Source organism: Lactuca saligna, chromosome 8 (assembly GCF_052625555.1).
Source record: "Lactuca saligna cultivar CGN05327 chromosome 8, ASM5262555v1, whole genome shotgun sequence".
Classification (NCBI taxonomy): domain Eukaryota; kingdom Viridiplantae; phylum Streptophyta; class Magnoliopsida; order Asterales; family Asteraceae; genus Lactuca; species Lactuca saligna.
This window is the reverse complement of record NC_136424.1, coordinates 153,833,215-153,905,303: the sequence shown is the minus strand read 5'-3', so window position 1 is coordinate 153,905,303 and position 72,089 is coordinate 153,833,215. Positions and strand designations below refer to the sequence as shown.

Sequence of the window (72,089 nt, the reverse complement as noted above, 5' to 3'; positions counted from 1 at the left end):
TCCTTTCACTTGACACTTTGTCAACGAATTAGTCTAATTTCCAAATATGAAATTTCTCATTCAACATGCAACCAAGTTGCGTGATTCCAAATTTCTATCCAATTGAAATTTGGGCGATGAGAAACTCTCCCTATTTGGTAAATTCTTGACATTTCCATAAATAACATAAACAAGAATCATATCCATTCGTTGTAGAAATATGCAAACATCAAGTTTCATAACGATTTCATTGCAAGGAAATAAAAAAATAAATAAATAAGTCAAACCAAAATTTATTTTATTTATAAAAGCAGCGGAAAACATTTGTCCTTACAATGCAAAATCCATTGAAAACTATGTATTTCAAAAAGAAAATTTCTAACAACTCTATCATAACTATATAAGCTCAAAATCTAATCTTCAAGTCCATGCGATCAAGATCCATTTCTTGTGATTAGATTCATCTTGCTCTTTCACCAAGCTTCCTTTCTTTTCACCGATCCTGGAAAAACATTCAAATGCAATCTTATCACATCATGTATTTCGAATCAATGAATAGGAACTTAACGAAGTTAGATACTGGCTTTTACCTGAAGCGCAATCATATTCTTTGACTCTCTCATATTTGGAATTTTCAGGCTCTTGGGGCACACTTCTATCCAACGCCCTTTCTTTTGGTAGCAAACGTAGGTCGGTTCTCCTAGAACATCCTCGGAAGCATGGTCGGTTGACTTTCCCAACAAATACGCTCCATTGCTTCGCCAAATCATTTCTGATTCAACAGCAATGAGCATGTAAGTTAGGTCAATGAGGTTGTCGTCATGATCCATCATATAATACTTTCTTTTGAACTCATTATATGATTCAGGAAGTGACTGCAAAACCCAATTCACAGCCAACTCATCTGGGAATGACACACCCAACATTATCAACCTATCAATGTGTGATTTCATTCCTAGAACGTGGGCACACACGGGTTTACCATCTTCATGTTTCATTTCCAATAGGGCTTTAGTGATAGTGAACCTTTCAATTCTTCGATCTTGTGGGTTAGGGAGAACAATTGGAGGAGGTGGAGGAAGTGAAGCATGATTTCTTGTTCCTCGATCGAATCGTGGAATACCATCTTCATGTGGAATGCTTGTTCCACGGGATTTGGGAAGACCATAGTTGTCGAGCTTAGACATCTACAAAACGGGAGAAACAAATTCAAGTTAGTTGATTGATTGAGTCCTTAGTAAATCACCCAAATGAGATACTAAGGCTAGGACCCAACACAATATGCTACAACCTAGAAAAGGGATGCCATAATCTAGTTGCAGAATATTTGAAGGTAAGTGAATCATGATTCACCAATTTCCACCATGAAAAACGAAAAAGAAATTTAAGTTTTAAATCTATGAAAACTCCTAGATCCTTTGAGATTCATTGAACATTTCAATGGCATGTTTAAATCCCGATATGCCCCTCTAGTTTGTGACTGGGATGCCGAGGATCACAAAGCGGGTGTGAATAACCATGCAAACTTACATGGTGCCCTCACATGTTACAGTCACCTATTCGATGTGCCGGTAAACCACACACGCTCCACCGAACTATGACAAACATTGAGTCACCCTTTGCTACCTTTTCTTAGAACCGTTTAGTGTGCCGGTAAACCACACACGCACCACTAACATCTTCGCAAGGGCACAAAGTGTAATTTCATGGAATTGCATCAATTCACTTTGCCTAAGTAACTAAGATTGGGAATTTGAAAAACATTTAGTTTCTTTAGAAATTCATTATACTTATAATGGAAGGCTTCGTCCTATCCTACCCGTTCGGCTAACGACCCTCCACTAGTCAAGAGTGCGGTGGGTAAGAGTGGATACCCATTCAATCGCCATTTTATAGGCAATTTCCTTAAACACCCCTCATAGACCAGCTTCGTGAATGAGGCCTACTAACGGTAAGACTGACTTTTACTCATACACATATATATAATGTTAGACTTTTAATGTTATATATAGTATAGGGTGTATTTTACACTTTTAAAATACTAAGTGATCAAATTTAATAATTATACCTTTAATTCAATTAAAGTGTAAACCAAAACTATTATGGATTTATTATACCTCTTTTAATTATACACCTTAATTAATTAATAAAACCATAAGGATGTGATTTGAACTTTTCAAAACAATACTAGGGTTTTAGAATTTAACATTCCTAATTAAACCTTTAATCAACTTTTAAATTCCAAAACTTGAGGGCAAGTTTTGAACCATTTCAAAACATTAGGGTTTAGAATTTAAACATACATCAAAATTAAACTTTTAATTAAAATTTAAATTCCAAAACTTGAGGGCAAGTTTTGAAACCTTTTTCAAAACATTAGGGTTTCAACTATTTAAATTTCAAAACAACAAAACTTTTGAGTTCAAATTTAAACTATAAAACCTAAAGGGGGAAAAAGTGAAACCTTTCAAAGCACAAGTATCAAATAACAAATAATCTAAATTAACATTTAATCACATAATTATCCATATTTGATTTATTTAATGATTTCTTGCAAAACAATTTACCAATTTAATCAAAATAATTAATCAATTATCACATAAGGAAACAAATATTTTATTAATTGATAAATATCTTCAATTAGATCAAGAATATACTCATATATATCAAAAAAATCGGATTTATATTGATCTAATATGATAAGGCAACTATCCTTAAGCAAAAACAAGAAATCCCGGTTTTCCCTCCATCTGACCAGTCGACTCGCCGAGTCAGGCATGGACTCGTCGAGTCAGCGTGGACTCGGCGAGTTCATCTATGGACTCGGCAAGTCCAGCCTCTAGAAACACAAAAAACGAATTTTTCAATCATATAATGCATCAATACAATAGAAACCAGTCTAGGCTTTGATACCACTAATGGGTTTTGGTCATAAGAACATCCTATGTGCTTATACAAACCCTAATGCTTGGATCTAGGTTTCTCTATTGTACATGCAAGTTATCCAAGACTATAAACACTAATTCTAGCATTCAAGTAATCATATTAACATGAGAATAGGTTTAAGATCATACGTTGATTGTTATGTAGCAATAACAATCCCAAATCTCCTTGTATTGACTTTAGAAAGCTTAGAGTCACAAATGTCACTCCTCTAATGCTTCACAAACACCATAAACAAGAGGATGAAGAGGAGAGAGGATGGAGGCTGCCCAAAAACGTGTGAAACCCTAGAACAAAGCTTAGCCACGTTTTTGGTCCTTAAGGGGTCTATATATAGTGAGGCTATTAGGGTTATCTAACAAGGAAACCCTAATTTGGATGCTTAAGCCCTAAGCAACCCATGGACTCCTTTCCTTAAGGCCTCGGATGATTTCTTATGGGTTTCCCTATAGAATTCATCCACTCCTTAATATAAGACAATCCATAGCCCAAATTGCAATTATCTTATAATTACAATTCCAGTCCCTTAAGTTTAATTAATCTCTTTTAGTCACAAAACTAATTACCAATTAATACTTGACTAATATTAATTAAACAATATGATTTATCCTTTAATATATTATTCTCATAATACATTAATAAATCATATTTAATCCTTTCTCTCCATAATTCATCCTATCAAGTTGCTTTGGTGAAGGCAACCCAAAAGGACCATGCACCATCGGGTCAAGTACATACCAAAATAGTTATGGACTTAGACACTAATCCAACAATCTTTTTCAAAATAAAACACATACTTACCTTTTTAACCCTATCTTCTGAAATTCTTTTCAATTAAAGTTTGAAATTTACCTATCAACCCCTACTCTACAAAAATCTCTTTCATAATAGATCCCTAAATTACTAATAAGCCCTTAAGCCTTCAATCTTTTCAATTTAAGTCCCAAACATACACTTTTAACCCTCGACTTCTAATATTATTCACAAATCATCTCGAGACTTACATTTATTAATTTATTTAAATAAACGGTGTGTTACATTAATTAACCTTTGAAATGCTTTTAAATGTTTTTAATGCTTTATGGGGGGATACAAGTTGAATCATGTTTGTTATTAGATCAATCACATGTGACGAATAACTAGCATGCTAATGGATTTTCCATACTTTAAACTGTTTTACCAAACAAATGACTTTAAACTGTTTATCAAACTATTTTACATATAAAAATCTTTATCAAATTCACTTTTGTATACTAAACCTTTCTTATACAGTTTTTCAAACTTATATACTGTTAAAACCATGCCTACTACATATATAGTTATATAATAAGGTTTGAAGGACTTAGGAGAGATAACCCACTTTACTTCCTGTCCTTGTTTGGTTGTGGTCTTAAAGTACCCGGTTGTTTGTCTGAGTGTCGTTGAATCCTTAGTTATATAGTATGTATATATGTATAGATATAAAGACTTTTATCTCAGTTCAGTACATTCGTTCATACAAACAAGTTTACTAATAAACTATAATAGGGATAGTTTATAGTTATACTACTTAATACTTCTAGTTCAATAAAGCATACAAGAGTCAGTTCATTCACGAGTCATTACTTATTACTATGATAACATATACAACTATACTATTATGAGAACATATACAACTATACTATGATGAGAACATATACAACTATACTAAAATGAGAACATATAGAATGATACTATGATGAGAAACAATACATTACATATACAAGTACTCTTTAACATAAATGTGATCGCATGCCTTCATTGTCATGGCCCGAGGACTAGCCAGAATCTCCTGGAGGGAGAGTGTGAGTTTGTGTATAGATCTATATTGGATTGACTATCCTGCACGTTGTTGCTAGCTACAGCCGGATCTGCAGGTCTGCGGGTGCCAAATGTCATTTCTTTCAACGTCTTACATCGTCGTGTTCATAGTCGATAGTATGGTACAATTAATCACACAATACCTTGATATAAATCCGGTTTAAGGTAGTTAGTACAGCAGTAGTTCCTATAATACAACACTACAATACTACATTAATTAACCCGTTACATTTATTTGGTGATCACTTCACCTAAACATTAATGTATAAACTATATTTTAATAATGATAGTTACACTTGGGAAAATTACACACTTTTACAAGAACAAACATACAAAACAGTTGTGCCTTGGTAGAAGGCTACTTTTAGTAGAAAATATAGGATTTTCTAGGAGTTACAAACTTTTACAAACACTTACAAACATTCACATACTTTTACTACAAACGTTTACAAACTCGTACTTCAACAATGGTTCAAAAATTTTGATACAAACATAGACACTAAATACTTATGAACTGACCAGCTTTAATGCTGATAAACGCTTTCAAAATAACTTGTATTCTCAGGTCATCAGTAGACAGGTACCGATGCCATCTTTTGAGAAGATGGAGCGCATACAAGACTCCTCTTATATTTTGATTCATATTTTGGTGTCTTATATACTACAGAACACACTTGTATTGAAATTATATATTTAATGCAATGGATGATGTTGTTTACTTGTTTACTATTATACTGTGTTGTGATACTTTACATGACGTCCTCCGCCCCAGAACGTTTCCGCCGTTCTCGGTTTTGGGGTGTGACAACTAATATACCCTTCTGGTTGACAAGGTGCCCCAGAAACTGCACCTTTCACAACCAGAACTCACACTTGGAGAACTTTGCGAAAAGTATCTCCCTCCTCAAGGTCTCTAGCACCTCTCTCAGGTGCTCCTTGTGCTGTTCCTCAGTCTGGGAATAAACCTAGTTGTCATCAATGAATACTATTACAGACCAATCCAACATCGGTCTGCACACTCGATTCATGAGATCCATGAACGCGGATAGATCATTGGTGAGACCAAACGGCATCACCACAAACTCATAATGACCATAGCGGGTCCTAAAAGCGGTCTTTTGCACATCATCATCTCTGACCCGCATCTGGTGATATCCGGACCGTAAATTAATATTGGAAAACTACGATGCTCCCTGAAGCTAGTCGAATAAATCATCTATCCTCGGGAATGGGTAATGGTTCTTCATCATTACCTTATTCAAATCCCGGTAATCTATGCACATACTATGCGACCCATCCTTCTTCTTCACAAACAGGATCGGGGCCCCCCATGGCGAACTGCTCAGCCTGATAAAACCCTTATCTAGCAGCTCTTGTAGCTGCGTAGACGACACCTGCATCTCGGGAGGAGCCAACCGATATGGCGCCTTGGTTATTGGAGCCGCACCAGGAACCAGGTCAATCCAGAACTCCACCTGTCTCTCCGGAGGTATCCCATGCAAATCCTCTGGAAATACATCCGAGTACTCTCGTACCACTGGTATGTCATCGACTTTTGCCTTACTCTTATCTCGGGTATCCATGACATACGCGACATATATTGCACAACCCTACTGAATGTGATGTCTCGCTCTCGCTGCAGAACAGAAAACTGTTTCGTGTTGTGGCCTCTCGCCCTAAATCAGTAACTCTCCCCCACTGGGAGTGCGAACTCGAACCAGCTGCTGCTCACAATCTATCACTGCCCCATTAAGGCTCAACCAATCTATACCTAGTATAAATTTATTCCCTCGCAGGGGAATAGGAACCAAATCCACTGTGATCCGCTCATCAAATAATCAAAGCGTGCAACCTCTATGAACTCTCATGACCCTGATGGTCCTATCATCCGCTATCTCGACGTCAAGTGGACAATCCAGCTCCTCCGGAGCTCTGCTAAACCGCTTGCTAAGAGCAAGCGACACAAAAGATGAGGTAGCCTCCAAATAAAAAAAATACCATAGCTACAATGTCGTTCACTAAGAACGATCCTATAAACAACACACAACCATGAGACATATACATAATCAGATACATATATAAGAGGAAAATACATACCCATCACCACATCAGGAGTTGCTCGTGCCTCCTCTGCAGTAAGCTGAAAGGCCCTGCTCCGTGCTGTCGGTGCCTCATCCCGACCTTGACGGTCTTCTGTAATCCTCAAGGTGGCAGGAGAAGGTGCTACCACCTTCCCTGCTGCTAAGCTCGGGCACTGGGACCGCTTGTGTCCCTTCTGATTACACTGAAAGCGAATCAGATTTGATGCTGGTGTGGTGATGGTAGTAGCAGTACAATATCGGCTCATGTGTCCAGTTCGGCTACACTTATAGCAGCCCAAACTTCCTGCCTTGCACGCTCCCTCGTGCATCCTGTCACACTTGCCACAACGAATGTGGCCCTGCTGGCTCTAAGATCTGTGATCTGATACCTTGGGCTTCTTTCCTGAACTCCCCGTCAGAACTCCTTCTGTCTTCATCTTCCTCTCCATCTCGAAACCCAACTCTCTCTCTCTCTCTCTCTCTCTATCGCCCTCGCTATCATATCTTCCAGCGTCTTGCATCTGGCTCCGCAACATCTCATGATATCGGGCCTTTTTCATATCCTCGTCCGCCGTATATTGCGGAAGAAGGAGGGCCCTCTCCCTAAACTTGGCAGTAATCTCCGCCACAGTCTCTGTCGTCTGCAGGAGATCCTGGAACTCCCTGGCAAGCTGATGCACCTTAATAACAAGTGCAAACTCGGCTCTGAACTTGGTCGTAAAATCACTCCAGGTCATAGCATCCAACACAGTGTCAGCTCCAATGGATCTCCCGACCTCCTCCCACCAATCATGTGCCCGACCCTTCAGAAGACAGGACGCGAGCCTAACATTGTCTCCCTCGGGACATCTACTGGTGCAGAATGCGTTGGCGACATCTGCCAACCATCGGGTCCCAGAAATGGGGTCTCAAGCCCCCTGGTAATCAGAAGCTCCACATGCCCTGAACTCTCTGAACGTGAGTGTGCATGACCCCATCATGGCCTCCACCTCAGTGCGAAACGTACTCAATCGCACATCCATAAGCTCCAGAATACCCTCTTTAATCGAACCGAAGATCACAAGAGTATGCTCAAGTATGCTACGCATGATATCCGAGGAGATGAACTCTCTAGTTTGCTCATCCAAATGCTCGAATCCAGAGCCTAAACCTGATCCCTCCCCGACACCTGAACTGCCGATTGCTGGCCTAGGGCATAAAACCGCCATTCTGAAACACATATTGGCAAACGTCAAAACACAATTATAATTCGAGGGATGATATCTACTACGAGTTCCTTGGTCTTGTATCAACCTTCCTTGATGCGAGTACGAATCCTCTACTTTCAATAGTATGGGCCCATACTACCTTCCACATCTATCCATACTTTCCTCAAGAAGTGCCTTGACTTACCAAGTCCCTCCTACTGCTACTACTCTCTGCCGCTCTCATACTAGGCTTGCCCTAGGGTAGTCTCCATCCCACTCTCCGCCATCAGTTACCTAACAAGTCCCTATCTTCTTCCACTAACTAGCTCGCGAATACTATTACATATTACTCAGACTAGATAATTCTTCGAATGAGAGATCCTACTCTACAACGGTTAGACTCAAACAAGAGCTGCAAAATAAAGCTAGACCTAACCTTCTGAAATTATTTAGTCCTTGCAATATGTAACTTAACATATTTATTTACTAGTTAGTGAAAGACAACTAGAAATCCTAAAAGCACAAAGCAAGCAGCATTCGGGCATTGAGTACACATAATCAAGCATATACTACTCAGGCTATCGTCTTGACTACTCTGTACTAGCATGCAGTTCTCATATATATGAAACACATATAATAGGTACATAAGGCATCCTTCCTAGATCCTTAGTCCTAATCTAGCATGTTGTTCTAATAAATCTGATAATTATAACATAACATAAACTTGTATGGGTAATTTGGAGTACTTACTTGAGCTCGACTGATTGCATGCACCACACCCTTTTCTCTTTTCGAAACTCTTTTCTTTTTAAAATTCTTTTTGCTTTTTCTAAAACTATTTTTCTTTTGAAAACTTTTTACCACTTCCTCATTTTGAGTTCAGACACACCCGATAGTGTGCCCGAATCCCTCAAACCAAGGCTTTGATACCAACTTGTAACATCCCAAAAATACTAGCCAAAAATTTCATTTTCAAATTCATTTAATAAACATAAATATCATCAATATAATATAAAATCATAGAACATGTATCTTAAAATCTCATAAACATGTCACAATATCATATAAAATATCAGAGTAAACTCCCATGCTACTAGAATGTGGTGTGTTCCATGCCATCAGCTCAGGCCCTTCCCTTTGGTAGCTGAACTACCTGAAACCAAAACTAAAACTGTAAGTACAAAGATTAGTGAGCTCCCCCAAACTACCACATAACATACAAAGCACAAATAGCAATAACATAACTCTAGGACTACTCCCGCTGCATCAGGACGAGTCCCGACATCGGCTTACTCGACATTGGACTCCTGTCCGGCATCGAGATCACCCCAGCATCCGACCGCATCGGGCATTAGGCTTACCCCGATACATACACAACATAACATATATCATAAACATGTAACATAATCACATAATCTGCATCGGGCTTACCCCGGAACATATAACATATAACATAATCACATATATTGCATCGGGCTTGCCCGACATCGGACCGGAGTCTAGAACACATAACACATAACACATAAACATGCATGAATCACATAAAGCATACATAACTACTTCTCGGGACTGCCCCGTCAACGGATCGAAGTCCGGAAACATACAAACTGCATCGGGCTAACCCCGGTATCGGGCTTACCCCGACATACTCTACTACTTAAACAAGCCGGCATTGGTGCCTTAGACTCGTTCCTAGTGGAGGAAAACTCACCTCGTGTGACTGGCTGCTGCAACTCTCGGTGAGAAATTCGGTCTGCTGCTCTGGCGACTCTCCGACTATAAATTCCATAAAGACACTTTGGCAAAAACTAATACTGATCTTAGGGTAGAATGACTATTTTACCCCTGCCTAAAGTCAATAACCTGATCAGAGTCAACTTCTAGTTGACTCGACTCGCCGAGTTGGCCCGCCAACTCGCTGAGTCCCTTCCCATTCGTCTATCTCTCAACCCAACTCAACTCGTCGAGTCTAGCAAGAACTCGACGAGTTCTCCTTCAATCATATCATCTGGACATTCTTAAACTCACTCGCCGAGTTCCTCCTTGAACTCGTCGAGTTTATCTTCGTTATATGATCGTGTCTAATCTGTGACTCGCTGAGTTGTATAAACAACTCTTCGAGTCCATCTTCATGGGTTGGGAGATGGCCTTGGACTCGTCGAGTGCGTTCATACACTCGTCGAGTCCCATAGCTTCCAGGTCCATAATTGTGTCCATTTTGCTGAGTCCTTCCTCTGGACTCATCTAAATCCCTTCTAGACTAGACTGGATTCCCTCGAATCTTAGAAGGTCGGGAACCCAAACTCCACTACTCGCCGAGTCCCAAGAACGACTCGCCGAGTTGGCTAATGTCCATGTCCAAACCTTGGTTTCTGATGTACAAATCTCATCCAACAGGTAGATCTGGGCTCCTTAAGTCGATATAACATGTAAAGTCATGAAATTTATGTACATGCATGAGATTTTTATGCTCAAAGGACCAAAAATGGGGTTTATTTCATACATGGGGTTCTCATGGCCATAAAGATGGCACCTTTATGCCATGAGGACCCTCCAAGGTTACAAATCTGAAGATATATTGACGTGGGACGTCCAACTCCCAAGGATCAACCTACTTGGACCCAAAAATTCATAAAAATGAGCACAAGGAGATCTAAGAAACTATAAGTCAAGTATGAAGCTTGATTACCAGAAAGTGAGGAGAAAATGTTGTTGATCTTGGATCTATTCCTTCCCCCCCTGGGTCTTCTATCTTCCACTTCTTGCTCTAGCTTCAAAACACACCAAGAAACACTCAAAATAACCAAGAATGCTTAAGCTCACTTATGGAGGATTAGGGTTTCGGGTGTAATGCTCTAGAGGTGATGGAGGTTGGGGTGGAAGCCTCATAAGATGTTTAAATTGGGTGAAAACCCTCCAATTTAGGGTTTCATCCATATAGCTCCTACTCGTCGAGTCTGCCTTCTGACTCGTCGAGTAGGTTACTTGATCCCTGACCAGGTGTCGATCCTACTCGACGAGTTGAGCCCTCAACTCGTCGAGTCCAAGAGTAAAATATGATATTTGACTCGAAATTAAATGCGTACATGAGACCGGGTGTTACAACTAGCACACGTAATGTTATTTATTAAATAACAGATCTTATCGATTGCTCAAAAACTAGTTGGTATTCTAGTGAAGACGAGTCTCAAAAGTACCTAAATATAAATATATTAGTGTACGTCTAAAGTTTTGTAAGGAATTATAACTAGAGTCTCCTGGCAGGAGAGCGGAAATTTGTGTATAGATCTATACGGGGCTGACACCCCGCACCTTCGCTGTCCGCTACAGTTAGGCCGGCCAGTCTAGGGTGACAAATGTCTTTAAACAAAAGCGGGCGCATGAGTAACGCCAACACATGTCTCTGTCATATTAGTATGGTTATAGAGGCTCAGTAGAATATGTCTAGAAATTTATGTAAGGAAAAACTTCATAAATAATTTTTGGCACATTGTGTAGACTGCCCTATGCACGGTAGTTATGGTCCGCATTTGTTGTGTTGACTGTTCACTCAAGTTGCACGGAATGTCCACGATCACCATGTTGATTTCTTTCACCTAACAAGTATTAGAGTCTTAATACTACGATTTTTTCAAATAAGAAAATATAGGATTTTCTAGGGAAAATGGTTGTATACAATTTTGAAAACTATAAACTAACACACACGTATGCAATGATACTCAATTGGAAACAAAACCTATGATTATTTTATACAAGAAAATATAGGATTTTCTGGAGTAAACTATTTTATACGGTTTAGAAAACAATAAACTAAAACACACACTCAATTATACTTGACAAGGAAACAAAACTTTCAACTATCCTTCTTTTAGAAAACAGGGAATTTTCTGGAAACTATTTGTTATTACTACTCAAACGAACGACTCTCAAATACAGCTCGCCTTTATAAATTATATTACTTTACAAAAATTACTCCTTATAAGGGTGAATAAAAAGTAATGGCATGCATGCATATCTCCATGATTTCAGAGCAAAACTTCAAAAATTTTTATAGAAACTATCGGGTTTTCTGAAAGTACAACAAGAACAATTCTAAACACGCGTAAATCTATTTTTATACAAAAACGCTTATGAACTCACCAACTTTTTAGTTGACGCTTTTCAAAACGACTTGTATTATCAGGGATCTAGTAAGCAGGTTAAAGGGATGCAGACTCGGGACTGTTTTGCTGTAGTTTAGAATGTTATTTACTTATGTCTCTCTTGTGTAGTTTGAAGAACAAATACAATATGTAAACAATGTAAGTTTTCTATCTCAATGTATGATGTTTGGATTGCTATGTTTCATTTATATTCAATTGTTATGATACTGCACAAAGAAGTCACCCGCCTCCGGACGTTTCTGCCGTCTGGTCTAGGGGTGTGACAGCAACCTACGAACCCTAAATCACAGACGATCCGAAACAGGATGTTACAGTTGAGAAGCTTGGAACGGAAAGGAGATTGTATATCCAGCATCTACAATGTTTGGAAACCCATTTGAAAGTAACAAGCTATTACCTTGATCATTCTAGCATTAGATCCTATTTTTCTTGGATTTTAGGCAATTTTTAGTATATTTGTAAAGCATTTCGGGCGTTGGGTAAGATCTGGAGTTGCAACATCAGATCTGGACTCCTCTAACTCCTTAGTATTATAAAGTTACTAAATTTATCAAGCATTGACCCTTATCTTTGGCTAAAACCCATCCCTTAGCTTGGTTTTGGTACTTAAGAGCTTACATACACGTAAAGTTTGCAACTTTATGTGGAAATCGTGCCTTAGGATGCTAGATCTGCAATCGGGAGCTCTGAGGTATCTTAAAAAGGTTCAAACACAAAAAGGACTGAAGCAACTCGTCGAGTCCCTTAGCCAACTCGACGAGTCGGGTACGATTTACCTGTTTTTGAGATTCCAAGTGATTTCTATGAAGGATTGGAGTTTTCGGTCTACATAGGTTTTCGGTCTTCTGGATATTGAGGAACTCGACGAGTTACACAGGTAACTCAGCGAGTTAATGAGTAACTTGGGTAACTCGACGATTTGTTGGATGCATTCAACAAGTTGAGGTCAACATGGACTGCTTACCTTGACTTTTACCAAGGTAGACTTTGAGAACATTTATGGTATTCCAGGAATGTGAAAAGTTAATCACATGATGATTATAGGCAGTTGAGTCGGAGTAGTGCGTGGGATTTATCTGATCTTATCTTTTCAGTTTAACATTTACGAGAGGTGAGTCTCCTCACCATACGAATGGATTGAAGGCACCAAGGCCGTCCCATTATTATTATGAGTTATGATTAGATGGTTATGGATATGTGATATGCTATTTATTTGTGATAATCGCATGAAAGACCTCGGGGGGGGGGGGGGGGGGTTCCCGAGGCACTTATATGTAAGACCTTGGAGGGTTTCCATGGCATTCTAGTATATTTGCTTGTGTGGTTCGTATATCATCTCCTGATTGTAAAGACCGTGTAAGGGTTCCCACGACAGGAAGACCATGTAGGGGTTCCCATGACAATTAGTTAAGACCACATGGGGTTCCAGTGACACTAGGTGTAAGACCCTGTAGGGTTTCCATGGCTTCCTTATATGTTTGTATGCATGACTTATGTGGTTTATGTAGCTTTTATAGCTAATATGATTATGTGATTATGTGTATTGTGTGACGTATGCTCTGAGGAACTCATTAAGAAGTAGCTTACATTTTGTTGATTGTTTCAGGTACTTCTGAGCCTAAGGGCAAGGGCAAGGTCTGATGACGCGACATGCACTCTCACAAGCGTTTTTCTTTTAGGACACTCTGATATTTGTAATAAAATTTTTTGATGTATGAATTTGAAAACAATTGTTTTGAGATTTTATGGATAATTAAAAATGTTTTGATATTTTAAAAATGAAAAATTTCTTTTGAAAATTGGGCCGGTACAACTTGAAGCACCAATCTTTCAAGAGTCAAGATCGACCAAGGAATTCTTGTTATTACTAGATAACAAACAAGGTAATCTTCTAATCCTAGTTTTCATATGGATTTCGAAATTGTATGCTAGTATTAGGGTTATTGCTTTGGAATTTCTTTTTGCATGTATAACTAGTGAAAAACTTAGATCTTTAACAATTAGGGTTGCATGATCACATAGGAATGTAGATATGCTTAAAACCCATCAAACTTGTTGTGAACAACCGTAAGATATTGACAAGTTTATTAATCATGTTTGATATTTGGTTTTAAAATTAATACTATATTATCTTAAATTGTATTATTGATAACCCGACTTGATATCTAACCTTTTGATGACCTGTTACTAGTTAGTTGTTCCATTTCAATTATATTGGACACATGTGAGTTTGAATCATCAATTCACTATTAACCGTGAATTTTTAACTATTTAGATTTACATAAAAAAACATATGAAAAATAGATTAGTGATGTTTTTTAGGGAAAATCTAGTAATTTTGTTATAGTGAGCGGAAATTTCTCTTTAAAAGCTACATGAAATAATGTTTTATGAATTATTTATTTTGTAATGTAATATATAAAGTTGGTTTAAACGTATTTTGGGCTCAGGATGAAAGAAAATGAAGGCCATCAAAGACATAAGACAAAATTTCATAATTGGTCCCTGTGGTTTACAGAATATCACACTTTGAGGACTTCCTAGAAAAATGTCACATGACTGGTCCTGTGGTTTGTAAAATTAAACGAATGGTCATTCTGCTGTTAAATCTAACTTTTTAGCAGTTAGATTTATATATATATATATATATATATATATAGCTATGTTCAAATGTTTTTAGCAAGTATTGTGTGCCTAAATGCACCAATGAGAATTTTAGAAATAATAAAAAATTAAATAAATCATTTAAGGGTATTCTTGACATTTTGTACTTTTTAATTAAGGAATCATTTAATTGAAATCCTGCAATTAAGGAAATAAAATCAATTTTTTTGACCTAGTCTCTCTCTTGCATCGTGTCTTATATTCAAGGAATTACCAAGATGAATCACCGACACCCCACAACACTACTGATCAAGACCTTGATTTCTTCTTTCTTCTTCTAGTCGACGCACACCACATATAGAAGTAGTCGATCGCTTCTTTTTTTTTTTTTTTTTTTCTGATCGCTTCTTCTGTATTAAACATATCAATGAAAGCATGTGGCCACCGACGGAAAAGTAGAATGATTTATTGGAACGTTTTGCAGAAGGGAATGATCGGAGCATTCAACAAAAGCCCTAATTTACATTTGTCGATAATCGAGTAAGTTTTTGTTATTTACTACTCTATTTTCCGTTAGTGTCTAGAGTTATAATGTCTCTGTCTCCTGTTATATAATGAAAATAGTTCATCACTTGATTATTGTCTATAATATTTCCTGATTGATTCCTAAAATGTTATGTAAAGTTGTTTGGATTGTTTAAAGAGGAATTTAGTTCTAAGTTAGTATCAGGACTTCAATAACAATGAAAATTTCATCAATCGTTTAGATGGATTGAATTACATCGCTCGATTATTCATTTTAACCTAATTTCGTGACAATCTCATTGTTCTTGTTATCATCATCATCTTCATCCTGATCAACCTACTTTCCCATTTAGTCATTTTTTATTTCATCTCAAATCATGTCAAATTATCTAATTCGTCTTCTTCAGATCCTTCATTCGATCATTCTCATCCTTTATATAGCGAGTTCCAAACATTTTGGTGGATCAGGATTTAGGGCTTGGAAGATAGCCATGAGTATCGCACTCTATGGTACAGAGAATGGTACTGTGATTTTTTTTCTTATATATTATTTTTGAAACTTATATTTTCAACACTTTTACTTGGTTCAAAATTTTGTCTATCTTTGAATTGTCATATCTCTTTCACACTAGCTCCAAATTAGCTGGTTTTTTTCCTGCATATTCTACTCAATGCTAGTTACAACTTAGGCTTTGGAATCATTCTGATTCGACTCACACTGGCTGATATACAGTCCCTTGAACAGGGGGCTGTTAGGGCTAAATTTTTAGCACAAATTGTTAGTTCTTATTTTCTGATGCATGATACGATTATTTAACATTCAAGAATGATTGAAGAATGCCTAGAACTTTTTTCCATGGCAGAATTCTCACAGAATGTAAGTGCCTAGAATTTGATTTCATGACATTCTCATTGAATATAATTTTTTTTTATCAAAGGTACATTTTAATGGTTGTAGATAGTAATTAAATTTTTATCTTCATACACTTTGGTTCTTGATCAATTGATTTGAGGATTACATTCTATTAGAATCAATTATAATTCTTTAATGTCTACTACATTTTATCAAAATTTATTGTTTTTATTCTCTTAGAATGCACTGGATTTTTTTAATATTTGAAAGTTAATTATTGTTTTCTTTGTGGATTTAGGTCTTGAAGATGTTGTCATTGATGTGGAAAAGGAAAAAAAAACATATAGAACGAGAGTATATTCTAACAGAATCTACTCTACCAGAATATGTATGAATTAGTTTTTGTTGCATTTGTGATAAGAATGGTCGGAAGAATGGCTTGAAGAATACTATTATTCTTTCAGAATGAAAAGAATATTGAAAACCATTCTGCAAGAATAGTTTATTCTATAAAAATTTTTATTGTTGTATTCTATTTGAATGCATTGAATTGTTTAATTTTTGAAACTTGATTATATTTTCTTTGTGGATTCAGGTTTTAAAGAGGCTAACATTGATGTGAAGAAGCAAGAAAACATATAGAACAAGAGTGTATTAAACCAGAATGTGTTATGCTACAATGTATAAAGTGTTGCTTAAAAATAATATTCTTTCAGAATAAATTAGTGTTTTTGTTAGATTTTGATGTTTTTTTTTTTTTTTTTTTTTTTTTTTTTTTTCATAATGTTGTTATTATTCAATGAATCACAATCATACAATGTAATTATTTGTTATATTATTTAGTTCAAGAATTGATTTGTATATTCTTTCAGAATGTATTTACTAGTTTATATTTGACATTCTATTATTCTGATAGAATAAAATCGGAAAATATATTTACTAGTTTATGGTTGACATTCTATCATTCTGACAGAATAAAATCGGATTTTTAAATTTGAATTAATTTAAAATATTTAGATTTTTAATAAATAAAGGAATTAATCATCCCTAAAAATCCAAAAATTTTCTTTCTTAATATAGGTTAATTGACTAAAATGCCCTTATGCTGAAATTTATGTGATTATATGGTAAATGCTATCCTATTCTACTATCATAGACCTTCAAATCATGACCTTTGATTATATTTCATCCGATGGTCCAGATCTATGCATTCTGACATACAATAGTTAGTAAAAACAAAATAACCTAACTCTCTCTCTCTCTCTCTCTATATATATATATATATGTATATATATATATATATATATATATATATATATATATATATATAGACAAAATTGCAAAATTGGTCCCTATGGTATGCATTTTTTTTGGGGTTTCAGTCAAAACCTCGACTTTTTTGGATTCATGTTCCTTTTGGCCTAGTTTGTACGTAGTTATGGTCCCTCGACTTAACTTCCGTTAAGTTATTGCTGTTAACCCCCTCATGTGCATCTCACATGAGGGTATATTTTTCTTTTCACATATAAAGGACCATTTTTGCACCTAAAAATATATCTTTTTTTTAATATTAATGAATACCTATTTATTTATTTTAATAATTAAAAAATAATAAAGGTCTCTCTCTCTCTCTTTCTCTCTCTCCAAATAAATCGATAATCCCCATCCACCATTAATATCAAACAAGAACAAAATGGTATAGTAGAGGATATACGACATTTGTGTAGAGACTCAGTTGACCACCACACCCCCGCATCTTTTTATTTAAAAATACCCTTTCATCACCCCCAAGCATCTTCCATCGATGGAGATTCAGATTCGGTGTTTCCCTTTGAAATCGTCAGCGGATTCACCTCCATCTCGGTGCCATACATCTTCTGGCGGTGTTTTGATTGATGCTCCTGTAATGCACACCTTCGAAATTAAAACCCCAAATCTCCACAATTATTGATTCGAAAGAAGAAGGAGACGGAAAAGGAAGGGTTGGGATTTAGAATAAGAGAAAGGAAAATGGGTAAGATGGTTTGGAGATTATCCCCATCTAATCATCCATCGATTGACTGTTGCTGAATCGAACCTCCTATTCAGGAGAAAAACGAAGAATTGTAAGATCATATAAATTTGAGCAAAACAAATCGTCTGATCCTCATTCAGAAGCATAAATTTTGGAATTCAGATGTATGTAAAAAAAAAAAACTATGAAATCGGATCTGTATATGTGTAAAACCCAAAATCTGATAGAAACAAGTTAGTCTTTCTCTCTCTAAAACTCTTGCAGTTGATGAGCTTATAAAGATCTTATATGAGGTTTGACTCCTGCTCTATCTAGCTGGCTGGAAGGTTTGTCATTTCTCTGCACTTTTGATGAAACATTTCAATTCTTTTTATCCCCTTCTGAATCGATTATCCATAACAGAGCATCCCTCTCCTCACAAGCATGTATAAAACAAAACAATATATACCCTCGCGAAGAAGAAAATGTATGATCTTGAAATCCGATTCACAATAGGTGTGGTGGGATGACTAATGTGGTTGGTGTTAGTCTGGCCCATAAACAAAATAAAAAATGATTTGCATAATCGATTTTCAGAGTATGTATATGTGTATGTATGAGTTACAATGTAGACGGCGGTGGGTTTAGTTACTATGTAGAAGACGATGAGAGAGAGAGAGAGAAAGAAAGAGAGAGAGAGAGAGAGAGAGAGAAAGAGAGAGAGAGACCTTTTTATTTTTTAATTATTAATATAAATAAATAGCTATTAATTAATATTTTAAAAAAAGATATATTTTTTAGGTGCAAAAATGGTCCTTTATATGTGAAAAGACAAATATACCCTAATGTGAGATGCACATGAGGGAGTTAACAACAATAACTTAACGGAAGTTAAGTCGAGGGACCATTTGTACGTACAAACTAAGTCAAAAGGACCATGAATCCAAAAAAATCGAGGTTTGGACTGAAACCCCAAAAAAATACATATCACAGGGACCATTTTTGCAATTTTTTCATATATATATATATATATATATATATATATATATATATATATATATATATATATATATATATATATATATATATATATATATATATATATATATATATATATATATAAATTCCGTATATATATAAATTATAAATATGTATATATATTTTTTCAACAACTTGATAGTTTTTTTGTTTTTTTTTTTTTTGTTTTTTTTTTGTTTTAATCTTTTTGACATTTTGTTTTCTATTTTTATTTATAATTTTAGTTATTTATGGTTTTTTAATGTTTTTATTTATTTTGATTCAAGTAAATAAACTTAAATCCGATAAACCATATTGAAACCTTTTTTTTTTCTTAATTATGAAATGAACGTTAATGGTTTTTTTTAGTTTTATTTTATTTATTTATTTATTTTGATGCTCCATAGTTAATATCGTTGACAACTTTATGTTTGCATTTATCCTTATCATTATTTCACCTTTTGTTATTTATATATATATATATATATATATATATATATATATATATATATATATATATATATATATATATATATATATATTTATTATTCTACTATTGTTTTTATTTATTTTGATTCAAGTAATAAAAAATAGAAAAAAAATAATAAAAACTCAAACACCAAAGTTGTAAAATACTCTAATATATTAACACATTTTACCAAGGTTTTAAATAACGTAAGGCGTGACTTGGCGGCAGTGTCAAACCTCAAACTTTTCGAAGCTTTAGCGAGCCACGACATTTGTAAGGCGTGAGTTAAGGCGGTAATTTTTTATATAATTAATATTTTTATATGTATCTTCAACTATTATTTATTTTATACACATATATGAATTAAAACGGCGTTTTAGTAAAGCTTGGCGGTGGGTGCAAGTCTTGGAGTCGTAACGTGCCATGGCGGAGTCATGTAGAGCTTTTTAGAACCTTGCATTTTACACTTTTCATATATTTTTGTTTCTTTCATAATTGTTTTTATTAATTTTGATTATTTATGGTTTTTGTAACTTTTTTTATTTTGATTTGTGTAAAAAAAAAAAGTTATGTTTATTTTCTTTATTTTTATTTGTAAATATAACTATTTTATTTACGCGAATCAAAATTAAAAAAGTTACAAAAACCATTAAAAAAAAACTCAAACACCAAAACTGCAATGTACTCTAATATATTCATACATTTTACACTCTTTAGAAAAGATTAAAAAAGAGTTATCGAGTTGATGAAAAGTAAAACACAACAACCAAAAATATAAAAATAGAAAATAATTAAAAAATATTATGAATTTTTTTTTAAATAGTAATACTAATTTTTTTTTTTTTTTTAAAATACGAAAAAACCAAAAAAATATGAAAATGTAAAATATATTACGTATATTAGAATTTGGTGTTTGTGTTTTTATTTTTTGTTTTTTTATTTTTCATTATTTGAATCAAAATAAATAAATACAATACAAGAATAATAAATGATTAAAATTATAACAAAAATAGAAAACAAAAGGTTAAATAATTATAATGATAAATGCAAACATGAAGTTGTTAACGATATTAAATATAGAGCATAAAAAAAACATTATAAAAGTAAAAAAATAATAATAAAAAACATTAACTCTTCAATTCGAAATAAGAAAAATTAATTTCGATATGGTTTATTGAATTTAAGTTTATTTACTTGATTCAAAATAAATAACAATATAACAAAAACCATAAATAACTAAAACTATAAAATAAAAATAGAAAACAAAATGTTAAAAAGATAAAAAAAAAAAAAAAAGTTATCAAATTGTTGAAATTATATAGATACATATATATAAATTTTATATTTATAATTTATATATATATACAAAATGCGAAATATATATATATATATATATATATATATATATATATATATATATATATATATATATATATATATATATATATATATATATATATATATATATATATATATATATATATATATATATATATGGAAAAGTGAATATACATTACAGCCCCACCTAAGCTTAGGTACTAAACCTCATGAAAATACATTGTTTTACTATATAAAGATTGTGGTTAAAGGATTCACAATTAACACTTGATGATGTAGATTCAAGATAGACGAAATAGTTTTGATAAGGAAGCAAGAATATAAATTATCTTCGACCTTATTAATAGTGGAAAAAAAATAATGTTTACTGGAGTGAAGTAATTAACAATAATTAAGGAAAGAAAACAAGCATGGTAAAATGATAATGTAGGAAGAAAATGTTATCGAGGAGGTATATTTACCAAGTGAAAACCAAATCGGGTATATTTGCTAAGTTAAAACGACATATTTTAGTGGTTTTGTACCTAAACTTAGGTGAGGCTGTAATGTATATTCCCTATCCCCTATATATATATATATATATATATATATATATATATATATATATATATATATATATATATATATATAATTTCAAATTTAGAAAATTACAAGAATGGTTCTTGAGGTTTGTAGTGTATTGCAATATTAGTACAAAGGAAAAATAGTCTTTTTCATTAAAATCTAACTGTTGAAAAGTTAGATTTAACAGCAGTGGGACCTTTCATGTAATTTTACAAACCACAGAGACAGTCGCGTGACATTTTGCTAGAAAGTCCTGTAAGTGCGATATTCTGTAAACCACAGGAACCAATTGTGAAATTTTGTCAAGACATAATGATATCTAAACCATTTACAAAAATTTCATAAATAAAATACTTTTTTAACTATTTCAAATGCACAATCGTTAATAATAGTATAAGATCAACATTTTCTAGCATATTTTGCTATACTAAAGATATAACTAAATTATTCAATATTTCTAATGATATTGATTACCTTGAATAATTATTTTGTAACTTCAATTTAAAAAAATCTCTATTTAGATGCTAATAGTGACATGTATAGTTAATAATATTGTATATGCAATAAAAACATCCGAATAGCAGCCAATATCTTTAACAAATAACAACATTTATAAAACTTTTAATTTAGAAAGAAGGATGAGTTTAGTAGTCGTATAGCTAAAGGTATGTGCACTCATGGACTAACAATAAGTACACTTGTTATCATTTTTTATTTCTCTATCCAATTTTCGTCTCATTAAAAGCTTAAGCGTTATCGATTATCAACAACACTTGATCACTATTATCCATCAATATATGGGCTACAAAGTCGTGATTCCTCCGAATCAATCAAGATAATGCCTTCAATAGGTGAAATGACCATAATAAATTTTCCGATAACTTAGCTTTATCTTTTCATAATTTATTACTATTTTATTTATCATATCATATTTGACTCTATGACATTTCTATCATATTTTACATAATTTATGTGGAAACAAATCAAGAAGAAACACATGGATGGCACAAAAATGATCTGGTGAAGAAACAGCGACATCAACATAAACAATCCCTAAAATATTCAATGATGTAGGATGGTAAATATAGACGGTCATGTCTCTAAATTATAAATACATGTGAATTATAGATGAACATGCAAATGAGACATATAAGGGTGAGTGATCATATTCAAACAATACTACACTAAATAAAGTAGTTATAGTGCATTAATATACCAACAAATCAAAAATGAAAACAAAAATAAAAATATGCAATGGGCACGTAGTATGAGGTTAAGATTTACAGATGATACATAGAAATAAGACATTTAAACATGATCTACACTACTCTACAACCCTGATACTAAGACTTTATGACTCTTTCACCTCTAGCTATTGTCCTAAAAAAAGTTCAACTCTTTTATGTCCAATTTCACATTATCTTCTCACTCTCTTATCGGTCATCTTCTCTTCTTCATATCATCAACCATGGCGACTCCACACTTACAACCAAGATTGTAAAAGTCGTTAGGCCGTACTAAGTCTGGACATTGAATGAATGACATTGACCGACTCTTGTCAATATCAATAGGTTGTTTGGCAGCAAGCGATGAAAGATATGGCTTCTGGTTGATTGTTATGCCCGATAATATTAAGAGTTTCCGCGAATCCACACTAGCTAACTTTACACAGAAGGAATGCTTATTAGATTTCAGAATCCTATAATATAACCGTATTTTTCCCATCCCTGATGATTAATTGAATAGTTTAGCTAATTGATGTGCCACCCTCTTACAACTAGTGACTTAGTCAGTGAGTAGTTGGAGACCCTAAATTGGAAATCAGTTAAATTTTAAAAAAAAATATATGATTAATATCATAACAAAATAAGTAAATACAACTAATATTATAACAAAATAAGTTAATATGACTAATAAAACATCAATATTTCCTCAAATAGTTTTTATTGAGATAAAATATTTTCAAGATATTAAAAAATCCATCGTTTGGACAACTTCACTAATTGTCTAAGCAATGATTAATTGCTAGGCATCACCTAGTCAGTTGCATACCGCCTAAGGATTAAACTAAGATTAACTAGAGACTAATCATGATTTTTACAATACTCCTTACAACAATCACCATCGATAGCCTCTTTTAGAATAAACAATAAAATTCTTGTATATATATATATCGCCAATGAGGTTCAGTTCAATTGGGTGGAGGCATACTCTAGTTTTCCCCTCTCAGTGGTTTATGGTGGAATGATGTCGAGTTCTATACGTCTTCAAAGCAGTGAAACTCCTTAATGGTAAACTGGGTTGTTAAGGATGCTATTGTTATCTCTTCGATGAGCGATCGAACTCAGGTTCGTTGGGTGTTATGACATAATGTCTTATTGGTTGTCACTGCCCGCTGCACCAAACCACCGTTAAAAAAAGATCCTTGTATATATCAATGAAGAATAGTAGAACGAAAAAACTTAAAGCTAGATGAAATACAAGTTAGGTTATATTCTCACCATCTTTCATAGCTTACCTCATCTATGGAATCTTTAGTTTTTCTGTTTCCTTTTATTTAATGTTTGATTTTCCGTTATTTGTTATTTTGTGCACCCTCTTGTTTCCAAAAGGTTATCATGCACATAATTCGTATACATATAAAGAAGTATAAATGATGCTACATACAAAAATAGTGGAAACAAATAAAATAAAAACAACTATGTATATGGCAAAACAACTAAAAACATAATAACATCCACTAAATATACAAAAGTCTTAAAAGCACTAACAAAGTATTATGCTTCACTCTTTGATTTTGCATTAATCACGTATCAATCGATCGAATCAATCAAAGTACCAAGTGAAATTCAATAGTCTAACTTAAAGTAAATTGACATAAATAAATAAATAAATAAATAAATAAAATCTAATTGACAGTCTAATCGATTTCGATAGAAGCATCAAGCATCTATATATTTATAGGATTATGATTTTATTCAAAGATGATGGAAACCTCTATAATCATGGTTAACGATTTCTACAGCAAATGATACCAATCTAATTCTAATCCTTCCGAATTTGATTTTGTTCATCCTAATTGAGTTTTTGAATCGATTGTTCGGTTTTGAGGTTTCTTAGGATGGGGGGAGTCCATTCCTCTCACCCCTAGAAATCCTCTTGTTTTCTTATTTTCACATCACCTTTCATTTTCCCTCTTATTTCCATCATTCTTATCCTACAATACATAATCCATCATTCTTAGGCCATCCACAATGGGAGTTGGATGAGAGTTTAATGGAATAAATATGAATATAATAAAGAAGAAAGAGAGTGTGGAGTTGAATGGGGATGCAATGGTTCAATGGATTTGTAATGGAAATTTATGATTTTTTTAAGAATTTAAATGAATATATACATTCTCTTTCCTACTTGATATTTCATACAGCTCTCTATGGATTTAATCCATTGGAGATGGCCTTATACCTCACAACCGAGACAATTTTTATACAAAACTATTTCACAAAATATTAAAAACATACAAAACTAATTCACACACGCCGAACCCACTGTAGAGGGAGTCGAACCCGCCCAAACCGGATGCCTCCCAACCCGTTTTCCCTAAATTATTGCTTTGGTTTCAACCTCCGGCGGGTTCAACTCCATTCCTCTAAATTCTACACCTACTCATTGGTTGTTTCGTACCCTATAGAAATTGCACCAATTGTACTATTTTTAAGAGTATTCATATGTTATACGTAGCTCATTTTCTTACAAGGCGTCTTCGAGTTTATCTTTGGCCGACCTTTCCTGTACCTACATGCATATCCTAAACTTGTTTTAAGGTTTAAAAAATAAAAAAAAACATGTTAACCCAAATAGACTTTTAAACATTTGTTATGCTACTCTATACGTTGATTATAATTATTTATGCACATAAGAATTCAAGAAGTTAATTAAGGTGGTGTATATAAACTCGTTGGAAAAATACGAACGAGGAAATCATTGGCCGGTCTTTCTTCATTTATAAAGCTCAAATATGTTTTAGGGTTTTAATGATTCTAGCTTCGAAGTGGAAGGCTACCCATTAAAATCTGAAGTGGAAGGCTACCCATTAAAGCATTAGGTACATTTTGACCTTATCTGATGGATTAATAACGAAATAATTATCTTTGGACGATTCATTTACTAAAACCTGTTTAAACCTTAATTGTTCAAAATAACTTTGTTTGTCAAAAAAAAAAAAAAAATCATATGCTTTGTATTATCATATAAAAAATTAGTGCCTATTGAGATTGGATGTTTAGTATAAACTAGGTGTAAAACGCGTGTATTACACAGTTTGATTAAAAAAGAAATTAAATATTAAAGTGTAAACAATAAATATTTTTAAATTAAAATTTTGAAATAAAAAATAAAAAAATGTATTAATTGCAATTTAATATTATATTTATGATATTTAATATTTCACATCTACTTCTTCAAATCTAAAAATGACACGTCTTAGTTTTTTAGAATGTCTGTTTAACACGTGATATTTTTCTATGATTTTTTTTGTAACAAATCAATTTCAATTCAAATTTTAAAAATAGAAAATCATATCCTAATAACATTATTATATTTATTTTATTTAACAAATTAATTCATAATTACTTATAATCGACAATATCATAAGTTTTTTTTTTATATTTATTATTTTTTTTTCTATATAAATTTTTTAAATATACTGACTATGGTTTCCACGGGTTATAACCTAGTATATAAATATATAAATATTATATGGCTTTTTAATTTTAAAAACTGAAAAAACCTAAGAATTGATATGTGAATATTATTTATTTCAAAATTATCAAAAAATAACAAGTATTAAAACTCATTAAAAATTGACATGTGACAAAATGAATTTTTCAGTTATTATAGTTGAAGTTAATAACAAATTCGGAAATTTTGGAATCAAAAGAAGTCGTTTTCTCTTTAAACTATACAAATATGTGACAAATCGTAAAACTAAAGCAAAATAGAAAATATCCTTACGAATATTGTGGAAAGCGAGTTTGAATTGAATGGAAGGTATTAGAGATTCGACCTTTCAATCATACGTGCTTTGAACGAATAAAGCATACCACTTGCTATTTTATGAATGAGGCCTTATTCCAAGCCAACTTTCTTTTTGTTCTATATCACCATCACCCAACAAACAAATTTGTAGTAATACTTTATATAAAAAAAACTGCCTAAAGACTAAAGTATATACATCTAAATGAATGTAGGTCCTTTATATATATAAAATTCCAACACTTACCGACCTGGATATTAGCGGTTCTGAAAGGTTTTTGGTCAGCCTCGAAGTCTTTTTTGATCCAATATTTATGTGACTGATTTTGATCTTTTTTGGCCGGATTTTACCGTCTTCGCATACATCTTTTTCGATTCACGTTGAAGTTTTTTTGGTTCAGTTTTTCTTTTTGTTTTAGTTTTGTTTTTTTTTTTTGTTTGTTTTGTTTTGTTTTTTTTTTTTCGTTAATAAATGTATGAGTAACACAAAAATAATAAATGATTAATACAAAAATAATATGTATATATATCTGCTACTATAAAACGCAAAAAAAAAAAAAAAAAAAAAAAAAAAAAAAAACTAATCCAATGAAATAAATTAAATTAAATATGATGTTTGTTGTTACTAAGAAATTAAATATATTGAATCAATTAAGATAATTTAATTAGTTACATGAATTGATGATGCCTTTTATATTCATTTTGGAATGCTTCAGCTTTATTCGAACAAATTTTGGATGGTACCAACTATTTTTTTTTTCTTTGATGATGCCTTTTAGATTCATTTTGGAATGGTTCGGCGTTTTTTTTTTATCAAATTATGGATGATACCAACCAGGTTTTTTCTGATATTGTATTGTTTTATTACAGGTTTGGTTTTGTTTCAAATAGGTCTGAGCTTAGCCTATCTATTTATATCTAAGGTGCTAATTGTTTTTTTGAAACAAAATATCTGCAGTCTGTGAACCACATTTTTTAACATCTGTAGAAGAAGAGGCGGACCAAACGTCTGCAATCTAAAAAAAAAATATTGTTTGTTTTTTTAACATATGCAGACTATTAAAATAAATTAAAATCTAAATAAATTGATTTTTTAAACTACAAAGTGATTTTTTAATATATTTATGATTTTGTTATAAATAATTAAAAAATCTAAATCAATTTTTATGTATTATTGTATAAAAATTGAAAATAAAACTTGTACAAATTAAGGTATATATTGAATAAAAACCGATAAATTTGGTCGCTAAGTTATACCTAAACATTGTAATTAGGAATTAATTAATTTGATATATAAATGGATGAAAATAAACTTTGATTTTTTCAATTAAATCAATTAAAAACGTCATATAAATAATTTTCAAAGAAATTGACGATACCGTATTAAATAATTTTTATAAACTTTGACATAAAAAATATAAGAATAAATATAAATTCAAAAAAACTAAAAAAATATCATGTTTGTATCGTCGATTTTTTTTAAAGTATTGTAATTTTTTTTTACAATTTTTTTATCACTAATAAAGTTGGAATAAATATAAATTCAAAAAAACTAAAAAAAAATAAAAATATGTGTTTTTTTAAGCTAGAAGATGTTAGAAGACTCTGGTTCACATCTGCGCCAAAAAGAAGACGCGCAGACATTTTGATGTCTGCAGTGTTAAAAAAAAACAAATAGTCTGCTAAGGCTAATGTATACGCGTGGTCTACACCGCATAGACAGAAGAGACCAAAAAGATATACGGACAAAAACAAATACCACCTAACATCTTATCATGTTTTATTTGGCCATCCCTTTTATGATTCCTTTTATAATATTTTAAAAATTCTAAGTTGGATTATTTTTGGTCTTTGTTACAACAAATCAACTATAAATTGCGTGACGTAACATATTGATACAACATTATCAATAATAATAATTGTAGTTATTTACAACATATTGCTAGGAATTTTGGAAGAGATATATTAATAATCATAGTTTACATCTTATGTCATTAGTGTAACATGTCAAGACATGAGGTACATGTTCACATCAATGTTTTTAACATGTTTTAAATGTAATATATAAGGTTATGGTGATGTAAGTTGTATATGTGGGTTGTGCCATTATGCATGTGAACGTAAAGGAGATACTAGTTTATGATAGATATAATATAGGACCCTTATGTGTCATGTTACAATGGACATGATGACATAAATGAGAAGCAAACGTGTGAAACTAGCCTAGACATGGATTCGTATGTAGTAACGTTGATATGCTATATAGGTGTGAAATATGAGGGACCAAGCATGGTTCTTAGTTACGTATGTTATGGTGCTAGCAAAGTTGATTCTAAAGATATTAATATTAATATTAATTGATTTTTCGTTTTAAAGCTATCATAGGTTAGATATGTGAATGCCTATGTGGAGGATTCATCACATGTGCTAGTTTATGCATGCCTTATGTTATTGTTAAACATGAATGATGAGTTGCAAAAACATTAAAGGCTAACAAAATAGCACCAAAATATGGCAATACTAAGCTTGACGAGTGATTCAAGGAGAAAAAAAATACCAATGATATGAGTATGGGTGAAGGTATGTGAGTTATGTTATAATTGTTGAGTTGCAAAGTTTGATTGCCTTTAGACCCGAGGCATAACAATTATGTTATAATTGTTGAGTTGTGGAGTTTCATTGCCTTTAGAACTAATTAATGCTACTGATACAAAGTTATATTGGTAGTTAAGGGGTTTCAACTTCCAACACAAAAAGGAGTTGACTACAATAATATATTTTCTCCATTAGTGAAGATAACCGCAATCAGATTAGTCTTGGGTATTTTGGATATTGAAGACTTACATATAGAGCAATTAGATGTCAAGACAATATTTTAGCTTGGAAACTTAAAAGTGGATATCTTCATATATGGAAGAACCTAAAGCTTTTTGGATGACCGGAAAGAAAAATCTGGTTTGCAAACTAAAGAAAAGCATGTATGGTACTTTCAATTCGAAACATTTGTACATATGAATGGGTATTTGATATGTGAGATGAACTCATTGTTTCTATATGAAGAAGTTCAAGTAATCATATATAATCCTATTGTTATATTATTATGATATAATCGTCGTTGTATCAGACATGAAGGATATCAACATATAAAAGAGGTAAAGTTATTTGAGATGAAGGACTTTGGAGCATCAAGGTAGACACTTTGAATATGAATATTTAAAGGTATATCATGAAGTACACTAAATTTTTTCCAAGAAAATCTTAGAGGAATAGACAACTGCAAAAATCTAGACCTACACATTTCAGTAGTCGGCTGACTCTATCAAAGAAACAATAACCAAAACCAGATGAAGACATGAATGAATTAGCTAAAGATTTTTATGTATCAATAGTTGATAATTATATGTATGATAGGGTATGCACAAGACGATATATTCCATGTGTAGTAGGAGTTGTGAGCAGATTATGTCAACTATGTGGAAGAAGTACCGGGAAGAAGAAATGGTTGTTGTGACACTTAAAAGACAGTTTTAAGGTTGCCTTGTGTTTAAAAAAGAAATGTGTTATCTTGGAAGGATTCAAAACTACACATTAGTCTGGTTGTTAAGATTCGGGGAAAATATCACATGTTGTATGTTCATGGTTCACGGAACGACAATTGGTCGGAGTATTACGAAGGAGTCAAGTGGTTGTTGTGACACTTAAAAGACACTTTTGAGGTTGCATTGTTTTTAAAAAAGAAATGGGTTATCTTCGAAGGATTCAAAGCTACACACTTGTGTGGTTGTTAAGATTCAGGGAAAATGTCACATGTTGCATCTTCATGGTTCGTGGAATGATAATTAGTCGAATGTTCTAAGGTTCGGAAGTATGTTACTCTTTCAACCACATAAGAAGAATACATGGCTATTGCAAAAGCTGGAAAAGGGCTTATCTGGTTAAACAACTTCCTATGTACCTAAAAAACTTTCTATATTTTTGACATAAAACATGAAGTCCATGTCATTCATTATGACAACCGAATTATAGTTCATATCACATAAAATATGGTGCTTCACATTGGATAAAAAAACATTTAGATGAGATACCACTCTTATCATATGCATGATAAGCCTTAAGCAAGACCCTTGACATGAGGAATATAACATACACATTTAGTAAGGTGATGACAAGAAGTAAAATTGAAGCTTTGCATAAATCCTACAAGTTTTCTAGATAACTTATTACAAGGTAATAAACTAGAAAGAGGTATGTCTGAGATGAACTTGTTTTGGAAGGTAGTTGGTTTGTTGTTAAAGATATTAACATTACATGATTTTTTTCTTTAGAGTTATCGTAGGTTAGATATGCAAATGCTTATGTGGATGATTCATCATATGTGCTAATTTTAACATGTCTCATGTGATATGTTATTATTAAACATGAATGATGAGTTTCAAAAACATTAAAGGCTAACAAAGTTGCACAAAAGTACGAAATATTTAGCTTGACTGGTGATTGAAGGAGTAAAGAAATACCAAAGATATGACTTGTAATGTCCCAATTTTTTTACAATAAAATTTTCATTGAATATTAAAAGCATTTGATCTAATTCCATTCTCAAAGGTAGAGTAAAACCATTTGTTTCAAAATACAATCAAAGTCTCAAGGTAGTAAATACAAATGCAAAAGTTTCAAAACATATTCAAGGATACCATGAAATCATGTTGTGCCCTCCTTTTTTGTACCAAAACAACCTACAACATTTGAAATTAAAACCATAAACACAAAGTTTAATCAGTTCCCTAAAATACCACATAAATCACAAAGCAATGGACCCATCCCTAGGGTCTAACCCAATGGGTCCAACCCTAAATAATAAAGCAAACCCTAAATAATGGGCCCATCCCTACATAATGGGATCATCCTTGAATAATAGGCTCATCCCTACATAATGTGACCAACCCAACGAGTCTATTGAAACAAAGTATCACACATACATTGACACCTAGTGTCCCATATAATATAATGAGAAAACTTACCTGAAACAAGGAGCTAAATCCCACTACTCGAAGTCCGACATAATTAGCTACATGCATCGCCTAAACAAATCATAGAATAAACCTTAGTTTATAGCTCAAAACCTCCAATTTTGACCAAAAGTCAAACTGGTCAAAAGTCAATGACCCTTGCCTTGTAGCCAACTGCTAAACCATTCCACGGTCACTAAACACCAAAAGAGTCGTGACTAGCATCGTGGTTTCCTAACCACCGCACCACGGTTAACGTCAAAACAAATTAATATAATAAGCTCTTAACCCTTAATGTCCAGAGCTCAAAAGCTCATATTTGATGCTTCTAAGGGACTTAATGGATAAATTTCCTGGATTTATCCAGTACTTAAATGACGAGCCTTCAACATAAAACCATATCACCCGCGTCTTGGTCTCTCCAATAACATATTTAAGATGTGTTCTATCTAAGTTGGTACTAAAAACTACTAATCAACTCTAGTAAATTCTCTTTTACCAAATTAATTAACCAAAACAAGCTCTTAAGTTAATTCTAACTTTTTAGTAACTTAATTAAATAAGCTCTTAATTAAATCAGAATAAAAACACTATGATCTGTGTAGAATTCCCAATAATGTTCAATACATCCCATAAGCTAGAAAGCGTAAAAATATGTGATTTTTGATTCCTAACAAAAGCAAATCCCAACGTGGAACCAATCTGTTACTTATTACTTATTATTAGTTGAATAAAATAATTATGAATTTTTGCAGTTGGTTAATTAGAATGATTTAATCCTAAATTAGCCGATCAATCTAAAAAGAATTAAAACTCAAACCTTTATGAAGCACAAAACTAAAACCACTAGATAAAAACACAAATTAAAAACCAATTCTTAGATTAACAACATAAAAGGTACATGTCCTACCATACCACATGGTATCAACAAAGTTCTCATAAGAATTCGGCAGTGAACATAAGAGGATAAATGCTTGATCTTCATCTTCAATCATTACATTCACACCTTGTATATCCAAGATGATCCTATTGAATATTTCTAGATGATCATTCACTTGGGTGCTTTCTGACATCCTAAGAGTATATAAACGTTGCTTCTGGTATAGCCTGTTCGTCTGAGAATTGTTCTGATACTTGTGACATAATTTCTCCCAAAGCCCATCAACACTCGTTTGATCTGCAACCTCTCTCAATACTTTATTTGTCAAACTCAACAGAATAGCACAATGTGCTCTTTCCAGAATATCCATCTTCCTTTCATCCGTCATGTCCTTTGGTAGTTTTCTTCTCCTTCCAGTGCCGCTGCACATCCTTGTTGAACCAGAAGAGCCATCATCTTCACCTTCCATAAAGTGAAATCATTCGAAGCATTGAAGTTCTCCAAATCAAACTTGTGAGATGCCATTTTCAATCAAAAGAACACAAACTACAGCTCTAATACCACTTGTTAGGGAAAACATGTGATACTTGTCAAGACATAGAAAAAATCTGATGCCACTTGCCAAGTTCTAATGACCCTTGTTAGGAAGTAATGCGGATAACAAGCAAAACTATAAGCATACAAAAACACAATATTTATGTCGTTTGGTCAAGGTGACCTATGTCCACGAGCAGGAGGGTAGTATTCTTTATTTTAGCGTTCTCAAACAGAGGTTACAAGTAAAATTCACTAGAGATTCGCCCTACTCACTAAGGATACAAGATACAAGACACAAGACACCTCAAATGACTCTGCATGCATCCCTATTTATACTTGAGCGATTAGACCTAAAATCCTAATGGCCCAATCCTATTAGCCCATGGGCCCATGAATGGTGACGAACAATCATATTACGCCATCGAATATCTTTTGGAACATTCTTCCATATCATAAAACCCATGAGCATCAGCAACACACATGGTGGAGCACCTTGTGCTATAGTGGAGCATCATGATGTACAAGTGGCATATTATGAACACTAATGGCCCAACATCCATCATGGTGACAGAACATGGAGTAATCCTTGAGCAATACCAACATATGAGCATCCTTGAACAATATTGAGCATAATAGAGGACTTCATAGCATACTTGGCTCATTAAGGACCGAAATGGTCCATTAAACCACGGTGGTGCAACAAGTGTATGGATGACGCAACAGGCTTCAAGTGTGGCGCAAGAACTTCAAGATTGGAGCAAAAACACCACCTTGGTGCAATAGGAACATACATTGCACAACAAGGCTATGCTTGGCGCAATATCATACTCCATGGCTCAACAACAGTACCCCATGGCGCAAGAGGGATCCTCATAGCGCAAGAGGAAACCCTCATGGCGCAAGAGGGAACATAATTGCATAATAAGGAATGCCCTTGGTGCAATAGAATCCTTCTTGGCTTATCCCTTCAACATATGGTGCATCAAGGTTCCCTTGTTTCTCCATATCAATACCAAGTGCTCCAAACATCTTCTAAGTGCTCCAAACCCCCTTCTATATGATCCATTCCTTTGGCACTTGATCCGTTCCTTTGTTAGACTATATGTTCCTTTCTCAGATGATCCATTCCTTTGTTACATGATCCATGAACCCCAAGTGCTCCATTGAGTTACAAGTGCTCCAAATGCTCTATAAACATGATCCAAATTCTCCATGAACATGATCCAAATGCTTGAGTCACATTTAACAATCTCCACCTTAACTTGAACATCCATTGAACTCCACCTCAAAAAAGAACTTCCTTCCCTTCCTGCTATCAATCCCTGAAGGGGCTTACCTCCTGCAAAGATCAACCAAGTCTAAGCAATGCTTGAAATTCTCTTTGGTCAATGTCCTTGTCACCATGTCTTCTAGATTCTCCTTGGCACCATAATTTTGAATACATAACCTATCATAGAACATGATTAGTTTCTCCACCTTCAAAAGAAGACTCTGAAGAAGACCAACCGCCAATGATCTTGTTATCTCCATATCACTTTCATGGTCCAAGTCTATCAATCCAACCAAGTCAGTATGTCGTGCATTAGAACCATACACTAGACAAACATCAGGTATTCGCTTCAAGTGTCGCAAGATCCACTTGACCCCTTCCCAATGAGCTTTTCCTTGATTGCCTCGAACTAACAAAGAAGAAACAACAAGTTTGGACTGATCGTAATAGAACGTCGCAAGACTTTCTCAAAGTAATGAAAAATGTATAACCATCATGCTCTTCTGTAACTCCGAATCTCCATCATTGCCGTCTTCTTTTCTGCTCCTAAATCGTTAATCACAAACTCATTCTACAGAAGCTTCTTCAAGTTGACTTTCCTAGCATTAACATCACCAAACACTTCTTCCTCGGGTTGAACAAGGGATTCCTCATGTCTATGTTGTTCCATGCCACCATGTTGTTCCTTATTTAACACAAAACTATGTGGGGTTTCTGTTTCAAACTCCACCTTCTGGCTAGCATCCTGATTGTCCCCCCCCCCCCCCCCCCAACACTTGTACAACCTCGTCTCTGGTTAGACATAGCAGATTGAAATGTTACATCTATACTAATTACGAATTTTGGAGTTTGTTCTTCTATACACCATAAATGATGACCTTTCCTTCTAGATGCGTATCCTAGAAATATACACTTCATTTCTCCGCGCTCAAGTTTACCATCATTCATACGAGCATAAGCAGAGCATCCAAACATTCGTAAACCAGTGTTCTCTGAGGGTTTCCCAGACCATACTTCTTGAGGAGTCTTATAATCATTTGTAGTTAATGGAGGTTGATTCACCAGATAGAAAGCAGTATTGACTACTTCCGCCCAAATTTACTCCGATAAATTAGCAAATAATTGCATGCACTGATCATGCACCAATAGTGTTTGGTTCATCTTGTAACACCTATTTCCCGGTATGAATTTAAATTAAGCATTTCTGTATTTTCTCTGGGACCCGACGAGTTGGTGGCCCAACTCGTCGAGTAGGGTCGTGATTCGCGGGCATTTTAAGTGACCTACTCGACGAGTTAGGAGACTGACTCGGTGAGTAGGTGCTGTTTGGGCGAAACCCTAAATCTGAGGGTTTGCACCCTATTTAAACGACTTAACTCGGCCTCCCTCGTCCCTATCTCTCCCAAGAAGCTATATATCGAAACCCTAACCGTTTTGTGTGATCTAAGGACATTTTGGTGCTTTTGGGTGTTTTGTGAAGCTTTAAAGGAAGGAAGAAGCTTGGGAATTCAAGTTGGGGCTTGTAGATCTAGAGATCTTATTCCATCTTCAGCACAAACAAGGTAAATGCCCCCTGTTTTGGTCTTCCATTTGGTTGTTCATCTTTAGGGCTTAGATGTTGGGTGCATTTAGGGTTTCCCAAGCCTTTTCGGATTGTGAAGTGATTTAAGGGGTTCTACTTTCAGATCTGAGTTATTGGAGGGGTATCAAGGCATAAAGGTGCCAACTTTATGGCCATGAGAGCCCCAAGCACATTGTAGAGCACCTTTTATGGATTTTTTGAGCTAAAAACCCCATGCATGTGCACCAAGTTTGGAACATTAAGTATAAAATGGACATTAGGAGGCCAGATCTATGATTTTGATGTCTTAAGACCCATTTAAATCGGCTGTATATTAAGGTTCAAGCAGGGATTCGACGAGTTGTTCTTGGAACTCGGCGAGTCGGTGTGTATTAATCACGAAATCCTTCCTGGGGATGGACTAATTGTGTTGAAAGGAAGTCTCGTAGATGCTTAGAAAAGTAAAGGGACCTAAGAATCATAGGACTCAGCGAGTGTATGAATAGACTCGGCGAGTCCAAGGCAATCTCCCAACCGTTGAAGATGGACTTGATGAGTTGTTCATACAACTTGGCGAGTCATAGACTGGACACATTTTTATGAGGGATATGAACTCATCGAGTTGAAGGAAGAACTCGGCGAGTCGGATGAAGATGATCCCAATGGTTTGAATGAAGCAGAACTCGACGAGTTCTTGCTAGACTCGACGAGTGGAGTCGAGGTTGGATCGGGTTAGTGGAGCATGGACTCGACGAGTTGGTAAACCAACTCGGTGAGTTAGGTCTACTGGGTGTTGACTTTGACTGGTTATGGTTTTGAGATGGGCTAGGGTCATATGTTCTGTTTAATGACTTGAGGATTGTCGTATAGGGATTGAGGAGTCGAGGAAATTCGATCTTCGTGCAGAGCACGGTTCAGACACTACACGACATCGAGGTGAGTTACCTTCCAGTAGGGGTGGATCTAAGGCCACAATGTCGACCCACCAACAAGGGTATTTAGTAGATAATTGTCTTTGTGATAATTATCTTGGTTTGGTTATGTTATTTAGTCATGAGATATGTCTGCGTGATATGATATCTGTGTCAGTGGTAGTGATAGGGAATAGTCTTTCCTTGGCATAGGTCGTTAGGACCAAGGGTAGGTTAGTACCCCAATATGCCTGACTGTATGTTTATATCCTGTTACTGTATGCTAGTGGTAGGGATGAAATAATCCCCAGTTACCGGTTGGAGGATACCAATGGCAATTACCATTTGAAAGATACCGATGGCGGTTACCAATTGAAAGATACCGATGGCGGTTACCGGTTGAAAGATACCGATGATAGTTACCGGTTGAAAGATACCGATGGTAGTTACCAGTTGAAAGATACTGAAGATGTTATATGGTATACGGTATGATGGGGGAACTCACTAAGCTTTGTGTTTACAGTTTTTGGTTTTGGTTTCAGGTACCTCTTCGTCGAAGGGGAAGGAGTCGTCGGTGTAGCAGTGCATCACACACATACATGGTTTCCACTTAGATTTTTGGGATTGTACTCTAATTTTTCATTACTTTTGAGGCTATGGTTTTGAGACATCACTATGGTTTTATGTAATTTTGGCAATGTCTTGATAAGTTATTTTATGAACCATTTAATTAAAAATGAAATTTTTGGCCTTGATTTTTGGGATGTTACAAGTTGGTATCAGATCCCTGGTTTGAGGGATTCGGACACACCCTCGGGGGTGTCTGGACTCAAACCGAGGGACTAAAAGTTTTTTTTCAAGGAAAACAATTCTAAAATTTAAGTTAAGGAATTTTTAGAAAAGATAAGGTGTGTGATGCGTGTGACCGGCCGAGCTCAAGTAAGTTTCCCCAAGATACCCATGCTTTTTATGTTATGAGTATGATTCATGATTCTGAGGACTGCATGCTAGAGTAGGGATAAGGATCTAGTGGATGCCTTAAATGCATGTTGTATGTGTTGTATGCTAGGACTGTTTAGTCAGCGGTAGGATAGCCTGATTAGGTTATGCATGATGTGGTTACTCAATGCACGAATGCAACTTGCTTTGTGCTTAAGGGGTCCTGGCTAACTTTAGCTAACTAGTGAGCGAATATGTAACAATATTCACAAGCTAGTTAGGGAAGGGAAGTAGGGACTCCTAGTGCAGCTGATGGACAAGAGTGGGTCGGAGAGTGCCCTAGGAAAGCCTAGGATGGGATTAGTAGGAAAGGGTATCGGTAGAGGGACTTGGTGAAGTCAAAGCAACCCTTGAGGAAAGTACGGATAGATGTGGAAGGTAGTATGGGCCCGTACTACTGGAAGTGGAGGATCCGTACTCAAGTCAAGGAGGGCCGAGATGGAACCAGGAAACTTGGAGAGTGTGTGAGACCTCTCGGGGGTATGTATGATCTTTATATTTATGTGTTTATTTTCAGTATGGCAATCACACGACATGGAGCATGAGAATCAGGATTAGGGTTAGGCTCGGGTGCAGGATCCGGGCAGGTTGATGATGGGCTACGCGAGTTCATAGCCTCTGAGATCACGAGAGGTATCCTTGATGCGACCCCGATCATTTTTGGCTCGATCAAGGAAGAGATTATTGAGCTGATGGAGGATCGCCTTCGGGCATTTAGGAGTGATCTAGCGTTTAGCCAGATGGGTATGCATACACTGTCCTTCAAGGACTTCCGAGGGAGTGGTACGTCAGATTTTCATGGGGTGGAGGACCCCATTGCTTCCAGGAGATGGATCGCACACACTGAGTCTGTGCAACTGACGAGCTTCTGCCCGGAAGGGTCGAAGGTCCATTTTGCTGCAGGATGTTAGAGGGATCGAGCCAGCGATTGGTGAGAGTTAGTTGGTCATTCGGTGGGAGCCCCAACCATCGAGGCTATGACTTGGTCAGATTTTGTGACCCAATTCAGGGATGAGTTTGCACCAGATGTGGAGCTTCAGCAGCTGGCCAGAGAGTTTTTGGATACGAGACATACTACGGAGACCCTGGTGGAGATCACTCCTAAGTTTCGGGAGAGGGCTCCGTTGGTACCCCAGTATTTAGGGGATGAGGAGATGTGGAAGACCCGCTATCATGATATGTTGAGAGCCGACATTCGGGAGCATGTCAGTTATTCGGCTTGCCCGACCCTAGAGTCCCTGATTGCCAGGGCACGGGAGAGGGAGATTGATTTAGAGAACCACAGGAAGAGGAAGTCAGAGACTGTTCAGGTTGCATGGGATTCGGGGAAAAAACCCAAGAGATTCGACACGAGGTCGAAGGTCCAACAAGGGTGGGACCGCTGTGGAAAGTGGGATCGGTCACACGTGGGAGTATGCCGCATTGGGTCGGGTTCAGGCTGCTATAAGTGCGACCATATTGGACATTTTGGCAGGGATGATACTGCCCTTATTCTCACGGTTCAAATATTAGACCTGATTTTCTTTCATTGCAATCAAAGGGGCCATAAAAAGGCTAACTGCCCTAGATTGACAGCAGCGACAGAAACAACACCAGCAGCTGCACCGACCCCAATGTCGGCACGGGTGACAGATGGCTGGAAGGCCAAGGTAGAGGCTCCAGTGGTGTGGAGCCGAGCATTTCAGTTGACAGCTGAGGAGACACGCGCTGCACCCGATGTGGTGACAGGTACGATTTCTTTCCTTATGCTTTTATGATATGTCATTGTGATATTGATATGTTATGTATGTGCTTTATTTAGAATCGTTCCATGTGAATGATATCCCAGTTCAGGTATTTCTTTGATTCGGGTGGTACCAGATCGTTTGTCTCTCTTGCGCATAGCAAGAAGTTTCCTGAGTGTTCAGGCATGCTGGATTGCCCTTTGGAGGTCGAGACTGCGGACGACCGGTTAGTGCAAGCATCAGTGGTCTACTGAGATTGTGTTTTGAGGTTGTTCGAGGAGCGTTACCTGGTAGATGTGGTTTCCATACCATTGCGGGGGCACAAGGTTATTATTGGAATGGATTAGCTAAACCCCAATGGGGCAGTGATTGACTGCGCGCAACAGTTGGTGCAGATCAGGCCCCAAGTGCGGGAAAGCGGATGGTTCAGAGTGAGAGGCCACAACGAGGACCAACTCTATGTTCAGCAGCGAGAGCTAGGCGCTACCTTCAGCAGGGTTGCGTAGGATTTTCCGCATATGTTATGGATACACGGGAAGCGGGTAACGCGACGATGCACGATGTACCTGCAATACGAGATTTTTCCGATGTATTCCCTGAGGAGTTGCCTGGGATACCTACGGAGAGGCAAGTGGAGTTCAAGATCGACCTAGTCCTAAGTGCGGCTCCGATAACCAAGGCACCGTATCGGTTGGCTCCTCCTAAGATGCAGGAGTTGTCTATGCAGCTGCAGGAGCAGTTAGACAAGGGATTCATCAGACCAAGCAGTTTACCCTGGGGATGCCCGATTCTGTTTGTGAAGAAGAAGAACGGGTCGCATCGGATGTATATAGACTATTGGGAGTTGAATAAGGTAACGATGAAGAACCAATACCCACTTCCGAGGATTGATGATCTCTTTGACCAGCTACAAGGAGCATCTTGGTTCTCCAAGATTAATCTGCGTTCAGGGTATCATCAGTTGAGGGTCAGAGAGGAGGATGTGCATAAGACTACGTTCCAAACGCGCTATGGCCACTATGAGTTCGTGGTGATGCCTTTCGGGCTCACCAATGCTCCTGCCGCATTCATGGATCTCATAACCCGCGTGTGCAGACCGATGTTGGACCGATCTGTGATAGTTTTCATCGATGACATCTTGGTTTATTCCAAGACTCGAGAGCTACATGAGGAACACTTGAGGTAGGTTTTGGATACTTTGAAGAAGGAGATCTTGTATGCTAAGTTCTCCTAGTGCGAGTTCTGGTTACACAAGGTGCAGTTTCTTGGGCACCTTGTCAACCAGGCCGGGATTTTGGTTGATCCGACCAAGGTGGATGTCGTGATGAGGTGGGAGGTTCCAAGGTCTCCATATGAGATTCGGATTTTCCTGGGACTAGCAGGCTACTATCAGAGGTTCATTTAGGACTTCTCCAAGATAGTTGTGCCCCTGACCCGGTTGACTAGATAAGCCGCTGTCTTTCGCTGGGGGCCTGAGCAGCAGGCCACATTTGAGACGTTGAGGCAGAAGTTGTGTGAGGCGCCCATCTTAGCCCTGACAGATGGAATGGAAGACTTTGTGGTATACTGTGATGCGTCCATCTCAGGTTTGGGCACGATATTAAGGTAGAGAGGGCATGCTATAGCTTATGCTTCAAGGCTGCTAAAGCCTCACGAAGAGAATTACCCGACACATGATTTGGAGCTGGGGGCTGTTGTTTTCGCCCTCAAGATTTGGCGTCATTACCTCTATGGGGTTTGTTGTACCATTTACACAGACCACAAGAGTGTGAGGTATCTCATATACCAGTCAAATCTGAATATGAGGCAGCATTGGTGGCTTGATGTGGTAAAGGATTATGATTGCGAGATCCTCTACCACCAGGGGAAGACCAAAGTCGTGGTCGATGCGCTTAGCCGCAAGGCAGTGCTGATCAGGGACATCTGTCTGAGGATGACAGTTGTGACTCCCTTGCGGGAGTAGATTCGGGAGGCCCAGCAGGAGGCCATGAAGGAGGAACATCAGAAGAGTGAGAGAATTGTAGGTCAGGTTTCCTCCTTCGACTATGATAGCCGGGGGTTGTTAACTCTTCACCGTAGGGTGTGGGTCCCATATCATAGGGGTGTGCGCCAAGTATTGATGGCAGAGGCGCACAAATCTCAGTTCTCCATCCATCCCAGGGAGACGAAGATGTATAGAGATCTTCATCTCGATTATTGGTGGCCTTATATGAAGAGGGACATAGCTTGGTTTGTGGAAAGGTGCTTGATCTGCAAGAAGGCCAAGGTTGAGCACCAGAGACCTCACGGTAAGGTCTAACCTTTGGATATCCCACGATGGAAGTGGGAGGATATTACTATGGACTTCATTACGAAGCTTCCCAGGACCGCACGAGGGGTGGATTCAATCTGGGTCATCGTTAATCGATTGAACAATAGTGCCCATTTTATTCCGATTTAGGAGAGTATTTCGGATGAAAAGTTGGCGGACATCTACATCCAAGAGGTAGTGGTGCGGCGCGGGGTGCCGGTTTCGGTGATTTCAGACAAGGACATGTGATTCACTTCCAGGTTTTGGAAGAAGTTTCATGATGAGCTGGGTACTCGACTACATTTTAGCACCACCTTTCACCCACAAAAGGATGGTCAGAGCGAGCGAACCATCCAGACTCTGTAGGATATGATGTGGGCGTGCGTTTTAGACTTTGTAGGTAGTTGGGATACTTACCTTTCGTTGGCTGAATTATTCTATAACAATAGTTATCATGCGAGTATTGACCGTCCTCCCTTAGAAATGTTGTATGGGAGGAAGTTCAGGACCCCGATATGCTGGGGAGAGGTTGGGCAAAGAGTCATGGGGAGTACCGAAGTGGTACTCAAGACTACAGAGAAGATCTAGCAGGTTTGGAGCAGACTTCAGACTACTCAGAGTCAGCAGAAAAGCTATGACGACAAGCAACGATAGGACCTGGAGTTCCAGGTCGGGGATATGGTACTCTTGAAGGTGTCTCCATGGAAGGGCATCATTCGATTCAGGAAATGGGGCAAGTTGGGCTCCAGGTATATTGGACCCTTCAGGGTTATAGCATAGGTGGGTAAAGTGGCATATAGGCTAGATTTTCCAGCCGAACTCAGTTAGATTCATAGTACCTTTAACGTCTCCCAGGTACGGAAATGTTTGGTGGATGATTCAGAAGTGGTGCCTTTAGAGGATATTCAGGTTGATGACAGCCTGAACTACATCGAGCTGCCAGTGGCAGTCTACGACTGGAAGTCATGGGATCTGAGGAACAAGAGGGTGGAACTGGTAAAGGTGTAGTGGCAGCACCGCAAGGACTCAGAATGGACATGGGAGTCGGAGGACGAGATGAGGGAGCATTACCCCGAGCTTTTTCAGGATTAAGCAGCAGACATAGAGGACAAAGTCAAGAATAAGTGGGGGAGATTTGTAACACCTATTTCCCGATACACATTTAAATTAAGCATTTCTGTATTTTCTCTAGGACCCAACGAGTTGGTGGCCCAACTCGTCGAGTAGGGTCGTAATTCGCGGGCATTTTAAGTGACCTACTCGACGAGTCGGGAGACTGACTTGGCGAGTAGGTACTGTTTGGAGGAAGCCCTAAATATGAGGGTTTGCAACCTATTTAAACGACTTAACTCGGCCTCCCTCATCCCTATCTCTCCCAAGAAGCTATATATCGAAACCCTAACCGTTTTGTGTGATCTAAGGACATTTTGGTGCTTTTGGGTGGTTTGTGAAGCTTGAAAGGAAGGAAGAAGCTTGGGAATTCGAGTTGGGGCTTGTAGATCTAGAGATCTTATTCCATCTTCAGCACAAACAAGGTAAATGCCCCCTGTGTTGGTCTTCCATTTGGTTGTTCATCTTTAGGGCTTAGATGTTGGGTGCATTTAGGGTTTCCCAAGCCTTTTCGGATTTGTGAAGTGATTTAAGGGGTTCTACTTTCAGATCTGAGTTATTGGAGGGGTCTCATGGCATAAAGGTGCCAACTTTATGGCCATGAGAGCCCCATGCCCATTGTAGAGCACCTTTTATGGATTTTTTTGAGCTAAAAACCCCATGCATGTGTACCAAGTTTGGAAATTTACGAATAAAATGGACATTAGGAGGCCATATCTATGGTTTTGATGTGTTAACACCCATTTACATCGGCTGTATATTAAGGTTCAAGCAGGGACTCGACGAGTTGTTCTTGGAACTCGGCGAGTCGGTGTGTATTAATCACCAAATACTTTCTGGGGATGGACCGGTTGTGTTGAAAGGAAGTCCCGTAGATGCTTAGACACGTAAAGGGACCTAGGAATCATGGGACTCAGCGAGTGTATGAACAAACTCGACGAGTCCAAGGCAATCTCCCAACCGTTGAAGATGGACTCAACGAGTTGTTCATACAACTCAGTGAGTCATAGACTGGACACTTTTTTATGAGGGAGATGAACACGCCGAGTTGAAGGGAGAACTTGGCAAGTCGGATGAAGATGGTCCCAATGGTTTGAATGAAGGATAACTCGATGAGTTCTTGCTAGACTCGATTAGTTGAGTCGAGGTTGGATCGGGTTAGTGGAGCATGGACTCGATGATTTGGTAGACCAACTCGGCGAGTCAGGTCAACTAGGTGTTGAATTTGACCAATGTTGACTTTGACTGGTTATGGTTTTGAGATGGGCTAGGGTCATATGTTCTGTTTAATGACTTGAGGATTTTTGTATAGGGATTGAGGAGTCGAGGAAAGTCGATCTTCGCGCAGAGGACGGTTCAGACACTACACGACATCGAGGTGAGTTACCTTCCAGTAGGGGTGGATCTAAGGCCATAATGCCGACCCACCAACAGGGGTATTTAGTAGATAATTGTCTTTGTGATAATTATCTTGGTTTGGTTATGTGATTTGGTCATGAGATATGTCTGCGTGATATGATATCTGTGTCAGTGGTAGTGACAAGGAATAGTCTTTCCTTGGCATAGGTCGTTAGGACCAATATGCCTGACTGTATGTTTATGTCCTGTTACTATATGGTAGTGGTAGGTGGTGAAATAGTCCCCAGTTACCGGTTGTAAGATATCGATGGCGGTTACCGGTTGAAAGATACCGATGGCGGTTACCAGTTGAAAGATACCGATGATAGTTACCGATTGAAAGATACTGATGACAGTTATCGGTTGAAAGATCCCGCTGATAGTATATGGTATGTGGTATGATGGGGGAACTTACTAAGCTTTGTGCTAACAGTTTTTGGTTTTGGTTTGAGGTGCCTCTTCGTCGAAGGGGAAGGAGCAGGCGGTGTAGCAACTTATCACACACATACCTTGTTTCCCCTTGGGTTTCTGGGATTGTACTATGATTTTTTTATTACTTTTGATGCTATTGTTTTGAGACATGACACTATGATTTTATGTAATTTTGGCAATGTCTTGATAAGTTATTTTATGAAGCATTTAATTAGAAATGAAATTTTTGGCTTTGATATTTGGGATGTTCCACATCTATTCCGCCACTTCGCTTTACTGTGGTGTTCACCGTACATTGCGATGCGTCACTGTACCTTCTATTTTATAGAAGTTCTCAAAAAAAAGACGTGCATAACTCCAACCCATTTTTTGTTCTGAGTGACCTGACATGGTGTTCTGTTTCTCAACCATCATCTTCCACTCCTTGAACCGTCCAAACACTTCATCTTTACCCTTTGTATTCAGAAAATCACCCAAGTCTTCCTTGAGTAGTCATCAATAAAAGTCACAAAGTATTGACATCCACCATGATACTTCATAGTAGAGGGACCCCATAAATATAAGTGAACACACTCGAGAATCTCCTTGCTTGAGTGTTGAACCGAACTAAACTTCACCCTGCTTTTTATCTCTTGAACACAAGCTTCACCAGTTTCAGCTTTTCTAGTTGCATCTACTCCAAACAACCCCTTCTTGCTCACATGTCCCAACTTATGATGCCACAACTTTCTTTCATCATCATATTGATCTAAGGATTGGTATACAATCACCGTTTCGCCAATCGTACAACCATCCAGAATATAAATCCCATGAGGATTCATGTAACGACCAAAAATTTCAACAAAATTTAAACTTTTCAAAAACAACCCATTTTAATATCATTATTACAAAAAGGTTTTCAATACATTTATTATCAGAGTATTCCCAGAACCATGTCATAAACATAAACACGAGGAGCGGTACGATCACGCCTTCGCCTTGCCACGGTCTCCTGAAGAACCTGAAAAACATTTAAACCACACCTGTAAGCCCAAGAGCTTAGTGAGATACCCCCAAAATACCAACCACATATACTCCCTTCCAGGCTACGACCTTCCGGTCCAAAACATATTGCCTTCCGGCCCATAACATATTGCCTTCCGACCCATAATATGAATAGCATACATAACATAACAGAACATAGAACAGCCATGCATATCGGGTCTGCTGTGTGACTGGTCCGCCGTATCAGCCTTCAGTCCATCCTCCGTGTCTAGTCATGTCCTTCGAGTATGAAGTGTGGTTGGTCCGCCCGCACCGGGCCTTCAACCCACCTGGTCCACTCTCTGAGTCTACAGTATGACTGGTCCACCCACATCAGGCCTTCAGTCGGCCTGGTCCACTCTCCGAGCCTCGGCACATCTGGTCCGCCCTCTTGGGGCCTACAGCCTATCCGGACGGCTCGCTGGGCCTTCGAAACAACCGGTCCGCCCTAGGTATCTTGGCCTACATCACAAAACAGGACACGCCTCAACCCAAATCCAGTCCAAACAACCATGTGCACATAAGATACAATCATATAACAGTTCATAGTCAACAAGCCGATCAAGCAGATCACATAACATATCATTACCCTAACCAGGATACCGACCTAACCGGTCACTGGCATAGCATCACTCTACATATCGGGAAACCGACCTTAACCAAGTCTCTAGCATATACCATCCTAGCTACCAGGATGCAGACACATCAAAGCAATAATATAACAACAATATCCAAATCTCAATCCGACAAAGGGCTGGCCTTGGTGCCTTAGACCCTGTCGATATAGTGAGGATAACTCACCTCGCGAATGCCGATACTCTGAACTGAAGAAGGAGGTTCTCGAATCACCAAATCACAGCCAAACCCGAACTAATCATCATAACAAAATAAACATTAGGCTAATCATACATCCACTTATCGGGCCAAGACCAAAGTCCAAATCTCATACAAAGTCCAATATTGGACCAATTTACCAAATTGGGCCCACCTCACCAAATGGGCCTAGAACCAATGTCCGTAACAATAATTGGGCCCAAAATACTCCATCCATAAATTCCCAGACTTGGCCCAATAACCAACTGCCCACCAATGGCCCAAACTCAAAAGCCCAAAATGAAAGTCCAATAGGAGGAGTACGCTGGGCGTACCCTCCTTGGTACGCGGGGCGTACAACATTGTTCACAAAAAGGAAACGGGGCACTGGACCGCTACGTGGGGCGTACTCAGGGGTTACGCGGGGTGTAACTGCAAGATTCATTAAGTCCTTCTAATCTCTTAATGGCTTAAGCTCTTAAGCCCAAACTTCATATCCCTAGGCCAAATATGATTAGAATCCATAAAGTCTCAAACTTTATCACTTGGGACGTCCATAAGCTCTTAATCCAAGGTCTTAATTCGTTAAGACCTATATATCTCACACATGGAACAACTACAGCCCTTGGGACCTCATTTTTCTCACTCAAGACCTCTCCAAAGGTCTGAAAGGATAGATAATCTTGACCAACTCGAAACATGCAACAAGGTGAGGACTTTTAGGACAAGAATGGTGTCAAAGCTTCAAAATACATAGATCTACACAATATGAATGTCAAGCAAGAAGCTTTATACCTGAAACAAGCTCCAAAGGATGATATCTCTTCGGATCTACAAGCTCCAATCATTCCTCTTCTTCCTTGACAACTTCTCTTTTCTCCTTCAAGCATTTCTTTTGCCAAAAAGAGCTTTCCAAGGTCAAACACACCCAATAATGGAGGGAATACAAGTTCTAGGGTTTTTCTAAGGTTAAGGATGAGCATAAGGAGGCTAAGGGGTGAACCAACATGTTCCTTATATAGTGGCTGACCCTAAATTAGGGTTTGGGGTTTCTGAGAGTACGCTGGGCGTACCTCCCTGGTACGCTGGGCGTACTCACCCGGCCACCCGCACACTTCACACCATTACGTTGGGCGTACCCAGCCAGACTTTAAAACACATTCATGCCATGCATGGAGGGGACCCTTTTTCCACTTATACCACAAAGAGCTATAAACAATAATCATCTTCCAAACACCACAACTCCTCTACTCTAAAACCCGCTCCCAAATAACTTTTCATTCATACAAGGGTGACGAGAGGCCCAATGCTTTTAGCAACATACACCAACCCAATACTTTCTCGGATAGAACCCATTTCCCGAAAAAGGACCAGAATTACCCTTCTTCTTAAACCTCAGGGACTCATAATTAAACACTTAAATTATCCCTGCAATGCACCGCCTAGCATTCACCAGACCAGGCTACTCAAGACTCGACCATCGAAATCCAAAACCCTACTTACCTTTCTTGCTGTCAAGATGACACATGATTCAGCCTCAGAGCAACTCCCACGAGTTCTCTACCGCAAATCTCATAACCGCACCGAACTGGCTCTAGTGTCCTCGGGTTGGGAAAACCCCGATACACTGAAGACACTTCCAAACATCCTTCCAGATGCATTTTCACCACATAAACAAATCTATCTGGAATTCCAAAATTCCATCCATGCATTCCTGCCGAGCCTCAGCAACCATCCAACCCGGATGTGATCCCATACCACTACCGTAATCTCGCTGCTCAATGACCATAATTGGACCACTCCCATCATAACCCTGCGTTGATACTTCCACTTCTGTGAATTTACATTCCCTTATAGCATAACCGCTATCCACGCAACACACATGACCTGAACCTGCTCGCAAGGACTCTCGAGTCCATGCACCATCTCCACTAATCACAATCAATACCCGGGGCCAGACCTTCTAATGCTAATACATCACAACATACCCAACCCATTTCCTCGAACCGATCCAATAATACCTGCAGAGTCTTCAGCATGACTGGTCCGCCTTACCAGGCCTTCAGCCAATCTGGACCACCCTTCAGGGCCTTCAGTCTGGATGGACTGTCCGTCGAGCCTTCGGCCTGACTGATATGCCTACCGGCCTTCAGTCTATCCAGACCGCTCGACTAGCATCCTTCATTTCGAGTTATCTCTCTGAGAAATCCCCCCATGCATACTGTTCTAGCCCTCTAGTGGTTCCGAACTCTATCTCCATCATACATACTCGATCCCAGCCTGATCCCAGGCCTTCTACAATCAATGCCATAGGTCTGTATCCCGCCCCGCACGCCTGCTACCCACCCATACCAGCCTGCTCTCAGCTGACAGAAATACCGCTGAATCCCAAGCAGCTAAACAATCTCTAAAGCCTATCGACCATCCGGAGAAGTTCCAATTCTCCCCCACTTAGGGCACTGACTATCAACCACCGGTCGCTATCACCGACCTCCCAAAATAACCTTGAACACAACCCAACACTTACACGTGGACTGAGTCCCACTAGCACTAGCAACCTTCGCAAAAATACATTCCCACACTAATCATCCCGCTCGAAAGAAACTCAATCTTCAACTATTCACTCCTCAGACTACAGATGCTATCCGACATTCAAACCAACGCCATTATTCCACTAATAACCCTCACGAATGATAACCAGCGAAAACCCGAAACACTAACCCATAACCACACCAAACCATCAAGGAACAACGGATACCAAAACAAAATCCACACAATGAGACTAGTAGATAATAATTCTTCCACAATAATCACCAGATAACAAGATATCAAGAAAGGAACATACCCACAGCTGCATCTGGCACTGCTCTAACCTGCTCTGCTGAAAGCTGAAAAGCACGACCCTGAGCCCTTGGGGGCTCTGCTGCACCCTGACCTCCACCTGTGATCCTCAAAGTGGCCGATGCTAGAGCCTGCACCGGTCCTAAACAGCTGTCGGCAGTTGACCCTCAAGTGCCCAACCCGATGACAATGATAACAAATCCTCAAATCCCGAACCGGTGCTGACTGCCGAAAATCCCTAGCATAGTGCCCTTCCTTTCCGCACTTGCGGCATGCACCACCGGACCGACAAACTCCGGTGTGACCCCTCCCACACTTCCCACAAACTTGGCTGCTCTGATCTCCCTTCCTGGAATCAACGGTCTTAGAACGTTTCGTCGCCGGCTGCGACTGCACCGGAGCTTGCCTCAGCTCACACAACTGCAATTCAATCTCTAAATCACGCCGCCTGGCGGCCTCCTGCAACTCCAACAAAGTCTCGCACCTCTGTGCAGGCACAAACTGTCTGATATCTCTCTTTAGCATACTCAGATATCGGGACATCTGAGCCTGCTCTGAAGCAAACTCAGGGCAAAACATCGCCCTCTCAGTAAACATCCTGGTGATCTCCATCACCGACTCTGAATCCTGCTTCAGCTCAAGGAACTCCTGAGCCAACCTCTCCCTCTCGACCTGCAGAACATTACGAGTGCTGAACATCTCTCTGAACTGATCCCATGAAACTGCATCCCTCTGCACATCCGAGTATGACCCCGTGGTCAGTCTCCACCAATCCTTTGCCCCGAGCCTTAACAGGTTCAGAGAACACCTCACCCTCTGATCAGCAGGGCATGAACACGTAAAGAAACACCCCTCCACGTCAGATAACCACCTCGTAGCAACGATCGGATCCTGAACTCCATCAAAGGTGGGAGGCTTCGTATTATCGAAGTCCCGATACTGAAAACCTCTACTAGCTCCTCCCCCTGCCGCTGCTACAGCCGATGTAGCCGCCGCGGCAACTGTCTCAGTGAGAGCAGCATAGCGCTCATCAAAATACTCCACCATGGCAGTCTTGATCGACCCAGACAGTTTCGGCAGCTCGGCCCGGAACAATGCAGCAACCTCATCATCTAGGATCTCACGAATCCTCACATCCAACTCGCGCGTGCTTATCTGTCCGATAACCTTGGGTGATACTGACCTGCCCGTAACTCCTTCTCCTGCACCCGATCCTGACCCGTATTCACTCCCAGCATGCCTCGAAATCTCCATACTGAAAATAAACCACAAAATCTTAGACACTTCCCACTATCCCGGGAACCAACTCTCAACCCAACCCTAGAGGTCATGGTTTCCTTGATACGCGTATGGGTCCTGTGCTTTCAGTAGTATGGGCCCATACTACCTTCCACACCTACCCATATTTGTATGAAGTACTACCACAACACCCTAGCGACAAATATACATAGCAAGCGCTTGATCCTCACTCCTAGAGGAACACTGGAAATCTCAACAGAGGAAAATCCTAGGCTAGCAGGCATCACAAAATAGGCAACATTATCATGAAATCCTGAAGATCCCTAGCCTAACACTAGCATGCTGTTCTATCAAGCTCAATAAAAAATATCATGAATGGTAATTTGGGGTTACTTACTGGCTCCGGCTGATCGTACCTCCGAGTCCTCCTTTTACTTAATTTGAAAACCATTTTAATTTCTCTTTTTAAAACCCTCATCGATTTGAGACTGGAGTCACACGAGTGTTTCTCCAATTCACTCAAACCAAGGCTCTGATACCAACTTGTATCGACCAAAAATTTCAACATAATTTAAACTTTTCAAAACAATCCATTTTAATAACGTTATTACAAAAAGGTTTTCAATACATTATTTATCATAGTATTCCCAGGTCCATTTCATGAAACATAAACGCGAGGAACGATACGATCACGCCTTTGCCTTGCCACAGTCTCCTGAAGAACCAGAAAAACATTAAACCACAACTATAATCCCAAAAGCTTAGTGAGATACCCCCAAAATTCCAACCACATATACGCCCTTCCAGGCTACGACCTTCCGGTCCAAAACATATTGCCTTCCGGCCCATAACATATTACCTTCCGGCCCATAACATAAATAGCATGCATAACATAACAGAACATAGAACAGCCATGCATATCGGGTCTGCTGTGTGACTGGTCCGCTGTATCGGCCTTCAGTCCACCCTCTGTGTCTAGTCATGTCCTTCGAGTCTGCAGTGTGGTTGGTCCGCCCGCACCGGGCCTTCAACCCACCTAGTCCACTCTCTGAGTCTACAATATGACTGGTCCTCCCACATCGGGCCTTCAGTCGGCCAGGTCCACTCTCCGAGCCTCGGCACGTCTGGTCCGCCCTCGTGGGGCCTACAGCCTATCCGAACCGCTCGCTGGGCCTTCAGAACAACCGGTCCGCCCTGGGTATCTTGGCCTACATCACAAAGCAGGACCCGCCTCAACCCAACTCCAGTCCAAACAACCATGTGCACATAACATACAATCATATAACAGTTCATAATCAACAAGCTGATCAAGCAGATCACATAACATATCATTACCCTAACCAGGATACCGACCTAACCGGTCACTAGCATAGCATCACTCTACATATCGGGAAACCGACCTTAACCAGGTCTCTAGCATATACCATCCTAGCTACCAGGATGCAGACATATCAAAGCAATAACATAACAACAATATCCGAATCTCATTCCGACAAAGGGCCGACCTTGGTGCCTTAGACCCTGTCGATATAGTGAGGATAACTCACCTCGCGAATGCCGATACTATGAACTAAAGAAGCAGGTTCTCGAATCACCAAATCACTGCCAAACCCGAACTAATCATCATAACAAAATAAACATTAGGCCAATCATACATCCACTTATCGGGCCAAGACCAAAGTCCAAATCTCATACAAAGTCCAATATTGGCCCAATTTACCAAATTGGGCCCACCTCACCAAATGGGCCTCGAACCAATGTCCATAACAATAATTGGGCCCAAAATACTCCATCCATAAATTCCCAGACTTGGCCCAATAACCAACTGCCCACCAATGGCCCAAACTCAAAAGCCCAAAATGAAAGTCCATAAGGAGGAGTACGCTGGGCGTACCCTCCTTGGTACGCGGGGCGTACACCATTTTTCACAAAAAGGAAACGGGGCACTGGCCCGCTACGTGGGGCGTACTCAGGGGTTACACGGGGCGTAACTACGAGATTCATTAAGTCCTTCTAATCTCTTAATGGCTTAAGCTCTTAAGCCCAGACTTCAAATCCCTAGGCCAAATATGATTTGAATCCATAAAGTCTCAAACTTTATCACTTGGGTCGTCCATAAGCTCTTAATCCAAGGTCTTAATCCATTAAGACCTATATATCTCACACATGGAACAACTACAGCCCTTGGGACCTCATTTTTCTCACTCAAGACCTCTCCAAAGGTCTGAAAGGACATATAATCTTGACCAACTCGAAACATGCAACAAGGTGAGGAATTTTGGGACAAGAATGGTGTCAAAGCTTCAAAATACATAGATCTACACAATATGAATGTCAAGCAAGAAGCTTTATACCTCAAACAAGCTCCAAAGGATGGTATCTCTTCAGATCTACAAGCTCCAATCGTTCCTCTTCTTCCTTGAAAACTTCTCTTTTCTCTTTCAAGACTTTCTTTTGCCAAAAAGAGCTTTCCAAGGTCAAACACACCCAATAATGGAGGGAATACGAGTTCTAGGGTTTTTCTGAGGTTAAGGATGAGCATAAGGAGGCTAAGGGGTGAACCAACATGTTCCTTATATAGTGGCTGACCCTAAATTAGGGTTTGGGGTTTCTGAGAGTACGTTGGGCGTGCCTCCCTGGTACGTTGGGCGTACTCACCTGGCCACCCGCACACTTCACACCATTACGCTGGGCGTACGTCCAGCTTACGCTGGGCGTACCCAGCCCGAATTTAAAACACATGTATGCCATGCATGCAGGGGACCCTTTTTCCACTTATACCACAAAGAGCTATAAACAATAATCATCTTCCAAACGCCTCAACTCCTGTACTCTAAAACCCGCTCCCAAATAACTTTTCATTCATACAAGGGTGACGAGAGGCCCAATGCTTCTAACAACATACACGAGCCCGAAACTTTCTCGGATAGAACCCATTTCCCTAAAAAGGACCAGAATTACCCTTCTTCTTAAACCTCAGGGACTCATAATTAAACACTTAAAGAACAGGGTGTTACAATTCATCATTCCCTTCATAACTATAAGAGCACCCTTGGAGACTCTTAACTAGTCACCTTGTCCAGAATATTTCAATCCATACTTTATCAAAGTTCCAAGAGAAATCAAATTTTTTCGAAGTTCCGAGATAAAACAACAATCCAGTTTCCTGAGCATACCATTATGCATCTTGATCTGCACCATGACATTGCCCTTGATACGTCTCACCTAATCATCACCCATCTTGAATGTGCCATTCCAGTTTTTGAAGAAGTTGAACCAGTTGTGATTACATGTCATATGATATGATGCTCGAGAGTCCAAGACCCAAGCATCAACAGGGCTAGATGTACAATTGTCAAAACGTCACCATCATCCCTTTCACCAGAATTTCCTTGAACCACAACAACATGTTGTTGCTTGTTCTAACACCCTTATTCCCTTTCTTTAGTAGTGGACAGTCACTTTTGAAGTTCCCTTTTTTCCTTACAATTATAATTTGATGTTGGCTTTAGATTCGAAATTGACTTCCCTTTATCACCTCCACCTCTATCCGATGTTCATCCTCTACCTACGAACAAACTCGAACTGGAAAATTCTTCTTAAACAATTTTCCTACCATACAACATGGTATTAATGAAATTCTCATAAGAATTTGGCAGTAAACATAAGAGGACAAGTGCTTGATCTTCATCTTTAATCTTTACATTCACACCTTGTAGATCCAAGATGATCCGATTGAAGTTGTCCAGATGATCCTTTACTTGGGTGCTTTCTAACATCCTAAGAGTTTACAAACATTGATTCTGCTATAGCTTGCTTGTCCAACAATTGTTCTGATACTTGTAACACAATTTCTCCTAAAGACCATCGGCACTCGTTTGATCCACAACCTCTCTTAGTACTTCATTTGTAAAACATAAAAAAATAGCGTGCTCTTTCCAGAATATCCACGTTCCTTTCTGCCGCCATGTCCTTTGGTAGCTTTTATTCTCCTTCCAGTGTCATTCCACATCCTCTTTGAACTAGAAGAGCCATCATCTTTGCCTTCCACAAAGTGTAATCATTCAAACCATTGAACTTCTCCAAATTGAACTTGTGAGATGCCATCTTCAATCAACAGATTACCAACTATAACTCTGATACCACTTGTTAAGGAAAACATGCGATACTTGTCAAGACTCAGAAAAATTTGGATGCCACTTGCCAAGTTCTGATGACCCTTGTTAGGAAGTAATGTGGATAACAAGCAAAACTATGAGCACACAAAGACACAATATCTATGTAGTTTGGTCAAGGTGACCTATGTCCATGGGCAGGAAGGTAGTATTCTTTATTTCAAAGCTCTCAAACAGAGGTGCCAAGTACACTTCACCAGAGATTCACCCTACTCACTAAAGATACAATATACAAGACATAAGACACCTCAAATGACTTTGCGTGCATCCCTATTTATACTTGAGGGATCATACCTGAAACCCTAATGAGCCAAGCCCATTGGCCTATAGGCCCATGAATGGTGATGAACAATCATATTCCGCCATGCAACATCTTCTAGAAAATTCTTCCATGTCATAAAACCCATGAGCATCAACAACACACATGATGGAGCATGTTGTGCCATAGTAGAGCATCATGATGTAGAAGTGGCACATTATGAACACTAATGGCCCAACATCCATCATGCTGGCACAACATGGTGTAACACTTTAGCAACACCAACTTCTGATCATCCTTGAACGATCTTGAGCATAACAGAGGACTTCATAGCATACATGGCTCATCAAGGACCAAAATGGTCTAACTCGCACCACGATGGCGCAATAAGTGTATCCATGGCGCAACAGGCTTCAAGTGTGGTGCAAGAACTTTAAGATTAGAGAAAAAACACCACCTTGGTGCAATAGGAACATACATGGTAAACAAGGCTATGCTTGGCACAAGAGTACCCTATGGCACAAGAGGGATCCTCATTGCGCAAGAGGAACCCCTCGAGGGAAAAGAGAGAGCATAACGGCACAAGAAAGAATGCCATTGGCACAAAAACATCCTTCTTGTCCCATCCCTTCAACATATCGTGCAACAAGGTTCCTTTGTTGCTCCATATCACTCCTAATTGCTCTAAACCTATTCTAGGTGCTCGAAACCCCTTTTGTATGATCTATTCCTTTGGCACTAGTTCCGTTCCTTTTTCAGATGATCCAATCCTTTCTCAGATGATCCTTTCCTTTGTCACATGGTTCCTGAACCCTAAGTGCTCCATTGAGTTCTAAGTGCTCCAGATGCTCCATGAACATGATAAAGTCTCATAAACTATACTTAAATAGTTTATTATAGCAATTAAATTTGTACCCTATATATATATATATATATATATATATATATATATATATATATATATATATATATATATATATATATATATAGCAAAAGACCTAAGGTTCTATTCTAACATACATGATATATAAACTAGGAAGATCAATCCCATAAAAATTAGGAATCTTTTGTTATGGTAACCCTGTCTTCAGAATAATCCTTAACACATATGGATTTTATCTTCATACTTCAGGGCTTGGTCTTCTACAGATCTTCATGAACCTTCCTGATGTCATCAGGGAATGCAATCGTGATGACAATCAGTGATACTGATGTAACCGCTGATACATAACTTTTAACGTAACAAATCACAAAGGCCCTAAGAATCTCCCCCTATTTGATAATGTCAATACTAACTATACTAGTTATATTGTTTATTTATAAAGTACGAAAAAGTATGTAAAAGTTATACAAAAGAAAACAATATTTACAGGAAGACTTCATTAGCCTTGTTCTCGTATTCAGCAGAATCAATCGTTATCTTAAGCTTGCTAAATTCAACTACTATCACTGAATAAGATGTCTTGGAAACCTCCTTACCCTTAATAAGTTGATAAAGACATATAACATGTTGAGTTGGATCCATATACATATATGTATGCCTTCGGAAGCACATATTTCCATTCATATCTTGATAGAATACCCCGTAAATAGGGCTAAAAAACAGTTTTATAACACTCATGAGAAGAGTTTGGAGGTAAGCTATTATTTATCACTCTTGAACCAAAGGGAATAAGAACCTTGACAAATTCATCTTCACATTTATAACTTCTTGTTCCTTATCTCTGAGTTGGTTTCAGGGGTGTTTTAGTTGCAAAAAACTTTAGCTTCTAAACCTTTTATGTCAACTTTCCCACAACAATTCTCAATTCCTTAGATAAGGCACTCTTGTTGTTAGAAACTTCGTGCATTAATTATTCCCATTCGGATTAGCCATACATGGTAAGTTATAAGACATGAATCACTTCATAATGGAAATCAGAACCACCTTCTCTTGTAATATGAATAGTTAGGACTATATTATCTTTGGGCTTTTGTGACATGCCCTTATTTTTCAGAACCAATTAAAACCTTTTCTTTACGCTTTGAGTTTCCGTGTTATGGAAAATGAAACTTTAAAAAAATCGTTATAACATAAGTTATTTCATTTTATTAAAATACCAAGGATGTCACCATTAATATCCAAACATAGGTTACATCGTAAAAATAAAAAGGTCCTAAAAAACTAACACAAGCACATCTCTTATTTCACTCAACATACTAATCAATTTCCATCAGCCTTAGTTTCACTATATGTGATGCATATAAATTGAGTGGGTCAGGTTTGGGAAACCTGGTGAGATGCATAGGGTTTTCAAGCCCATAACAACTTAAGGATAATCTAATCGTAATAATATTCCTACAAACAAACATTATACGTGTATATATTATGACAACCGGAAATCTCTATCCTAGAAAGCCAATATAATCAATCATCAGTCAAACTTAATTCTGTTACCTTTTGATGTGTTAAGGGTCAGTTTGAGGGTCTCTGAGCCTAGTACACTTAAGGATTGAGTGTTGGAATGAGTTACCTTGAGTTCAGTAGTTTGCAATCGAGCCTAGAATACCTTCAAAGGTGGTTCACGGCCGCAAACTAGGTTCACGACCATGAACCACCCTCCATTCATTTCCTCCTCATTCTTCATCCTCCTATCCGTGATCATCAAGAAATCCTCTCAAGTATCATCTTTCAAAATTCCTCACCTTACTCCAAAATCGTAAGTGTTTCATCCCTTTTCTTGTTCATACTTGAAACCCCCGTGCTTCCATCCTTTGATTCATCACTTTTCACCATCTTTCCAAGACCTTCAAGAGTTCACGGTCTTGAACCCTTCATGTAGGGTCGTGAACACTTCGAGTGTTCTTCATGCTCTTGGATCGTGAACCCTTCTTAAGGCCGTGAACACATCATTGGCCGTGAACCCATAGTATTGGCCGTGAACCCGTCCTTGCCCCTCATGTGCGGTTCTAACACTTTATTGTAAGTGTTTCCTAGATCCTAAGGTTGCTTCCCTTACATGTTAGCTGTTATATACACTAATTGTGTATATATATATATATATATGTGTGTGTGTGTGTGTGTCATTATATACTTAATAGGATCCGTTTGTGCTCGAGACTTCACTTGGCATACTTAGCATCCTATATCGATCTTTCACTCGAATCACTCACTACAGGTGGGTTTATATACCTACAAATATACTTTTAAATGCTTTTTAAATGCGTTTTAGGGGTGGGGGAATACAAGTTGAACACAATGAAATTGTGTTAACCATTTACATGTGAAAACAACATCCAAAAGAATTTCTTATACTCAAAACTTGTTGAAAACTCTTTTAAAGCTTTTATAAACTTCTTTTATATCAAATCATATTCGTCTATCTATTTATGTGTAAGTATGATTTAACAAACTTAGGACTACTGCTAGATACCTTAACTCTTGTTCCATGTTTGGTTGTAGGCTTAGGGTAGAATCACTAGTCCGAATGTCGGCTAAATCATAGTTATACTTATTAAATACGTATATGAATATTAAACACATTTTTAAGGTACATACTTAACTTGGTTGCTTATGGTGAGTAATTGAATCTTTTCTAAAATCAGTAACAGTTCAAACAAACATTCTAGTAAACTATAATAGGTATAGTTTAGAGGATTACTACTTACTATTTCTAGAATAGTAAAACATACATGAGTCAGTTCATACATACATACTATAACTAAAGCAAGAAGGAACATACCTAACCACAACAAGAACACAAAGGAACATACATACTATAACAAGAACAAGATAACAATAATGTGAAACTTATACTTCTCGACATAGCAATATACTTGTTATGTCACGTTTTGTAACCAGAGTCTCCTAGAGGGAGAACGGTCATTGTGTGTATAGGTTTATATGGGACTGAAAATCCCACATCCCAACTGTTAGCTACAGTCCGGCAGACAAGCCAAGGGGTGACAAATGTCACATCAGTTTTGACGCGAGTAGGTTGTCGTGTTAAATACTATTCAATCATTATGGTTATAACCACATAACATTTTAACCTTAATTAAGAATTTATTTTTAAGGTAGTTAGTGCTTCAGAAGTTATTTTAAACAACATTACGGTACACTTTCATTTTCCATTACATTCATGTTGTGATATACTCACGTAAGTAATGCATACTATTTTTCATGTAAAGATAGTTTTACAAATATGGAAAAGTGAATTTATACTATTACAAGTACAAACATACATCTTACATCATTTTTCAAAAAGAAACAAGCATACAAAACAATGAAGTCTTGGTAGAAGACTACTTTTAGTAGAAAATCTAGGATTTTCTAGGAAGTATACAAATATTTACATCAAAACACTTACAACATCTTTATCAAACTAATACAAACTTTTGACACGAAAATACTTATGAGCTCACCAAATTTAATGCTGATCTACTCTTTCAAAATAACTTGTATTCTCAGGTCACCAGTAGATAGGTACACTCTCAGAGCTCTTGAGGAGACAACTTAGTACCGTGCTGCGTCTTTTGTCTTTTACTATATCTACTTTTGAAGTTCGATATGGAAATGTTTTAAACACTTATGTAAAAACTTATACATTATTAATACAATGGTTATTTGTACTTTGATTACTATAATGCATGTCTTGTGATACCCGACATGACGTCCTCCGCCCCGAACATTTCTGTCGTTTTGGTTTGGGGGTGTGACAATAATCTTATGTAAGACCACTTACCATGCTCAATCGATTCTTATAAATCCTAATTCGACTATCATCTGGAAGAATCACATTTCCTGATGAATCGTCTGAGCAACTATTTGACTACACGACGAGGGGAGTCCTTGGCCAGTGTAAGACATATAAATGCAACTCATGTATAGAGTATTGGATAAATATAGTATCCTATTTTATCTACGTCTGTGGGTTATAAGTCCACACTACCAACGTAATTCACTAGTCCACCTAGAACAGTCAAGTGTTGTCATCTACTCTAGTCGATGACCCAAACATACTTAGCAGTTGTCAGATCTGGACCCCCCATTTTTGGTCATCCAAAAAGAGGAATACTACTACACTTGGCTCTGATCTTACACTCTACTCCAAAATGAGACCTATCCTATGTTAGACCTATTTGGAACTAAGTTCCCTTTTATAACCCTATGACTAATCCAGACTATAACTTAAAGAAAAATCTGATTTCCAACACGGTCTTTAATAAGCACACATAGAATAATGAATACAATTAGCATTTAGCAAATACTTTTATTATTCTGTTGAGAATAATATGCACTTACTTGACAAAAGTATGTGATTTGAGGTTAGGGCAGCCTTTCGCCTTAACACTTTATCATTTCAAAAGACCTTGATTAAAATGACATTAAGTCTTAGTCTATTTTCATATTTCTTGTGACTATAATATTGATAGTCTATATTCCTCAATAATCCCAACGTCTACATCAACATCTATCAAATAAGGAATAATTAGGTAGGATCATATTGGAGGTAGGGTTTGTTTGGTATACAAAGTATATTTTTTGAAAATATCACTTTAAACACCTCACTAAATCCAACCTAGAAATCACTCCCATAAGTAGATCAATCAGTATGATGAATTAGAATGATTGATAAATCTTATTTATAGGTGTATTTTAATCAAAATTTCAAAAATTCAACACTTATTTATACGAGCTCCATTTAAAAAGTTCTTTATATGTACACGTAGCTATCGACGAGTACTACAATGTCCATTCTTAACTGTCTTTTTATAGACATATAGGTATTGACGAGATTCTTAAGACTCATCTAGATTGTTTTTCCTAGAAATCGAGTTCTTCAAGCCCTACCGAATGTTTCCATCAAACAAGCACTAAGTTAATCATCTTATGTCGTAATTTCTTCCTCTTGCGGTCAACGAGTTCTTCAGGCTCTTCTATCAGCCTTTTATTATCATCAATACCTAATTCTAAAAGTGGAATCATGTCAAGTTCTTCTACCAAGCACTTCCTCAAATAGCAAACATGAAAGGTCTTGTAGATACCTTCCAGTTCAGGTGGTAATTCAAGTTTGTAAGCCTGTTTCTCAATTTTCTGAAGTACTTTGAATGGACCAATAAAACGAGGAGTTAGCTTCCTACGTTTTTTGAATCTTAAAGTCCCTTCCATGGAGATACTTTAAGTAGAACTTGATCGCCGACCTCAAACGTTACATGTCGTCGGTTCTTATCTACATAGCTCTTCTAATGACTTTGAGCAGCTATCACTCACTCGCAGATGATTTTCACTTTATCAGCGGTCTGTTGAACCATATCATGACCCACAAAGTGTTTCTATCGTACTTCTAACTAACAAGATAATGTATATCACTTCCTTCCATAGAATGCTTCGTAAGGAGGCATCTTGATGCTTGAGTGATAACTATTGTTCTAAGTAAATTTTGCTACTGGTAGGTGATCATCCCAGCTACTAGTGAACTATAAAGCATATGTACGCAACATATCCCCTAAATTTTGGATAGTTTTTTCCTCCATCTATCTGTTTGTGGATGACAGGTAGTACTTAAAGACAACTTAATGCCCACTTCTTTTTTCAGGCTCTTCTATAATCTGGAAGTAAGTCAATTTTCTCTGTTTGACATGATAGATATGGATACATCATGAATTTTGACAATCTCCTTCACGCAGGTTTCTACGAACTTATCCACTGACTAGTTTTCTCCTGCTGCAACAAAATGTGTGTTCTTCTTCAATCAGTCTATTACAACCCAAATCATGTCATGGCCCTTCGTCGCTCTTAGCAACTTGGTTATCAAATCCATAGTAATTTCATACCACTTACCTATGGGTGCTAGCAGAGGTTCCAAGTCTCCATATAGTTTTTAATGTTGTGCTTTTACCCTTGAAAAAGTCACACATTCAACCAAGTAAGTTGCTACATCAACCTTCATAGTTGGCCACCAGTAGTAGGGTTTTAGATCCAAACACATCTTAGTGCTACCTGGGTGTATAGAGTACATGGTTTTATGAAACTCTTCCATAAGAAGATATCGTATCCATTTTGGCACCCAAATGTAATTTTTGAATAACGTCAACCCTTGATCGTTTTCTTCAAAAACTAACATCTTGCCTAGACGTTCTTCCTTCTTCACATCTTCAACTAAATATCTTGTCTGATCTTCCTTGAGTTTTTTTATAATCTTTAAAATCATCTCAATCTTCAACGATTTGCTCTTTTCCATTCGGGATTCACCTTTTCTGCTCAAGGCATCTGCAATAATATTATCTTTACCAAGATGGTAAAGCATCACACAATCATAGTTTTTTATTAACTCCAACCATTTTCTTTTCCTCATGTTCAATTCCTTTTGTGTAAAGAGATATTGATGGATTTTATGATCTATAAATAGTTTACATTTGGTTTCGTAAAGATATTCCAAATCTTTAGAAAAAAAAAACCCTGTTGCAAGCTCTAGATCATGTGTTGGGTAATTATGCTCGTGAACCTACAATTATCACGAGGTGTAAGCTACCAATTTATCTATTTGGGTAAGGATGCATCTCAATCCAACTTTAGAAGCGTCACTAAAACTACAAAGTCATTAGTTCCTTCTGGTAGGACGGGGATTCATGCTTCACATAACCGCTTCTTCAATTCACTGCAACTCCCTTTTTGGACAAGGCTGTTAGTGGAGCGGAAATAAAAGATAAGTTTTGGAGAACTTTGCATGCAACTTTTCGATTTTTCTTGGAGTAGATCAAGATGTCATCTATGAACACTATTATTGATTTATCAAGAAAAGGTTTACAAACTTGATGCATCAAATCTATAAATGTTGTTGGATCATTTATTAGTCCAAAGGACATAACAAGGAATTCATAGTGTCCATACCTTATTCTAAAGGATGTATTTTCAATGTCTTGATCCCTTATCTATAACTAATGATAGCCTAATCTGAGATCAATTTTGGAGAAGACGGTTGCTCCGTACAACTGATCGAACAAGTCATTTATCCTAGGTAAGGAGTGTTGATTCTTTATCGTAGCCTTGTTTAGCTCTTGATAATCAATGGACATTCTCATCGTGCCGTTCCTCTTCTTTAAAAATAGTATGGGTGCTCCCCAAGGTGATGAATTAGATCTTATAAAACCATTGTCCAATAATTCCTAGAGTTGTGTCATCAAATCTTTCATCTCCATAGGTGCTAAATGATACGGTGCTTTTGCAATTGACTCATGTCTGGCAATAAGTCTATTTTGAACTATACATGCCTCTTTATTGGTAATTCAAGTAATTCATCCGGAAATACCTCAAGATATTCATGCACCATAGGTATATCAGTCATTGCCTTCTTTTACTTTTTTTGTGTCAATCACGTATGCCAATAATGTTGTACATTCATTGGTTCGGTATTTTCTATCCTTCATCATCATAATGATTCCATTCTTTATTGTACTCTTATTACCATAAACGATGAATGTCTCTTCCTCATGGGGATTGATGCGTACCATCTTTTTTCTGTATAATATCTCCACGAGATTTTCACCCAACCAACCCATGACCAGAATTACGTTAATTTCGTTCAACTCGAAGGGCAATAACACTTCATGAAATTTGTTCCTATTTAATTTAGTGGTTACATTCTCTAACTTATTTCTAATAGTTACATTCCTACCACCAATTACTTCTACCATAATAGGTGTAGTTAGCTTACATGGTGATAATTTAATCCTTCTACCAATTCATGCGATAAAGAGTGATCTGCTCCCGAATCAAATATAATATTAGCTGGAATTTGGTTTACTATGAATGTACCTGAAGCAACGTCAGTATATTCCTTACTTCATTAAAGGGTCATTTGGTAGCCTTTACCCTTGGGCTTTGCTAGCAGGATCCTTGGGGTTCGTTGCTGGGCATTCAGCCATCATGTGCCCTTCCTCTCGAAAATTGAAGCAAACTTTTCCTTTCACTGGGCAATTTGTAAAGATATGCCCCGACTTCTTGCATTTGTAATAGGCAACACAGTCTCCAAAATGCTTTTTCTTGCATTGGTTTCACCACTTCCCTCCTTAGTTTCTCTTAAATTTGTTGCTTGACTTTGAAAAGTTCTTCTTATTCTTGCTATTGTTGTTGTTATTTCTAGTGATTCCATTTGCTTTCCTCTTCTCACCAACTTCAGGCTTGTAGGCAGTCTTCTTCTTAATCATATTCTCTACAGACCTTACAGCCCAAATTTTTGTCTCAAAAGTCACTGCCTACTTAACCGACACATAATGCTTCCATGGCAGTCCCTTGGAGTATTTATTAATATTGGCTAGTTCGTCGGGGACCACATACAATACGGACTCCATTTTGTCTGTGAAAGCATTGGTCTACTCTTCATCTAGAATGCTTCCATTTTTCAATGTTAGGAGTTGATTCTCCAACTCCAAGATGTCTTCAGCAGAGAAAAAATTGTGCTTAAAGTAGATCAAGAACTCTTCCTTAGTCTGTTGCAATGGCTTTTTAGGGATTATCGTTTTCCCCAACGTATTCCACCATTTGATCGCTTCACCCTTAATTTATCTGATAGTGTAGGTAGTTTGTAGCTTAGCAGTGCAACTTCATGTAATGAAAGCTAGTTCCATTTCTGAAGTCTAGTCCATGACTCCAAATGTATCCTCTTTCCCATTAAAGGATGATAGCTTCAAGTAGTGAAGTCCTTATACTTCTAGTAGCCTTTAGCTTCTTCATTCCTTCGAACCTCTTATTCTATTGGTACCTATTGACTCTCAGATTCATTGTTTCCTTCCTAGACCATTGCTGCATGAGAAGGAACTAGTCCATTATTAACTCGTTCAACGACTATTGGTTTGTTGATCACTAGCACTCTGCCTCTAGAATTAACCAGATCCCGAGTTAGGAGATTCGTAAACTCAATTCATTGCAACTCTTGCAGGGTTTGCATTATTGCTCGAGCTTCTTCTATGGTGAACTTGGCAGCTACTTCTCAGGTGTTCTGAGGTGTTGGACCTCCTTCATTATTGATGAATCTATCGCTTTTGTGATCTTTATTTCGTTCTATACCCGTTGAACATGAGTATTTTAGAATAATATTATTTTAGTTACTATTTATGTTTAGCACATAATAGAAGTTAAGGCATCTTAGAAATTAAGGTCTCTTCCTATGGCTTCCTAACGCTTAAGTCTATAGCAATTTAGACATCTATCCTAAAGCATTGTATCACACAGCTCAACAGTCATACTTAGTTTCTAAGTCTATTTTGCATATTTCTTGTGACTATAATATTGATAGTCTAGATTCCTTAATGATCCTAATGTCTAAATGAATATCTATCAAATAAGGAATAACTAGGTAGGATCATATCATAGATATGATTCATTTGGTATAGAAAGTATACTGTTTGGAAATCTCACTTTAAACACATCATTAAATCCATCCTAGACACCACACACATAAGTAGATCAATTAGTATCATGACTTGGAATTACTGATAAATCTTTTTTATAGGTTCATAATAACGACTATGACTATAAATATAAGTTATACTTAAACTAAAATAAGTGAAATCTAACTTATAGAGTTTTCTAGCGAGAATCGATTATTGCATGGATAGAATTCTAACCTAGGATCTTCTTTTTCCCTAGATTTTTGATGCCTCAAGGCCTCGCTAAAGTTATTGGGAACTAGGGAGTAAAGGGTTAAAGGTTTAATAGAGTTCCAGCGAGATTCCAGAGGAAGGTGTGAAGAAATGAGAAGGGAAAAAGCTATATTTATAAGTTGGAAAAGAAGGTACGTCATGCCTTTTGAGACGCATGTCGTGTACTTGGTCGGAGAATGACGACGTTTCTTTGCTCTAGTGGTGACACATGGTGGAAATATGGTGGAGTGTCAGACATGTGATGAGCACCTTGTTTGTGCACGCCCAAGCACATGCATTTTTATCAGAATTTCAAAAATTCATAACTTTTCATATAAGATCCATTTTCGACGTTCTATATTTCCACACGTAGCTATCGATAAGTTCTATAACTTTCATTTAGACTTCGTCAGCTAATTGTTACTTGATTTTTAAAGCTATATTTTTAACAAACTTAGACTGCCAAAGTCCATGTAAAAATCATAACTTTCTCATACGATATCCGTTCTCGACTTTCTTTATATTGACGGATAGGTATTTACGAGATCATCAACTCTCATTTAGATTGTTTTTTGTAACAATCAATTTATTTAAATTTTAGTTTCTGAGCCATATACTGCTATGTTGAAACTTCGAAAATCATAACTTCCTATCACGAAGTCAGATTTAGGCACTCTTTATGCGCATGAGTTCTGTTTTACAACTACTACGACTTTTGTTTAGATTATTTATCCTAAATAATTTTTTATTTTTAATAAATAATTTAACCTTATTTATTATGTTTCGATGTAATATTTCACACAGATACCATATACACCTAATATCTATAAAATTCACATAAACACACACGCACACACACACACACACACACACACATATATATATATATATATATATATATATATATATATATATATATATATATATATATTAGGGGTGACAACTCTCGACCCAACCCGTAACCCGACACGAAAATAAGCGGGTTAGGGTTGAGATTTCTGATCCGCCAACCTGTCAACCCGTCAACCCGCCAACCCGTTTATTTAATGGGTTGGGTTGGGTTACCTGTTTGGGTTCGCGGGTCAACCTGCCAACCCACCTAATATATTTAATTATCTATTTATTTTAATTTTTAACAATATAAGATCATATTATACTATTAGTTTCTATTTATCATATCCTTAAATTTTAATTTGGTATTCGTTCGCAATTTCGTATATCATCAGCCATATGTTTGGGCAATGTGGCATTGTGTTGTGGGCTACTGTTGGGCTTGTGTCTCATGATCCCGTCATCCATCTTTGACCTTGACTCCTTGAGTGTTGACTGTTGAGTCCTTGTGCAGCCAGCCATTACGTATTTGTGTGCCTTAATAAAAAAAATCGTTCCTCACCCGCTCCAGTCTCCACATTCACGAACGATCGAACTAAGGATAAAGATTAAGGAGTTAAGGACCGATCTTCAAAGGAAGCAACATCACTAACTCACGATTTAATCAATCATCGGGACGATCCTCACCTGCTCCTCATCCGCTCATCGCTATTCGCACTCACTCTTGTCAGCTTTGACTTTTTCTACCCACCTTCCTTTCTCTCTACAGTAAGTAACAATCTGTCACACCCCCAAACCAGAACAGCAGAAAGGTTCGAGGGCGGAGAACGTCATATTCAGTATCATAACAGTCATAGAAAGGAAAGTACACACCACCATATATATTAAGTTTTTCAAAATGTTTACATAATTGTATTCGTTACATGATCGAAAGATAAATACATAAACATCTTTCAAAAGAAGTAATTAACGTCAGCACGTTAATCCCCAAAAGTTGATCTCCAAACCCGCTTAGCGGTTCCCTAAGAATACAAGTTATTTCAAAGAAAAAGTGTCAACAATTAAGTTGGTGAGTTCATAAGTAGTGTTTTGAGAAAATGTACGCCATTCGAAAGTTCGTGTATGTTTTCCAGAAAACGCAGTATTTCAAATGTAAAGAGTTATGATTCGTTGTGTTGACAATGAATGTATTAGATTCAGAAAATCTCATATTTTCCCTAATGGTTGAGATACGAACTGTTGTGTTTTCCAAGAAAAACCCTTATTTTCTTATAAAAGTATGAAATGCATATGAATGTTCGTGTTATAAGTTGTAAGTAATTGCACCAGGAAAATTCCTTATTTTCCTATTAGTTGTTTGGTTTGTATCCAGGAAAAACCCTTATTTTCCTAACATAACTAGCAGTCTCTAAGACCGAAAATCGCAAGCAACCGACATGCTTAAAAGTTGTAGCATAGTTTTAATAGCTACTCGTTCATAAAAGCATAATACCGTATTAATTGTATATCCGGTGAGTTTTATAACCATACTAAACATAATATGCCTGTAGCGACGTTCTTCAGGCGTCATAGCGTTATGACAAACTATCACCCCAAAGGACGGACTGTAGCTAACAGTCAGGGCGCGGGATCATGACTTCCCGTATAGATCTATACACATTTGACACGTTCTCCGAACGGGAGACGGACTTGCAACATTACTTTCTAATAAAGAAAAGTAACGTTTGAAGATATACACGTCTCATGGATTCTCAACTAAGCCTGTATTAAAGTGATAGTTTTTGTATGAAAAGTTTATCCTTTTTCACAATGTTTGACAAAGCATAAATCATAAGTTTTTAGAATGTATAAAACGACTTAACAATGAAAGGTACTTTGAAATCATTATATGCTTTGCGTAAGTCTAACGCACACAAAGTATGACAAGAGTTTTCACATAGTAGTAATAAATCACAAGTGATTCATTTGATAAAAACGAGTAAAGTGAAATTTTTGATGTAGAAGACAAGTTTGTAAACAAAACCTATATATGTATATGGTTATATATATGTATAAGTTTTAAAAGATGATTTGGTATGTTTCGTAATTGTTGTTCATATTCTTACGTTTTTATTAGAAACTTTGCATGAAAAAATCCTTAAGTTTGATACTAAAGACCTTTTTGTACTTATCAATTTTGTAAAAATGGTAATTAAACATATTTAAATGATTGTGTTTTAACTTCCTTAATGTATAAACATTGCTCAAAAATGTTAGAAGGTGTTAATAAATCTATAAACAACTTTTGACAGTTTTACCCTTTACTGTCCCTGTTTTTAGAAAGCTCATAGAAAAATCCTCGTAAGTCAAAAACTGAATCCGTCACCTCTTAGAGTTTATAAAATGAGTCTACTTTGTTCCTAATTTTTATTATGATTTTTAGTAGTCTCAAACTAGTGTGAAAATGAACATCTTCACAGACTGGTCCGAAATCACTTCTGAAATGACAGACAGTTTTATAAAAATCGCCATAAATTGTAGAAAAATCGTATGAACGCGTGCAAGTAGTCATTAGAAAGGTATAAACTTGAACTATTTGCATATTGTACAGTTTTGAAAGATATTAAGTTTAAGATGGTCAAAACAGTCCGTGAACAGGACTCAACTTTTCTGTAGAAAGCTGTCATTTAAATTTAAGTTATCTTTAGTGTTCTAACTTGTATTCCCCCCCCCCCCCCCCCTCCCCCTTAAAACTTGAAGAAAACATGAAAATTTAGGGGTATGAACTCACCTTATTTGAATACTTGAAGAATGGAAGGTTGAAGATGAACTTTTGGTTGTTGGTTTGATGCTCCAAAACAGCCACTCTTTTGGTTATGTTGTTGTCATGAAAATTTCACAACAAAAGAGCAAGAAAAAGGGTAGTTTACTCACTGTTTTGAATCAATAATTTTGAGTATCAAAACAAGTAACTTCCAGGGGTATTTGGTGGTAAAAATATCAAGCAAAAGGAAGGTGTAGATGGGTGAAATGGTGGCTGAAACACAAAAGGGACACCAGCCCTTTAGTTCATGGTTTTGATGGCTTTGGAAGGAAGTTCTTGTGCTTGAAAATGAGATAAAGGTTGAAAGAAATTCCTTGGAGTATTTTCTGGTCAAATGAGGGTAAAATGAAGATGAAATTTTGTGATTATGAAGGAGAAAAGAGTGGAAGAGGATAAGGGGACAAAACCTAGACTAGCTTGTGATGGGATGTGAGTTTAAGTGATGTGATCTTGTCTAGCCACTTGCTTGGGTGGTTGTTTAGAGATAGAGTTAGTTAACTAACTAACTACTAGTTATTTAGTTAGTTAGGAGTTCTAGTTAAGGAGAAGGAAGGTCTTAATCTCGAAAATTAGAAGAGGGATTAATAAGCGTTCTTAGTAAAATGTCTTAAGTGATTAAGCACTTATTAGTTAAGTTGGCACTTATCTCCACCAATTCTCTTATCTTAATTGATTTAGACATCATAAAACTTACATGAAATCATTTTAATTCATGACTCATAACTAGTCATTCACTAGATAATAATACATATATACAAATACATACATGTATACTTAGTATAAAATAACAATGTAGTTTTTGTGTATTTGAACTTTAATGTTTATGTTTTATTCTTTTTATTCAAAAACACTTAAATACATTTTAATTATACCTTATAATAATTCATTTTATATTTTAATTTATTTAAATATAAAATTTATTGAGCAATGTATAATTTCGTGACATTTAACCGGTTAACCATATCGTTAAACACGTTTTGTCACTTTGGTTCGTATATTTGTCAAATTTAGATCCTTCAAATCTATTAAGCAAACGTTTTACATAGAACCTAACTTACTTATCAACTAGAGACATGTTGATACAAAAATTAAGTTTGTTGCGTTTAAATGATGTTATATGCTAATTTCACAAATCGTTGATGGTTCGTAGTCATACATCATAATGAAATTATCGTTAGTTACTTGTTTTATATTTCACAAGAACTTATTTAAATAAAAGAGGTTAAATTCTTTCAACCATTCTTGATAAAATACTCATATTGTTTAATAATCAAAACATAGCATCGTACGATTGTTCCTATTTTTACCAATTGTTACACAATCTACATTCTACATTATGTTTGAACAATTGCACTTTTCATGAATGTTTTGATTTTTATAGTTTTATTTGGATGTTTATGACTTTATGTTTAATGTTTATTTTGGATGTTTATGAATTTATGTTTAATGTTTATGACTTTTAGACTTCATTTTATTTGGATTTTTCAATTTCATCTTAAAATGTGTTGCTTATTAAATGGGTTATACGTGTTGGGTTCGACCCACTGACACGTGAACCCGCCAACCCATATATTTATACGGGTTATATGGGTTGGGTTGGGTTGATGTTTCCAACCCATCAACCCGTGACCCGCTAACCCATATATTTATACGGGTTATATGGGTTGGGTTGGGTTGATGTTTCCAACCCGTCAACCCGTGACCCGCTAACCCATATATTATATGGGTTGGGTTGAGTTTCTGAATTTCAACCTGCCAACCCGTGACCTGCCAACCCGAACCCAACCCAATAGCTAGGCCTAATATATATATATATATATATATATATATATATATATATATATATAATTTACTTTTATTTATTCATAAAAGATTTGAATCTTCAAACGACATACATACAGATTCATAACTATTCCTAGCGATAAACATGGGCGTTATAACTTGGAGCACCTAACTTTCATAATCTTTCCAACATTCATTCTTTTGGTGGAAACATTACCATATCTGTCCGGGTGAGCTCTTTGAGTGGCTTAAGCAAGCTTCTCCATTCTCTCCATGATTTGACTAATATCGTTATGAATTGATTGTTGCTTCTGAAGGATCTAAGGAGTTACAATATTCCATATAAAATCTTCACTCTGTTTCAAGGCTATAATTCACTTTTCTTATGTGCTGCTCCTTGATAAACAAAGATGCTTCTTCAATGGTGCATTAAATATTGGTTGTAACAGTGGGATTTGGCTGTCAAACATTAAAAAACAACATAAACAACTTATCAACTTACTTAGTTTTTGTTTTGTTTGAGTGTTACTTGGAATTTAGCGGTCATAATGAACTTATGACACAACTTGAAACAAAATTAAAAAACTTGAATTATACAATCAACATGATAAGTAGTTGGAATAGGTTAATGGTCATTATGATTCCCAATGTATCATTTGAAATAGTTAAACTTAATGGCTATGATTCCTAATTTTTCAATTGAATTAGTTGAATACAAGAAGATATAGGGTTCCTACCCATGGATGTATGTCAAATATGTTTTACCAAACCACATAGGTTCTTATATATTTTGTTCTTGATTTTCTTTATTTCAATATATAACATGTAGTATCAGAGCCACAATCATACGAGTGGATTGATCCATTGTTTAAAGGTCTCAAAAGGAACACTTGTGGTAATGAAAGGGAAATTGCAACATTGGGTCTATTTCCTAGAATTCAGTTTAGTAAGGGTATATTATGGTTGTATCTTATTCTTTGGAGAAAGTTGATG

General features: G+C 37.1%; 2 protein-coding genes across 2 annotated transcripts; both read right to left on the bottom strand.

Annotated features, from left to right (window-relative positions):
* Positions 1 to 60,902: 60,902 nt before the first annotated feature.
* Positions 60,903 to 61,208, bottom strand: LOC145010195 (uncharacterized). Its single transcript, XM_078968767.1, has one exon. It carries the CDS (start codon positions 61,206 to 61,208, stop codon positions 60,903 to 60,905), a length of 306 nt encoding a protein of 101 aa, XP_078824893.1.
* A 712-nt stretch (positions 61,209 to 61,920) lies between these two features.
* LOC145010194 (uncharacterized) lies at positions 61,921 to 62,394 on the bottom strand. Its single transcript, XM_078968766.1, has one exon. The coding sequence runs from the start codon at positions 62,392 to 62,394 to the stop codon at positions 61,921 to 61,923; it is 474 nt and encodes a 157-aa protein (XP_078824892.1).
* Positions 62,395 to 72,089: the final 9,695 nt, after the last annotated feature.

Bases quoted from the DNA above. Each gene is read 5' to 3' on its own strand.
- LOC145010194 (XM_078968766.1), bottom strand. From the start codon at position 62,394: ATGAGGAAAAGAAAATGGTTGGAGTTAATAAAAAACTATGATTGTGTG.
- LOC145010195 (XM_078968767.1), bottom strand. From the start codon at position 61,208: ATGGAAGGGACTTTAAGATTCAAAAAACGTAGGAAGCTAACTCCTCGT.